This window comes from Silene latifolia, chromosome X (assembly GCF_048544455.1).
Source record: "Silene latifolia isolate original U9 population chromosome X, ASM4854445v1, whole genome shotgun sequence".
In the NCBI taxonomy this organism is placed as follows: domain Eukaryota; kingdom Viridiplantae; phylum Streptophyta; class Magnoliopsida; order Caryophyllales; family Caryophyllaceae; genus Silene; species Silene latifolia.
Window position 1 is genome coordinate 18,517,049 of NC_133537.1, and position 72,089 is coordinate 18,589,137.

Genomic DNA, 72,089 nt, shown 5'->3' on the forward strand with positions numbered 1-72,089 from the left:
CCATTTTAAGCCAATCTTATTCTTCATGCATGCATGCAAGTTTAATCCCTATGCGTTTCCCACGTGTCTTCTGGTTTAGTGTTAACAATCATTTAGTTTTGATCTTGTATGTTAATGAGCTAACTTTGACTGACCTGCACAAGGTCCCACCGTATCTAAAATCCCACATGCCAATATTATCAACAAGTAATCATTTTGTAAGAGCCATTGTATAAACGCATCCTCACAAATTATATACTTATTTCAAATCGTTATATCCACTTTAAGCTTGAAACAACTTAAATAATGAAGTATGAATATAGCAAAGAGAATTTAGAAAAATAAAAAATTTGTCGTGTTACATATTTAAGTGGGATGATATTTAATCCCGTTTTAATATTAAGACTAGATACTTCAATTTTAAGGGAAACTAATTATAAATGTCTAACGATTTACAATTTTTGTCGTATGTTGAGTACCTCTTTTCATTGATGATAATAAATGACGTTTGATGAATTTAAAAAACTATCTCTCTTACATAGTAAAATGGTTTTATCTATGGATAAAATTTAAATACTCATATTTTATCTACGTAAATAACCAATATAAGTGGCTAGCTACTAAGCACCATTTTGCGGTGAATGCTTGAGAGATATGCCTAGTTGCCTACAATCCTACATCATTGTTCTATTAAGACCATCCCTAAGCAAAGTTAATTGCTAGGTCATGACCTTACTTGGTCACACTAATCATCAATTAACAAAAAAATTATGGTAACCTTTGGAGTGAAGAGGTCAATTTGTGACCTTTGGTGGTCAATTTGTGACCTTTGGTGGAGCAAATTGACCCAACTCATGACCTATATGTGGCGATATGTGATTGGTTGACAATATTAATAATTAATAAATATATATATATATATATATATATATATATATATATATATATATATATATATGAAAAAGTGATATAATGTGGAGAGATGTAATTGGTTGGAAAGTGAAAAATGATTGGATTGATGACCTAGGTCGTGACCTTCTGCTTGGAAGTGTGAAAGTAGGTCAAGATAAATAAAGTAGGATTAAGAGTAAAACAGGGTCGTGACCTAATTAGCACGACCTTTGCTTGGGGATGGTCTAATACACATTAACATCAATTTGTTCTCTCTCAATAATACCTATATTGATTAAGTGACTAATCTATAATTAAGAACGATGTTTATAATATTTTATACTGTACATCTTATACAATTATATTTGATACAGGTAATTTGTAATAGACTAACTAATAGTAGTACTTCTGCAATAAAAAAAATTGATAATTAAGTTTTATATTTAATAAGAGAATTATCTCAATTAAAAATTTTAAGTAATAATGAAATGTTCGGTAGTATATATTTTAGATGATACATAATAATATCTTTGGGATCGGACGAAACTCCAATCCATTTTTGGGAATAATATTGTTAGGGTTCAAACTCGAGCTTTTGCGGTAACTAAGAGACTAAATTCTGATGAACGAATCAATTTACTTTACATAACATTTATATTAGCTGATAAATAACTACAGTGGACCTAAAACATCATACTAAATTTTTATTTTATTAGTTTACCTACAGTATCTTTTTTCCACCCAAATCATAATTTTTTTTCACTTCCATTTTTTATATATTTCTTTGATTAAATCGTGTCAATCAAGCAAACTTGTTTAGGCATAGAAAACAAAATTAAAATTGAAGAATTTTATTGGCAATAGAGACTAGAGAGAAAGAATGAGGTGGGATGAAGATGGAGTTAACCCAATGAGGAGAATAAATGTAGTCATCACACCCTTTAATAAAAAATGGTGTCAATCAAACTTGGGTTGGGTTTAAGGCATAGGACATAAAAAGACACGTTGAATAAAGTAATGTTTACGTAACTAAGGATTCTAGTGGGATTTCATATCATCTATATGTTCTTTTTAAGTTTGCACAACAAACAATTTCCATACTATTCTTATACAAATATTACTACCACTACTACGTTTACGTGATGACGTGATTGAGATCATTTGTCTTCTAGGGGCATAACAAATTTAATTTCAAGTTTATTAAATAAAAATAATAAGAGAGCATCTTTTGGAAAGTGGTGTTGGTCGTCCCGTTTGTCCAACCAAGTTAACCAACACCAATCTCTATATCATCTCATTTCACTCTCATTTTTTATATCACAAATTTTCATTTAAAACGGGTCAAATACATGTCAAATTACCTTATTTATTGCCTAGAAAATGACAAAAATTTTATCTTCATTACCATCATATAGTAGTATTTGACCCGTCTTAAATTTAAAACGGATAGGACCCGTCTTAAATAAGACTTACTGTTTTTATATATACTCTCTTTTTATTCATTTATTTTAAATATTTATAGAATCCATTTTTGGGATTTTTTGCCCGACATTAATTATCCATGTATGAGAATGACCTGATTAGATTTTAAAACGCAAATAACGTTAGTTGAACACGTTAAATATTGTGTTTTAACATATAGCATTATAAAATCACTCTCTCCATCCGTCTCATATTAAAACTTCATTTATTAGATAACTAATACGTAGTAATATAATATTGTAGTTTTTAACGTTTTCCTATTCATGTTCAACATCTTAAAATCACTTATTTACCAATAGGAGATACATTATTGCGAAGGTGTATATCAAATAACTTAAATTCCTTCATATATATTCATTACCTATTTCTCCGTATAAAAATGGAGACGATTGTAACAAAAATAAAATAAAAATGGAGACGATGGTATACTTTCGCTGTTCACGATTTACTTTCCTTTGATCCAATTTACAGTATTTTATGAAAAGTTTGAAAATAGCTCTTCCAGTTTCATATGTTATGTTGTTTTAGAAAATACCAAAAACAAATCATATGTTATTTTACATTATTTCATGTATTACATGTGCGCCGCAAAGAAAGTATTAGATTGGTGAAAAATGATTTCTTTTAGTTTAGAAAAACATTTATTATACTCCATATATAGTTAGTAGTATTATATTTTCTCACACTTTATTAATCCATATTAACTACGAAATATTCTAAAATGAGATATAAAACGAAATGGAGAGAATAGTAAATTGGACCGACTAGAGTGGGATTTTTGTAAATTGATCAAGAGTATCCCTTACTGACAACTGGGGATCTAGGGTATTCGTTTTCAAAGTATTGAAAGACAAACCCCTTTAGATTTTGGCGTTTTGATTTATTCCAAAAAATTAAAAAATAAGCGTCTAACCACGTGTTTAAGAGACGCGAAGCGCTTTACTCGATGTTGGATTGTGAGGGATGGGCAATGATGATTGCAAAGAATCCAAATATTCACTTGCCATATTAGTGTGTCAGACACTTTTACATATCTCAATCTATGTATCTCTAGGATCAAAGTCGATCTAAGGAGGATCTTCTATTGCTTGCTTCTAATACTAGTATTGCTTGAATTCACTTTTTAAAAAGCTACGAAAATACACAGATATAGATAACTTAGATTCTTCTTCAGCGATTTGAGGTGAATATCTATGATGACGAGAAGACCATATCATATTATGTTGAACTATTTACCATGCTCCATTTTCTCTTCTTCACGTGCCATCAGTGTACGGCCACTGATACTTACCCTGTTTTCCCTTATGTGATATCAAACCAATCATTCTTTTTGTTGAATTGCAATAGTAACGTGGACTACTTATACAGTTACACATACCTTCTCTATATTTGATTACCTCATGTTGGGTAACTGTCCTATTGTGTATCCGACACCTACTTGTCCGATACCAATACGACCCTTCGCACTTCACTATAGACCAAAAAATTGAAAATTCGCACAAAATAGCCGTATCCGACACTCGACACGTGTCAAACAGACACTGAGACACCCATGTCTGAGAGTCAAGGTAACACAGGTTACATTTGCTAAATTGGATCTATATTAAACGTGAAAAGAAATTTGAATACATATTAGAAGACACAATAATTTGATTACTTCGTATTAGAGTTGTGACGATCTTAACTCGGAGAAGTTTATCTCATTATTTCGTCCATGCTTCATTGAGTCTAGCTCAATAAAAGACGTACTCCCTCCCATTTAATGTAATCTTTTCTTTCCATTTGGGTCTTGGATTATGTAAATGAATTTGTATAACACAAAATACATCACCCCACTTACAATCAAAAAGCTTCCAAATAAGGAAATATCGAAAAAAAAACTGCGAATAAGGAAATAGAGAAGATTACATTGAATAAAAGGGAGTATAAATGAATATATGAGGCATTGAGTGCAGTTTATAGTCAATTAAAAAATTACGTTTGATTTGATCATCTCTACTTAATAATAATTGTTAAATTACTAGACAAGTAAGAATCTATTGCACTCACGAAAAAATAACGCTTAATTTGATCACCTCTTATTGTATATTGTTGCCAATTGGCCTTCCTTAAGAGAGAAGACGGTCATTTCCGTCTTAAGAGTAAAACAAATCAAATGCTCTACCCTAACCCTATATAGGTAGCTGGGATAAGAGTGTCATTTCCTCCGCGTTCTACATATATCTGTTGTATGTATCTATTTGACCCGCTTTGATGTTTAAGATGAATCTATATCGATTTTAAACAAGAATTTGTTTATATAGTTACTAGTCAGTTTCACTCTATTAGGGCATATTTTCTACATGACGAATTGGTACATCATTCTGAAATTATTCGAATGATTTGATTTTGATTGGACTTGGCTACATAAGTAGATACAAAATCCATATAAACTACGACAGCAATACATACACACAAGGCATTGGTGAGAGGGGACTTGCGATTATCCAGATAAGATATGTCATTTTTCAATGATCAACGGTGCTTCTTTGACGAAGAATTTTGCATTTTGCATGTAATAGTAGGTAGTATGTATGATTATGGTGTAAGAAAAGAGAGATACTCATGAGTAAAAAAGATAATGGTTGTGGTCTTGGAGAGAGGTTGAATCATTTCAATTCATTGGAAATTAAAACTCAGGGTATGTGGGGTTTCCTTCGAGTATATTTCATAAGATTTTAAGGACGTAAAAGATTCAAAATACTTGGTCGGTTTTTTTATATTAGGTTGATGATTGTAAAAAAGAATGAGATGAACGGGTGATAAATAATGACTAATGAATGTTTTAATATCATTTTTCAGGTGCATCAAAAAAATTAATTGTGTAATAAGATTTTGATAAGTTATAGTAATAGCGCTAGAGGTGGGTATATATCGAAACTGGACATAACCAATTAAGCGTAAGAATGACACTCAAATAGTAAAGTGGGTGCAATGTAGTATTCCCTTTGTTCTAGTGATATGTTAACACTTCCTTTTATTTTGTGAGGGGGAAATAAAGAAAGTGTAAACATATCAGTGGAACGGAGGTAGTAGTATATACTTCGTAAATCATTATCCATTTGAATCATCTTTGTGAAGAATCACATGTGAGTTCTCTCACAACGGAGACAGAGAGAAGTGTAATCTATTATATTATAATTCAAGGGGCTACTTCACTCATTGCCAACTAGGTAACACCAAAATGGACACGGACACGTAACACGTGACATGACATCTCATGAAGTTAGGACACAGGACACGTTATTTAAATTTAATAAAATATACTCCCTCCCAGTCACTATAATGCTCCCTCTTTCCCGAAACGGATTATTCAGCTAATGTTCTCCTTTCTATTTTTAGAAACTTTTACTCTTATTTTATTCATTCCTCTCTCCTATCACCAAACCCCACAAAACTCTTTTACTCCTATTTTATTACTTTCCTTAATGTTTTGGCCCACATTTAACTACTAATAATTCATCTCTCTCTCTCCTATCACCAACCCCACACAACTCTTTTACTCATATTTTAATACTTTTCCTTTAGTATTGTGCCCATATCAAATGGGAACAATATAGTGACTGGGAGGGAGTATATTTTATAATTATAAACGTTCGATTTTATTTTTATAAAAGTATTTAATATTGAAGGTAAATAAGAGAAGGTAAAACTTGTCCTTGATTATAACTCATTCATTTACCATCCAAACGCATCTTCTAATTAATCTTTTTCGACAGATCATTTCTCGTTTAAAGAACATCATTCACACCAAATGATGTCCAAATGTCATGGACACGCGTCGGACACGTGCCCGAATAAATTTAGAAAGTTAGACACGACTTTATAGGTGTTCGGGATGTGTCCGAAGAGTGTCGGTGTCCGACACGGGACGTCTGATTAGGAGAAGTGTCTGTGCTACCTAGATTGCCAATTGGTCATTTTGGGAAGGAACCTCATTGGACTTGTAAGGTGGATGCCCTCTTCTCCCCGACGGGCGCAACCCAGGCCCATGTACGAATCTAACATGGTATCAGAGCCCAAAGTTTAGTCCTGGGTTGTGAGGCGAAGACCCCGGTCTGAAAAACGCGATGTTCTCGTCCGACGGAAAACTGGGCCACTATTTGGCGGGTTCGAAAAGCGACGACGTTCCCGCCTGACGAAAAGGTTCAAAAAAGAATGACGTTCCTGTCGATACTTGTGGACACAGCCACCCGCGCCGCGTGTACCCGCGCGTTGGTTTCGAGGCGGCGACACTTCTCCCACAGAACTCCGGCGCGAGGCCGAGGTACGTCATGGGCCGTTATCGATTTGGAAGGCATTGAAACCGGTGAAAGATTTGACAAGCCTGCATTTGTGGAGTCACCATCAATTTTGATGGAAAATTGGAATCGTTCGAATACTTCATGCCATGTAAAAACACAAAGTAGTGACATGAACCCTAAGAAATTCGTTACCCTTAGCACTCTATCTCTAGAATGACTCTCGTGATGCCAATGAACACGGATATTCGCAGAGATTTTGAGTATGGGGTGAGGGTACGTATTAGGAAGCTCGTTTATTTGAACACCTAATCCCGCCCACCTCGATAGCGGCCTCTACTAATGATCAGGAAAGTTGTTTATACTCGATATATTGTCAATTGTATGCATGTTATGCAACATCCACGTTTTAATCCTAGCATGTGAGATTAGACTAAGTCAGTAAACAAACAATTTAGCATTAATAATAACCGATTAAAACCTAATTAGAAACCCTACGTCAAAACAAGACGAGTTCAGAGCCAGAAATCATCTCAGAACAAGCGCATCATCTGTTGCGTCTATTAGAAGAGGCGCATCAGTTCATGCGACTGTTCTTGAGTTGAGTTCTGACTGTGAAAGTCAGACTTGTAAATTGTTATAGTTCGTTGATTGATTAAGGTTGATTATGAACATACAACTCGAGTAGGAGAGATTTAATCATATTATATGCATCGGGAACTGTCGTAAAAATGAATTTGAACGAGTTAAAACGAGTTATGTTTATTAGGCGATGTCGGAAAATGGGTTTATATACAAACTTCAAATTAGAAACGGGATTTAAAAGATAAAAAGAAGAAAAAAAACAGAATTAAAAACATGTATCAAAGACGAATTCGAGGGACTTGATATGAACAAATCGAGCCTCTTGAATCCGGGTTTGAACTTAATGACGAAAACCCACAAATATCGAATTATAAGGGATTTAAGTCGCAATTATCGAAAGGTATCTTATAAAACAAAGTTGTGATTAAAAAGAATGAAAACCTGAAAGGAATACGGGAGAAAACGGAAGAAAACCTTCAAACAAAACAATGAAGAAGCACGAGGAAGAAGAAGAAGAGCAACAGCGGCTAAGCAGCCTCTGGAACATACTCGTAATATAAACTCGTACATTAATCGATATAAAATAAAATGCAACAAATAAATTGGGTTTTACACCCCAAGACTTACATGTTTGACGAAGCGAGATTAACTAAGTTGTCGTTTTAGTGATTGCTCGACTCAATGCGGAATGAAAGTGCCATTTAAAGAGGAATTAGAAAAAATTGATTAAGTTGATTAAAGTGTAGTGGTCAAATTGGTCGGTCATGCAAACGTGACTGGTACTCAGAAAGATCTGAGCGTACGTGGTCGATTGATCAAGCACGTAGGCGTCGAAAAGCAAGAGCGCGGTCTTAGAATGCAAAGAGAGAAGAGAAGGGCAGACACTCACGTGAGAAATATGTGAGGCGGATGCCTCTATTTATACTAATCACGCGGAGGAATTATGGAAAAGGTAGAATTAGGAAAGGAATCCGGAGGAAATCTGGAACTTGAATAAAAGCAGCCTAGGAAGAGGCGCAGCAGAAACTGCGACCTTTCCAAGAGGCGCGGTACCTGATGCGTTCTCTCTTGGGCGGTTTCCTCCTTAACAAGAAAGATTTCCGCGGTTGATTTTAGGAATTAGGGAAGATGTAAGCTTCTTTATTCCGCAAGGTAGATATTTTCGTGCTAAAAGATAAAATTTAAGAATATTACTCCGGAAAGTTCCAGAATATTCCGACTCGGGTTTTAGACAGTTTTTAGAAAATGGAAGCGGTTTTTGACCCGGACTCCAAATGAACTCTAATTACTATCAAAACAACCGTATCGGCACGTAGATGACGACCATGAGGTTGAATCAACTGTTTGAGCTATCACGTGTCGACGAACTAACGAAATGTCATAAATCGCTCCGCATAATCAAACATGCGGCCCAATCATCATTGGGTGGTTGGCGGGAGGTGTAGAAAAGAGGTGTCTACAATACTCACCAAGAAATTATTATTAAAACAACGTTTGTCTTGCCTTAGAATGAATGACGTACGTCACTTTATGATTATCTTGATATGTTTAACTTCATTACGAGATCTATGTAATTTAAATGTTACGATAAAATCAAGCTTAGGTTATTGCTTATTTTGTTGGTTTTTTTTACTGTCATTATATGAGAACTTTGTAGAGTCACTTGTAGTGGGTAAGGAGACTCTGACCTTATAAGAGATGAAGTTGTCGCTTCAAACTTGGAAGTTATGCCAGAAGGGTACAAGTGGTATCAGAGGTCAATGTCGACTAGGGCGAGGCAGAAGAAGAATTATCAGGCTCAAGACTTAAAGGTAGCGTACACAATAAGGCTTGAAACTCATAAACTCGATAACAGGCTAATATTTTTGTGAAAGGCGACATTACGAGTCTACGGTGATGAGACAGAGTCGTCTAAGAGAAGACCGTTAGCGGCCAGACGAGGTGTGCCGAGGTTTAACAGAGGCACAATAAAAACTGATTCATGGTAAGTCCAAAACGGGTCAAGCATGGCGCTCTGAGGCAATGGTGTTAGAGAAGTTTGGTACGCAAGAGTAGACGAAATTTCGTGGGCACATGGTGTGTCGGGTAAGGGGAGGTTATCAGGCCTTGGTGATGGTATGGGTGTCTGAAAATCGTGGTTGTAGGGGTGGAGTGTTCTCCACGAAGGTCAACTTACGGGTTAAGATGATGGTTCTTGGTTTTATGGTTTTAGGGGATGAATGTTTGGTGCAAAATCAAATCTCACATCAGTGGTGTAAAGATGGAATATCATATTTATAAGCGTTCACCAACTATAATAGTACGAGACCTTTTGGAAATGAGTCTAAGAGCGAATCTTTCATGGTCAGTTGTCTCTAAATAAGAAGGGAAATTGGTTGCTTGTCTCATGCCGTAAATTTTTATATCCCTATGCCTAGGGTCCCAAAATTAAACTATTAGCGGCGGAATGGCTGGTATAGAGATATGGATCCAACTAAAAACAAATTGGGCTGAATTATGTTATATATGCAGTTATGTTTCCCCTATATACTAAATGAATAGGAAAAACTTCACATTTTCCCGCCTAAAAACATCTTTTCTATTTCGATATAATTAACTCCTATTTACTTTCCTATTTTGTTATAATTTCCTATCTACAAAGATTTCTCATATAGAGGATTTGTTTCTAGGTTTTTGGGATAAAAATTTCATTGACTTTAGCTAAAATATATGTCATTAAAAAAAATCTCCCATCCATTTTTAGGTGTTGTTTGGTCAAGCTTATGTGAAAGAGTTTTTACTTCTAAGAATGAGTTTTTCAAGAAACTACTTCTTGAAAAAGTGGAAGTTGTTTGGCCTAACATTTGTAAAAGTAGTTTCTTAAAAAATTGATATGTTTGGCCTACTTACTTTTATCCTACTTTTTCACTTTATTTTTTGTTAACTATATTACTTATATATATATATATATATATAAGACATTAAGACGGTCTCACAATGTAAGACTTTTATAAGTTAAAACTCATTTATTTACATATAAGACAGTCTCACATTGTAAGACTTCTATAAGGGAAAAATTCATCTTTTTACATATAAAAGGACTCTGTCTTACACTACGAGATATTACTTAAGTTAACCATTCATCATCTTTACAATAAAAGGATAGTCTCACGCTTTAAGACGATAAGACGGTCTTACACTACGGTACGGGATATTACCTTTATAAGTTGAACTTTCATCTTTTTTACATATTAAAGGATCTCTCACACTACAGTTAATAGATCCTACAACCAGTTGTATCCAGTTGTATGCTCTAGAACTCGAGCTATATAATAAAGTTTTCGAGTTTTATTTTAAAGAAGTCGAGCTATACCATAAAATTTCTGAACTCGCTTACTTAAACATAAAAAAATTTAACTTTAAGAAAGCTCAAAAAAATTACACATAAACTCGATAAGATATAACTTGGTTGTATGATACTATTGTACCACTGGAGGTATAATGTTATTTGTGCTCACACTATAAGACGGTCTTATGCAATAATTATTAAATTAATAACTCTTTTTTCATCTCAACTCATAAGACTGAAAGAAATTGCAATTAACAAAAATATCATAGGACCAAAACCATAACAATTAATTTTGTGAAAAACCGTCAATAATGGAGACGATTAGCAAAGCATCCATTAAGTCAAGAGTAATTCCACTACAATCATAATCAATTTCTAGGAGCGATTAGTAAAAGAAATAATCCGTAGGCATTAATAGAGTTAAAGAAGATTATGATTATTATAGAGTATAATCACACAAAAATGCAAAAAATAAAAAAATATGAAATTTATAGGGAACTTGGTGAATAATAATAATAATAATAATAATAATAATAATAATAATAATAATAATAATAATAATAATAATAATAATAATAATAATAATAATAATAATAATAATAATAATAATAATAATGTGAGAAGTAGAAGTAGAAGTAGAAGTAGAAATTTGGTGCTTCTCCTTTTAGTGGCTTATTTTTAGATTTTAACTTTTCAAAAGTTATTTTATACACACCAAAATTATAGCGTTTTGCCTAACTTCTACTTATTCAGTTAGAAAAACACTTGTAAAACTTGGCCAAACAGCACCTTAGTCTTCCCATTTATTTTCTCTTGATCTCCTAGACAATATTTTGACCGCTCTTTTCGACACACACATATATAACTTCTTTTTTGTTTGAAAATGATATTTTGTGAAGAAAAGAAATTTTGATAAATGGGAAGATATAAAAAAATTGAAGCATAAAATAATATCACTAATTTCTCGTAAAAAAAATATTTTCATTAAAATACACATTTCATGTCATTACATACATCTTTTGATTAATTTTGTTATTTAAATTTATTTTCTCAAATAAAATAAAATAATGAGAAACGTTACAAAAGTAACGAATTGTCAATTTATAATCTATAAATAATATACTAAAAATTAGAACTCTATAAATATCGTGCATGCAATGCACGGGGTCTACACTAGTTTAAATATTAATACTCCAAGACCCATTCTTTTTAAACTTATATGATATGAACTATTCTAATCTGATTTGAATATATAAGATTTGAACTTTTTTGAACTGAACATATATGGTTTGAACTTTTTCAAATTTATAGAATCTAAACTGAATTTTTCTTAACTTATACGAGTACGATCTAAATGTAACATAACTTATACTCCGTAACATATGAGATTGTAACACAATAACACTCCTAAATCCTAATGTCCTAGTATGTGTACAAGTACATAGCAGTAATATAACATGAAAATCAAAATTAAAATTAAAACACGCTCAAAGAGTAAAAAAGCAAAGCTAAGGTAATAGTAATGTAGGGAATGAAGAATCAAGGTCTGGGCCTCTCCTCTCATATACTACTGCTTTAAAACTGTACACCTCGTGATCGGCGAAGGCAGATCCCTGGAAGACTGTTCCACCTCCCCACCTCCTCTTCATCACGTGCCCTCTTTTTGACTACCAAGACTTCCCCCCACCCTCACCCTTCCATCACTATATATACTCCTTCACTTCCTCCTTTCCTCTTCACCCACTCCCTATTTATTTCGGACACTTACTTCATTCTCCAACCTACATTACCAAAACAAACATTACCTTAAAAATAAAAATGGTCGGTCCATGCTCATCTTGCGGACCATACAATCAGTATTGCGGCCACCAGGCTAGTAATAATGCTAACACTTACTACTGGCCTATACAATATGAGACTGATTACATGTCTTCATCTTACGCTTCCGCTTCCTCGTCCTCGTCTCCGCCTTCTTCAGTTGATTGTACTCTTTCTCTTGGTACTCCTTCCACTCGTTTAACCAATGTTGACACTAGTCATAATAATATGGGTTATGGTGAGACTACTACTACCACTACTAAACATCGTAATAGCGTGTCTTCCTTTTGTTGGGATTTACTTCATCCTAAACAATCTTCCTCTAATTCTACTCCTAAGCCTAGTCGTAGTGGTAATGGCGGAGGTGGTGGCGGAGGCGGTGGCGGTGGCGGTAGTGGTGGTGATCCTTTGTTTGCTCGTCGTTGCTCTAATTGTGATACCACTTCTACTCCTCTTTGGAGAAATGGCCCTCGCGGTCCCAAGGTACATACATTATTAATTAATCAATCCAATTAAATTATGATAGATATCGAGTATGATTTTTTTTCTTGGAAATCGTAATTTTGAGATGATTATGTCTTGGAATAATCTCAGTCCCAAGAGAATAATTGTTCCAATTCATGCAACCTACTTCTTTTATCATTGTACGCGTATAATCAAGTCATTATGCATACAACGGTCTCATATGAGTTTAATTAATTATTCCATAGAGACTAATTGTGTGGCATTGTATATGTATATACGCGTATGATAAAGTCATTATGCTTACAACGGTCTCATTCGAGTTTAATTAATTATTCCCTAGTACTAATTGTGTGACAAAGTATATGTATGTATGCTTATAATCAAGTCATTATGCATACAATAGCCTCATTCGAGTTTAATTAATTATTCCGTAGGTACTAATTGTGAACCATTGTATATTTATGTGCAGTCCCTATGCAATGCGTGTGGAATAAGGTTTAAGAAAGAAGAGAGAAGAGCAGCAGCGGCGACAACCACGGCAGCAAACAACAATGCCAACTCAGGAGCAGGGATGATGGACCCACACCACGGTTACTACAACGGGTCATGGGCACACCAATACACACAAGCGCCTCCACAAAAGATACAATGTTACGGAGCCCCAAACGAGTATCGATTCATGGAGGATGACCGCGGGTCAGAATCGGGTATTCAGTTCCTATCTTGGTTAACACATGACCGTCCTAGTGGCCTCGTCCATGACTTCACCCGGTGATCCAACTCAAAACAATTATGATTATCATAACATAAATCTTTCAACCGAAAAAAATTAAAAATTAGAGGAATTTAATTAATTATATACTTTTAATTAATTTCTACCCGTATGTTCTAAGTCAAAGGAATGAAAGTGAAGGATAAGGTCAAGGTCAAGGGGCATGCGATGCTACAAAACGACGACGTTTTATTGGAATTAGAAGATGATGTTGATGGTTGTGATTCCATAGGTTAGGCTATGTCCCCAAGATGTCCAATAACTCAACTTTTTTTTGTTCAAATCTCTAATATTTTTAGTTGTTGTCTACCCTTTAGTTTTTCTACTTTTCTTAAGTTTGTACTCTAGATAGATTGCATTATAGATAATCTTATGTTTTTTTTTCACTTTATTTTTTTTGAGTTTTTTCTTTATTTCCCTTTTGTCAGTAGTTTGGTCTCAAAACTCTAGCTTATCTAGGAGTATAACTTGCTAGTGTCATTGTATGAAAATGATAGTATATGATATGGATTCCCCTTTTAATTTTCTACTCCTTTGACTTCACTTTCTTTCGCTATCATTTTATATTATTATGCCGGAAACGATTTTATCTCACATGTACGACTGTTTCATTAGTCAGTTCAAATTTAATGTTCTCCACGATGTTTATCTTAAGTCTAAGATAGATTATGCCAGTTAAATTAAAGAACCAAAATTCGGACATAAAAACATATTTACGGTACTATCAAACACGACCACAACAAGGCGAAACACATTTTTTTTTTTTTGGTTGACTAAGGCTAAACACATTGGTACTAACACGCTGCGTGCATTGTATAACCGTTACATTAGTCAGATCAAATTTTATGTTTTTCATGACGTTTATCTTAAGTCTATGATAGATTAAGCCGGTTATACCGAAAATCGAACATAAAAACATGTACGGTAATATAGAACACAAGCACCACAAGGCAAAACATATTGTTATTTTTTGGTGACTAAGGCGAAATACATTGGTACTAACAAGCAAGCTGGGAACGTAATGGTCAGATGCATGTTGTTAAGGGGAAGTGGTCCAGAATATGCTCTTTGTTTGATCTTGTTTTATAATCTTAATTACCTTAACATAATCCAGATACTATATAACTTAACAGATATAGTACTAATAATAAATCTAAAAAAAGGGCAGCAAAATGTCTAGTAATGCACGATTACCGTAAAGAGGGAACGGTTGTATTACTACATTGAGATCCCAAATAAATGTCGGATTAAGAGTAACTTACTGGTTTTTTTTACTAATTATACATTTATACTTAGTCAATTTTATCTTAATTTGACTTTAATTAATTTTTATGTATGTGTTTTACTTAATCAGTTCGTGATCAGCGATTGTGACTACTGACTAGTGTCTGTTTCTCTAAGTGTACGTAATCTCTGACATGCATTTTCTGTTAATTATTATTTTTGTACTAAGATCATAAGATACATACAGTAGTTACAATTTTAGTAAATTGTTTGTTTCTGCTCATTTTTTTTCAGAAATATTAAAGGTTTGAAATAGTAGTGTACACTGAACGATTATTGTACTATTGTTCCATGCATTATTGTCATTCATCCCCCCATGTTCTTATAATCTTGCGTATGAAGTCATCTATTAATGTACCGATGTACGGACTAGTTTTGAAATAATTCTGTAGAAGTATAGAGCTCAATCAAATAATGATAATTGCAGTTAGGGACATCGTGTGATTATACGGAGTATAAACGTATTACTTATGTAGTAATATATTATGGAGTATGTACATAATGATTTCACATGTGAATCAATTCAAATCAATCGTATTTCCCATTTAATTTAATGTATGTAGTATGAGTATTATTTTTTTTCCGGTGATATGATATACGCAGCTGTACGAATAAAAATGATTTTCGCCTCGACTCCTAACTGCTAAGGCGTTATTACCAAGATTATCTCAATGATGCATTTATTTTTTAGATAGAAGATAAACAAAAAAAATAAAACCTTATACTCATATATGGTACATATATTTAGGCTCTGTTCTTTTCGACTGAAATTGTCTAAACTGAACTTAATGGAGCTGAACTGAACTTAACTAAAATGAATGGAGCTGAAATGAACTGAAACAAAGAGTTAATTGTGAAGAGGAGAGCTGAGCTGAACTGAACTGAATTGAATGAAGCTTGAACTGAAATGAACTGAAACTAGATCCAAAAGAACATGACTTAAATTTTACAAATTTAGTACAATATTATTTTCACTATAAGAGATCCCATTATATATATAAAAAAAAAAAACAATTCAATAACTAATAGTCGTAAATGGCTAATATTTTTTTTATAAAAATAAACCGTCTTATTTGATACGGAGTAGTGCGTAATAGAAGTGGAGCAAGATGTGGTCTTGAGACGGCATGAAGAAGAATCATGGCGGTCAAAGTATATAGTACCGTATCAACGTAAACCCCAATGCCAAAAAGCTGGGGGTATTGAAGAGAAAAAGGGGATTCAGTAGTATGTACTGGCCTTTTATGATTATATTATGTGATCAGAAACAACAGAACGTTTGCAAATCGAATACAGACGCACACAACACAACAAAGTCCTAACTTTTAAGTTGCAGTAACTTATTGCTTTAATCTATTCATCACTCATCATTAGTACCTATGGACATAAAAATAACAATTACACTATTTAATGGGTTTAACTTAAGCTTAAGACGTATATATATTTCGGTCTTAATTGATAATTTTTGTTTAGTTAAGTGCCAATGTCCATACTTTAGATGATTAAAGAGATATCTTTGTGTTTTAACTTTGGTTTAGGTTGTTAGAACTAATCTATTAGGATCCGTTTGTTTATTTGACAAGGGGCTTGTTCTCGCGATTATGTCGTTCTCTTTTTTTGGTTGATATACTCGTGATATTGTAGAAATTTCATTAGTATATTGGTGAAAATTTTGATCATCTAAATTTGCACAAACGTTAACGTAAAAAATTAAAAGTAGTCTTTATAATATAAATTTTATTAAATATGAAGAACAAATAAAAAAATAAAATTAAAAAATAAATATTAATAGTGCAGTGTGCATATATGTAAGCCAATAATTCTCCCTTATCAGTCACAAACTTGTGACGGGTCAAGTCTCACCCAAATAAGTAGATAAGTTAAAAACTAAAGTGTCTAGAGAGTCACAAATGATTTGTCTTTAGTTATCCATGTGAATTTTATTTAACCCGTCACAAACTTATGATAAATAATGAGAATTTGTGTATGTAAGCTGCGGTATTGGCAGATTCGATGCCCACATAGGAGGTAAAGCATTTAAACAAAATGGTCGGGGCAATGAAAATAACTTTGGGAATGGTGCTTTGGCCATCTAACTTCCTTAAGTTACAAGTCCACTTATTTGATTCAAAGTATTTAATCTTAAGTTTTGGATTCTTCTTGTTCTTTTGTCCTATTGTTTCACCCTTCCCTTTTTAAATTGGATCGTGATGCCATCATTTCATAAGTAATGCATTCTAAACTTTTGCTCTAATATTTACTATAGGCATTGAACCATAGTTTTATAATATCCTTTGTGAAATTTCATATTACTATAAAATAAATATCGTCTAACTCATCAAGAGCAATTAGGCCATGACTTTTAGACTTGGAATTTGTCACCATCTAAAAAGAATGGTTGACTTCGTATACGTGGTTTGCACTTTGCAGCTATCACGTAGACTCGGGAGTTTACCCAATGTGTACCAAATATAGCGATTGTGAATTTTTTCGTTGCTCAAAACATAATTTGAAGAACGAGTCAATGAGTGTCATACATAAGCCATAACGGATAGCTAGTTGTGCATGCATGCATGCATGAGCAGATAAAAAGACTTGAACATAAAGCCAAGAAGGCATTGACTAAATACTAATGCGATTCACGGGTAAACATTGCAGAATTTCCTGAATTAGCAAACTAGTGGATCAAAGTATAAGATGGAAGTGAGACTGACAGTCCATGTATACAGGAAGCAAATACAATAATTTTACAAGAGACAGGTGATTAAACCCATGTATAATAAAGAGCATTGATTATAGAATTTGGAAGAGAAGTCTTAAAATTCACATGAAAGGGGCAGGCCAGTTGTGAAATTGATTGTGTACTGTTGGTGTTACATGTGCATCCTAGTAAGTTTTCTTCCTCTTATATCTCACTCATTTAATTTTCATTTTTGGAGTGTTGTGTTGTTATTTTTGTCATGATTGTTAATGAACAATTCAACCCCCATGGATTTGGTGTGTCCAACTGTCCATGACTCCAAGTCATTGAATCCTTTTTGTTGGTCTATGCTATCAAGTTTCCATGTTTGCCTACAAGTCTACGCCTAGGGTTAGCTCTATTAGAACATTACGTAGTCACAATTGATGCTATATGTACCTATTTAAGTCTTGTTCTTTTCGACTTAATTTTTGCTTTCGTTCATCAGCTCACTTCAGTTTAGCTTAGCTCAATTCAGTTCAGCTAAGCTTATTTCGGATCTATTCATCTCAGAAAATTTCAATTCAGTTCACCTGACTTCATCTCCGTTCAATTTCATTCAGCCCAAAGAATAAGACCTTAATCTATCATCGTTGAAATACAAAAGTGGATATATTAGGAAAATTGAAGCAATTTAGATATATAGTATACAACAAGTTTTAAATTGGGAAATAATAAGCTAAGACACATTAGTTTAGATATTTTGTGTGAATATTGACACCGACCTCTAAATAAAAGACCTAGGAATGTGATTGTATGATGAACAGAATTACTCTCTATATCCCAATGAATAGTTAGGAAAACTACTCATCCATTGCTCTCAATTATAGAGTAGTCATTCAATCTTTTTTTTTTTTTTTTTGACAGCTGTAAAGAAAGGTGCTACAGTCTCATAGCCTGGTAAGCCAGGCCATGCGCTATGCTATTAAGATGTCTTGGAATAAAAACAAAACAAAGACAATGAAAAATACTAGAGAGCCCCCACATTTCCTCAAGAAGGTCCGAGATCAGATGATTAGCCTTTTCCATCCGCTCCTGCAAGCTCATTGATAAGTTGAAGACAGTCTGATGATATTTGGATATGAAGGAAACCCCCTGAAGAAGCCCATAAGAGAACATCACGTACTCCCAAGGCTTCCGCCTGTAACGCTGATTCGGCCTTGATTCGCTTCTGTCGTCTCATCACCTCACAGCCCCTCCAATCAGTGGCCACCCACCCAAAAGCCGCGTCATAATTCCGATTCCAGCTAGCATCAACCTGGACACGTATGACATCACACCGGTCTTGCTTACCAATCAATTGAAGAGGGTACCCCTCCTTTATCTCAGCTTTCATATCATCACGGCCAGTTTCACGATTCTTCCTTGAGCCAATCAATGACCCACTACCCTCTATGAGGTCACTGAGCAGATGAGCCTTTTCCCTAATCAAGCCAAAAAAAAACCCAGAAATAACATGTGAATTCAAGCTCACGTTGTCAAATTTAGCCTTGTTGCGTATAGCCCATAGGCCCCATAAAACTGTCATGAAAATAACCACCCGTCTCTTTCCGTCCTCACCGCTTGATAAATACTTAATCCAATCAGTGATATTTATCCTCCATGCATTCTCTACCCTGATTCCTAAAATTGACCCAGCCCAAACCCTAGCGGATAGTGAGCAGTCCCGGAAGATATGTTCAACCGTTTCTAGATTCTCCTCCTCAACCCCACACATTCCACAAGTAACACTTATGGCCAGATTTCGCTTCTGAAATTCCTTCCCCACCGGTAGAGTGTTAGTTAGGATTCTCCAAACCAGAATCTTCCACGTACTAGGGACCGGAAGGTGCCATAAATTCTTCCTACAAAACTCCCTTCCCCTGTCGCTAATCCTAACTCTATCATTCCGTGTACTTTTCCTAGTCATGTAATCATCAAAGAGCAGCCCATATCCACTCTTTACAGAGTAACACCCATCCTTTGTTAGGGGCCAGAAAACCTTATCAACCATCCTCGAAGGAGGAATAGGTATCGCCAGAATCCGCGCCGCAAACTCATCCGTAAAAATTGTCCTTATGTAAGGTTCATTCCACCCTCCATTAGGCATCAGAAGGTGTCTCACCTGCAGGTGCGCCATATTAACATCATTGATACCTAACCAGCAATCCTTTGGATCCGGATACTCGCCTCCCACCCATCTTGTTAGCCAGACATTCAAGTTAGAAGCTCTTCCTGGTTTCCATCCAATACGATCCCTAATCAGTTGTAAACCATGCAGAATGCTGCGGATACCCCACGACGCCCCAGTACCCTTGGAAAGATCTCTAAAGGATGTGAAAACTTCCGTTCCAAATAACTTTCGTCTAAAAATCCTGCTAAAAAGAGAAGAGTCTCCCGAAATCAATCTCCAACCATGCTTGGCCAAAAGAGCTTTATTCAAGCATTCTATATTCCGAATTCCTAAACCTCCAGCACTCTTTGGAAAACTCAGAAAATTCTTACTGCACCAGTGGACATTCTTTCCTAGTTTACAACCCGTCCACCAAAATTGTGCCAAAAGAGAATTAATCTTTTTGCCACACTTAGGGAATTTTGAAAACCGATAGAAAGTAATTTGAGAGATTTGATAGGACAGAAGAAATCAGGGTAAGACGTCCCGCCGGTGACAAGAAAATCCCATTCCAAGAAGAAATACGTTTGGTAATGTGGTCCACTAGAGCTTTAAAAATTCCTTTTTTTGATTCCTGAAACTCTGCCGGTATTCCCAGATACTTCCCAATTCCTTTATTATTCCTGATTTGCAATGTCCGCAACAGCTTCTGCACCCTAGTCAGAGTAGTGTTTGGGCTAAAGAGAATGTCTGATTTATCCAGGTTTAATCTTTGTCCCGACGCCTCACAATAGTCATTAATCAGGCTCATAAGATTGGCAGCTGTGTGGCCCTTATCCTTAAAGAAGAAAACTGAATCATCTGCAAAGAAAAGGTGTGTGATAGGTCGTACTCCTCTGCAGAGGCTAAAACTATGGACCCGTCCCACCTCGTGGGCGACATCAATATTCGTCGCGAGCACCTCCATGCACAAAATAAAGAGGTATGGGGATAGCGGATCTCCTTGGCGTAATCCACACAAAGGCCGAAACTGAGGTAATGGCTTCCCATTGAAAAGAATTTCATAGCTCACTGTAGTAACACAGTTCATAATGAGCCCTATCAACCTATGGGGGAAGCCAAATTTGAGAAGCCATTACCTCAGTTGGAGCAATATATATAAATGAAAAATATGAAATATAGATAAATATTCCAAAAAAAAAAAAAAAAAAAAAACTACTAAACACGAGGGTAATTTAGGTACTAATGAAAAAACTAAATTATAATTTAGGAAAAAGTGGGAAAAAAAAATTAAAATAAAATGCGTCACTTAATCACAGTATTATGCTTCTACCTTGCCAACATCAATTGGACCAAACCTTATGAAAGCCAACCAATGTGACAGATATAAGTGACAATCAGATAGGTCGGGTCATGACTACATACGGACCAGGTTTACGTTAGGTTTAGGTTGAATATAGGTAGGGTATTAGTCGGGTCAATTTTTAGCTCGGGTTCGGGATCATATCGGGTTTGGGTTCAGTCAAGTTTGGTTTGTTGTTGGGCCAAGTCATTCAGAAAAATTTAGTCGAGTCAGATTGAGCCATTCTCGGGGGTCATGCATTATCGAGTTTATTATGGCGTCACGCCAGTATGAGACCGAGTTGATCATTTTGATAATTTTTCCGTTGTTATATTTTGCATGAATTGGCTCCTTAATCAATTTATTATCGAATAGATCTTTCCAGATTAATTTATCAATTCTAGTTAAATACTTAAATTTGGGTCATTATTAGGCAAAGATATACGGTTAAGTAATGTAAAATACTTTTATAAACATTGTTCATGATATGTGAAAATGAAACTATCTCAACCAAGCTTACGTTTTTTTATTTGAGTTTCAAGATCGGTTTTATACTCTAAGCCTCCAAACGCATTAAACAATGAGTCAATGACTAACAATGGGCCAATAGTTAGATTGTTTATATCGCAAAAACAAACCTTTGCTTATGCAAAGGTTAATGTAACGGGATTTAAAAACATATTTTGTATCATAGAAAGATTGTTTATATTTTCTTGACTGTTTGGTAAACAATATATTAGGAGAAATTAGTAGATTTCGGTATAAATAAATAGTAGATTGATTAATTAATCTACTAATTTTACATATTTGGTTAATGACATATTCAGATAGCATATTGGCCGAAATCTAGGTCATGTTTGGTACTCAGCTGATTAATATTAGCAGAAGCAGATTGGTAAAGCAGATTAAAAATGACAGATTGGATTGACAGGTTTGACTAGCATATTTCAATTAGCAGATTTAGGCCGTTTGGCAAACGGCATGAGCAAGTTAATGATAGCCGATAGCGTTAGCAGAATACGGTTGGCAGATTTTAGTAGCAGGTTTGACCATCATATTAAATTAGCAGAATTGAAAAAACGTGTTTGGTAACTAGCAGATTATATGACAAATCTACCATTTCCATGTATAAACTCAATACGCTATTACAATATGCTGCTATTCAAAAATAGTAGATTCCGGTCTATATGCTATCTGAATATGTCATTAACCAAACACATAAAATTAGTAGATTGATTGGTCAAACCACTTTTTAAGCTGGAATCTACTAATTTCACATAGGCCATGTTTGGCAAACAGCAGAAGCAGATTTGTAATAGCGGATAACGTTAGCAGATTACGATTAGTAGATTTTAATAGCAGGTTTGACTATCAAATTAAATTAGCAGATTTAAAAAAGGGTGTTTGGTAATTAGCAGATTATTGGATAATTAGAGTAGATTCATGTATAATTTGAATATGCTAATACAATATGCTGCTATTAGCAGCATATTCAAAAATAGTAAATTCCGGCCAATATGCTATAAGAATATGTCGTTTACCAAACACTTGAAAATAGTAGATTGCTTGGTCAATCTATTAATTAGGCCGGAATCTACTAATCTTACTCAGTCTGCTGTTTACCAAACAGGGTCATAATATGCTGTTTACCAAACAAGGCCTAATAAGTGTTTGGTAATTAGCGGATTTAGGTTAATAGATTGTTGTATCTATGTGTAAATAGTTGCCAAATTCATTTTCACAATCTACTAATGTGAATATGCTGGGGGAACAGTATATTGAAAAACAGTAGATTGAGCTCTAATCTACTGTTTCAGTATGTCATTTACCAAACACTTAAATTAGTAGATTGGTGAGTCAAACATTCTAAAAGCTTTGAATATGCTGAATATTTACCAATCCGTTGTTTACCAAACACCCCCTAATGTTTTTAAATATGCTGCTATATTAGCAGCATATTGTAATAGCATATTCATTTTATACATGAAACTGGTAGATTTGTCATATAATTTGCTAATTACTAAACACGTTTTCTTAATTCTGCTAATTTAATTTGATGATCAAACTTGCTGCTAAAATCTGTCAACCGTATTCTGCTAACGTTTTCTGCTGTTGTAAATCTGCTTCTGCCGTTTGCCAAACAAGGTCTTTGTTATGACGAGGTTATATTTTGAGTCGATGTCAGATTATGTTTCGGATTAGACAAGCTTTCAAGTCATTTTTGGGTTATCTTTTGAGTTGGATCGGCTGTCGTGTCAGGTCGGTTCGAAGCGGAATTGGGTTGACTCGAGTTATGGGTGATTTCGGACAGTGTCAAATTCGGTTCCAGATCAACCTTCGTCGGACTCGGGGTACGAGTCATCATTTGGTCAAGTTGGTTTTGTATCGGGTCGGGCTTTGGTTTGGTTTCTCAAGTCGGGCTAGCTCAAGTGATATAGCCTATAGGTAGCTCAGGCCACCACGATCGATATAACGAAAACGAAATACAATATATTGGGCCCAAAAATGCGGTGTCATAAGTCGGCCCAAGTCGCAGGCCTTTTGATTTCCCTCCAAACCTTCAAGGCTTCAACCATGACAATCCGTAAAATCAAGATCAAAATGGGGACTAAAATCACAAATCAAAATTTCAGATCGATTGAAAATTGAAATCGAAGAGCAATTAGAAGCATGGGGTTACTGAGCATAATCCGTAAAATCAAGAGAAAAGAGAAAGAAATGCGAATTCTCATGGTGTATGTATACTATGTGCTCTCTCTTAATTTATTTAATTTCTACTTAAAAATACAATTTACCCAGATTTGATTGTAATTAATAGTATAATGTTGAATGCAGGGGGCTGGACAATTCAGGGAAGACAACCATAGTTCTGAAAATCAATGGAGAGGATACTAGTGTTATCAGTCCTACCTTGGGTTTTAATATTAAGACCATTTCCTACCAAAAGTATTACTTTCTCCTTCATTCTTACATTTTTGTGCTTATGTTTAATTCCTGTGTTTACAGCTTAATATGGAGTAGTGTATTTCTTACCGTTAGTATTTTGTTGCAGTTCACTAATTAGGTTTTATAATGTCAAGAATGTTAAGTGATTTTATTGTAAAACCGCCTTACACAAGAATTTATGTTTCATAGGAGGGTGTTGTAGAACTAGTGAAATAGAATTGCTCCCAAAAACTACCTCTGTGTTTGGATAGTATTTAAATAGATATGGGTTTGGCAGATATTGTGATTTGGCTGATATTGGGATAGAATTGCCCCCAAAATCTACCGATGTGACTTGAAAGCTATTTGATGGAACGAACTTGAACTGTTCGGATTGCTAGTTCATGAAGGCGGGTTTGATGGAGCAAAGTAGCTATACAAGGGAATTTCTTACGCTTCCCATCTCATCCGTTACAAGTCCATCTATTTTCACAAGCCCTTGTGGACTTTGGAGGGAAAGAAATGGGAGGGATTTGGAAGGAGAAAATTTCCATTGTTTGGGTAGAGAAATAGGGTGGAGGGATTTGGAGGGAGAGGTAAAGTGATCCTAAAATTTCCCCTGTTCAAGGCAAATTATTTACCCTCCTACACAAAAGATTTGGAGGGAAAACACCCCTCCCTCCTTTCCTCCTTCCTTTCTCTTCCCCCCTTTCCCTCCCTTCCCTCCCCTCCCTTTTTGATATCCAAACAAGGCTTATAAGTCATAGTGAAAATTTGCTAACTATAGTGCTCAAATTTAGCAACAAGTATTGATGGTCAAGGCAGTGTCAAGCATGGTAGAGGCAAATTTAGCAACAACTGTGAGTATTCGTTTTAAGTGACGGATGTGGAAAATTTTGAGAAGATATTTAGCTTAGTTAAATTAAATGATGTAGTGCATTACTATGTTCTTCATTAAAGTATTGATGGTCAAGCATGGTAGAGGCAAATGGAGCTATATTTCTTAGGAGTCTCTTAGATTGGGGTAATTGTTAATGGGATGGAGAATATAGCGGTGGCGGTGGTGGATGGAGGAAAGAGACGAATATAAGCTAATACAGAGTAACTAGTAACTACACCATTGATGGGCTAATAGTACCCTCACAAGTCACAAGTCACAACCCCTTCATGCTCTTGTCACCACTCCTTATCTTCCATTCATTACCCTCATTTTTCTCCTTTGTTCATTTGTTTTGAGCTCTATTGCTCCCATGATATGTTAACCCCAATCAAAGCAACCTTCTAGAGTTATTTCCTCTTTAATTATATGGTAGATGATTTGTCTCACATGTGAGACTCTCTCGTATAAGTTTATTGTGTTCATTCTCTTGCTCTACTATAGTTATGGTGGTTGCCGTAAATGGCTGAGATTTTCTTGTGAAGTGGTGATGGCTCTTCTACAAGTCAGCAGTAGTTTTACTCCGTACATTACATCTGTGTATAACTGTGTATTTCCTCCTAACCTAGCTTATCTGACTCTTTATCTTAGCCGAATGTATCAAGGTCTGAGCCGTCTGACCTCTGGATACTTGGGTTCTATTGAATAACACGGGCAATTTATGATATAAAAATGATGAATTCTTTTGACATTCGTGAAGAAAACCTATCCCATAAGTGACCATTATGGTAGCTATGAACTATTGCTAACTGTTTCCAATATAGGATGATGTTAGGTGTCTGCCTTTCTGGTCTTTGGAAAAGGTAATTGCATAGATTGCTGACAAGACGAGATGAGTACTTAAATTGCTTCTGATGGCAAAATTTGGCAGGTATACGCTCAATATATGGGATGTGGGTGGTCAAAAAACAATTAGAGCCTACTGGAGGAACTACTTCGAACAGACTGATGGTTTGATTTGGGTAGTTGATAGTTCGGATCTTCGTCGATTAGATGATTGCAAGAATGAACTGCATAATCTGCTGAAAGAGGAGGTACATATCTTGTTAAATTTCTTCATGTCTCTGGCATATTTTTCGTTTGATAAGTTTGTGTCTATTGATAATATTGTGACACTGTCTAACTGTTGTCCGTGAAGGCACCCTCTAAAGTGGATGTTTTGCTTTTTTGAATGAGAAAAAGAAGTTATACATGTCCAAAGAGTATCAGAGAGTATAAAAAACAACTTGGGAAAAATATATGTTTTCAAACATAATGAAAGTGCTGACACTAGGTACCGTTGTTATTATCTGCTTTGTGGACGTACTCTTCATTGTTGGTGAACTTGTTTAGTTGGTTTATTTTACTTGATATATATCTCAACTTTGAATAGCGTTTGACACAGTGATACTTTGCCTCAAATGGGATTTAATTGTTTGTTTCATTGTAGAGGCTATCAGGAGCATCCTTGTTGGTTTTTGCAAATAAGCAGGATATACAAGGCGCACTTTCACCAGCTGAAATTGTCAAAGTAAGTTTCTTTTTTCTTGGGTGTTAATACGTTAAAACTGTTAGTCCATCTAATCGAACTGGACATTTATGTGAAATTGAATGTTTCATTTCCTACTTTCCTTGTTACTTAAGACCTGGTTCTACTTTAATAGTTTAATCTAAGTAGCTCCTTTCACGAAAAATTCTCTGTTATGACAATGACAACAAAGCCTTATTCTCTAAGTCCTTGCTTGATGGAGTAATACAAAGGAAAATGGAGGGGGGCAATTTCCCTTCCTATAAGCCCAATTAAATCCCTTCGAAGTTCCAAGCTTCACCATAGAAACTATCTGGAAGGAAAGTTATCCCATCTCCTTCCCTCGTAACCTTGTTGCCGAACAAAAAGCCAATGTAAGGTAAGGAAACTATGAAAAGGGGGAAGAAGGGAAAACAAGGTGGTAAAACAAAGATAGACAAGAGAAGGGCTAGCATTCTGTCTTCTAACTTAATGTAAATATGTAAATCCATGATATTTTCTCTCCTCAGGCAAAAATCTTTGATCAGTTTTGCAACCATGGAAATAATGTAATAAACCTTATGACCTTTAGATGAAGTCTTGCCATCGTGTCTATTGTCTGACTGATTCATATGGCAGCCAAGCCATTAAATGATCGGCTATCTTCATTGTGTATACATGTAATTGTCATCTCTCATTTGGCATCATCCAATGCGTAGGTGCTGAACTTGGATGCCATGGACAAAACCCGGCACTGGAAAATAGAAGGGTGCAGTGCTTACACTGGAGAAGGACTGCTTGAAGGATTTGACTGGCTAGTTCAGGACATTGCCTCGAGGATTTATATGCTTGACTGACTTCAGCTTCGCATGCTTGAAGGATTGACTTTGGTGAATCACAGATTCATTCAACGGATTTGGAAGTGTGAATGTGGTTGCTGTTGGTAAATCTATTATTCCCCTTTTATTTGTGAGTTGTTATTCCTACTGAAATTTGTATGAAATTAGGTTTTCAATCTCCTCCAGCACTTATCATAATCAGATTAATTTGCTCTCTCTTCTATTTATCTTTCTTATTCAACATCAAAGATATGGCTCCTCTAGATATATATCTATGAATATCTGATCTCTTCACTGCTCTCCTATTTTCTTTGTACCATAAATGGGTTGGTCACGGAGTCGGTACAGTGTATGGATGATTGTATGGAGTAGCTTTGTGGTGGAGTTGAGGAAGACCAGTCCTGAAACTATAGTGGTCAAACATTCGGTTGGGGAGATTAGTGCTGCATTTGGGGTGCGCAGTGCGCTTCAGTCGAGATTTTCATGACGGTTTGGGTCTGGCTAAAAAAAGTGTCAACACACCCTCTCTACACTCTTGTTGGAGGCATTTTTTTTTTTTGACATGAGTTTTTTTCGTCGGTCACAAGATAATCCAAATGGTAAAAGAGTTAAAAAAAAGTCCCATGTACCACTCCTTGCAAACAAGAACTTCCTTCTCATATAACAATTTTTTTCGAAATAACTATGGTTTTAAAGTATTAATTAGGTTTGTGACCCGTGAAATTCACGGGTTTATTTGTTTTAGTTTTGATATTGTTATTGTATTGTTAATATTTGTTCGAGCAATTAGTTGTTGATCCATTTAAAAATATACAGTCTTGAAATACATAGAAATTAGTTAGTTAATACCTTATTTCTTTGACAACTTTGGTTTATTTTTGTAAATCGAATCCGGCAAGTGACAATGTGATAGCTACTAATTTTGAGAAACTTGACAACGGAGCAATAACAAAGACGACTTATTATATATACGTGTGTTTTACTCCGCAATATAATAAAGTGAGTTTTTTAAATATTAAAAGTTGAAACCATCCATATATAATAAATTCCGTATGGAAAAATCTCCAATAACGTCTTATAAGGTTGTAAACTCAATACCTCAGTATAGTCATCTCCAAATTATTTACAGACCTCTTCATCAACCTTCCCATAGAAATATATTTGAAATCTTATCACCACGTGCATGTTTCAAATATTATTTACATCCGAAAAACATTTATTATATCGATAGAAAAATATTAGATACGATTCAATGGTATGGTCGGTATCTACTCCATGTATTACGAATTAAATTTTCATTTCAATAGCTCAATAATCTAAAAAACTATATTCCCAAAATCCGAATTCCAAAAGGTTCATAAAATTTTTTAAGTTCCTTATTACTATTTCAAGAATTTGATCTATCTCTTGTTATACTTATGTCCACGATCCTATATAAAAATAAAAATAGTATTAAAGACTATACAATAATCTATTCCGGTTTTGAAAAAAAACACATAAACTTAAAAATATACGGATTAGAATTTAGAAACCATACTATTTAATATTTATCTGAAGGTTCACTTTCGCTTCCTTTTACTACGCTTTCTTTTAGTACATGCCTTGATAATAATTCATATGAAATGAAAAAGAAAAATATATGTTAGAGATGATTATACTCATGAATACAAAAATACAAATTCAAATAGGTTGATCGGGAAAGCATAATAGTAAAATTACACAACAATATACGCTTAATAACAAAGTTAAAGAAATATTATAAGATCTTCATTTTGAGATCAACGATCATCTTATAATGGTTAAAAAAACATAAATCACTTAAAAAAGTAAAGTAAATTTTATAGAAAAACAATCAAAAGGTGGGAGTTGGAGAAAACTTAAATTGGAAGAGGAAATGACATAATTAAAATGATTAATTAGTCATGATGGTTCAAAAAGTAAATTGTGAAATTTTAAAGATTTTTCATTCAATTATTTGTACTTATTTATTTACCATTAATTATGAGAGTAGGTTTTTTGTTTCTAGGAAATTATGAAAGTAAGTTTTATGTATTATTCCTGTTTTGACAAAAAAAAACACATAAACTTAAAAACATACTAAGTAGAATTTAGAAATCATACTATTAAATATTTACCCGAAGGTTCACTTTCGCTTCATTTTATTATATACCTTGATAATAGTTCATATAAAATGAAAAAGAAAAATATATGTTAGAGACGATTATATCGTGAATACAAAAATACAAATTCAAATAGGTTGATCGGGAAAGTATAATAGTAAAATTACACCACAATATACGTTTAATAACAAATTAAAAAAAATATTATAAGACTTCTATTTTGAGATCAACAATCATCCATTACTTATCAGTTTCTACCTTACATTTTTTTTTTACCTTTAATTTTACCTCAGTTTCATGCCTTTTATATTTCTTCCCTCTTCAGATTACCCACGTGATGGTTTGTCTTATCTGCATTCACATATGTTTCATGGTGCTTTAAAGTTATATAAAAAATATATTGACGAAAAGATAAAACATAAACCTGGCAAAAACTTGACAAACGAATTAAAACATTGTCACATGTAAGTCACTTAAATTAAACCAACTGGAAAACATGAATTCAAATATAAAGCAAACGTTTCATAAAACCAACAATATAACAAATTAAAATATACTTTATTCGACACAGCAACAGCAACAGGCCAACAACAACAACAACAATACTCAACAATAATACTCGACAATAATACTCAATATACTCAATATAATAAAATAAATAAATTAAACCATGAAGTACAATTCACAACCTAGAAACTCATGACAAATGGGCATATTTTAAATTGATAACTTATACCTAGTATAATACATTTTTTCAAACTTTATACCTAACATAATTTTTTATCAAAACTTATACCAAATATCTTCATTTCTTTTAACTTAATACCAAGTTGAACTTCCGGCAAAAGAAATGACGAACTGACCGTTTTACCCTTCTCACTTAACCATTAACACTCATTTTGGCAAACAGCTATTTCCCCACCGGACACCACATAAACCAATCAACACCACAAACGCCACTACATACACACCCTTTTGCCGGCAGTCTCCATGCCACAGCGTCACCAACGCCCTCCTTATCACGTACCCGTCGACCTCAACTAACCCTACCCACTACAACCACCATCCTACCCCTGCCCATTTTCGAAAATAGGACAACAGCCCACAGCCATTCACACAACTAATTAATCTCACTATTAGAACCCGAAAATCATCACTCACAGCCTTTAAAACCACCGAATCCACAATCTTCCATGAAATGCAGATCTGGGCACAAAACGCATAATTGAGAAATTGCATAAGTGTGCTTGGGGATTAGGCTCGTTGACGCAAAAGTATAATGAAATGGAAAGATAAGAATTGGTCTGAGGGGTGGTGGTTCTTATTATTTTAGTGGTCGGCAGCGGCGAATAATGGTGGTGGATGAGGATAAGGTATATAGGGTTTGAATGTGTGGTGGGTGGTAGTTTGAGAAGGGGGTTGCAAAAATTATAGTTGAGATGGTGGCGGCAGGGAGATTGTCGGAGACATCTGACATCTGACGTGGCCGATGATGTCCTCATGTGTTAGTGGTGGGTGGTGGGTGGTGGGTGGTGGTTGTGGGTAATGCTTCTAGTTGTACTGGGTATTGGTGGTGGGTGATTGATTATTGGGTTTTTGTTTGGTAGACTTAAGTAAGGGCAAAATTGTCAAAGAATAACACATTTTATCATTAATAAATGAATTTGATCGGAATCGGTAATTTTTCTCGCCGGAGCTCAGATTCGGTATTAAGTTTGTAAGAAACAGTGATGTTAGGTATAAGTTTTGAAAAAATATTATCTTAGGTATAAAATTTTAAAAGTCGGGTTATACTAGGTATAAGTTATCAATTTACCCTAGAAACTATTATAGGTATTATAGGTTTTATAGTCATTACACAACCATAAATTCTTATATTTTAATTCATTTTGTGGTATTATTAAATTAGATAATTGACTGCCGAGCACCTCAAGAGATGAATTAAATAGGACAAAATGTTAATGAAAATTATGGGTGTTGATGTGATACCCCGAGTAAATATCTACTATCCAGTAGATTTAAGTAAATTCTTTATTTGAAAAGGGAAAGAATTTTTTTATCAAGTAGAGTCGAAAAAGGTACACAAATGAAATGAATCCATCCTAGAGGGAGATATTGACTTAATAAAATTCGAAAGACGTAGTAACCTAGTACAAATAAGACCCTAGAATAAGAATAAAATAGTTCGGTCGGAATCCTACTTAATAATAACTTTACCCGTAGAATTTTACTAGACCTATCTCAAAAAAAAAAAAATAACCCGTTAAGAAAAATATCTAAGATATTTTATAAGTTTTATATATTTTAATGAAATTAGGTCACATGTCAAAGTTTACAATAAAAAAAAATAAAAAAAAAAGTAAACATACATGGTAGAAAGGCATACCACGTACACATATAGCATGGTATGTAGCTTCTACACGGAAATATGAATACACACGTAAGTACATAGGTAGAAGCTAGGTTAGAAGCTAGGTTACTGTAGTAACCGACCTAAGTTTACTATAAAAAGGACGTGAATCAATGGCAAATCCATGCACACACAAAATAAAAGTAGAATTTGGTAGAAAACTACTTCGTACTACATCAAAAATATGGTAGTAATTAAGCAAATGATTGGTGTGCTGATGTATGTATAAGGTATATTTCCTACCCCTACGTCTTAAGTTAATATAATGAGTAAGTATATTATTGTTATAATTACTCAAGTGATATTATAATGTACGTGAATTATTGTTTATGTGATAAAGTTATGTTATACTTGTATATTTTACGTAATGTGGTTTACGTGAGATATGACTGTGGTACTGTTTGTGTTAATAATTGGCTTTATAATGCTCACATGATAACGTTAATGTTAAAATATCATCGCTAAGATGTACATTTGGCCAATGTATCATCCGTGACACTATTATTGAAAGGGACCGGACCACATTATTATTTTATCCCGTGTACATGGATGTGAGCTCTGAAGTGGGCTCGACAGGGGGCTCGGCAATTGGCTCCGCCCCGTTATATCCGGATAAAAAGAAAAAGAAAAAAGAAAAAGAAAAAAAGGGAAAAAGAGAAAAAAAAAAAAAAAAAAAAAATGGTTATCCTGTGTACACGGAGGAGGGCATAGCCTAAGGGAGTCTCGTCTCCGTAATGTGGCCCTGTTCAATAATAATGACCCGAGTTATATTAATTTGAGTTGGAGGTTATGGGAAATATACTCAACCTGTGGTTGGTTGACCCTTTATTTTATTAATCTTTTTCAGGTACAGGAAACAGGGAAGGACATGAGTGAGGTTGACGCAAGAAAATAGGATAAGAATAATGTATCGTAATAATATAATCTTATCAATAAGACTTGTTACTAGTTATTTGGTTGTACTAAAGAATAATGTAAGCCTTATATTTCTCTGTATGGGGATATAAGGCGGTAACGCTTTGTAATTTCCGTTGCTATTAATAAAATATACCATTTTGTACTCCTATTGTTTACGGGGCGTTACAGTTGAGTAATATAAGGAGTTTTAATAAAATTATTAACATATTATATTACAAAAATTAATTAAATAGGAAAAACTTTTAATTAATTTGGTGTGTGTTAATTATTATGAAGAGTTTTAATCAATTTATTACCATGTTTAATTAAAAAAAATAATAGGAAAATGTTAATAATGGTGGATGTTCAGTAATATAAAGAGGTTTAATTAATTTAATAACAGGTTTTATTACAAAAATTTTAAAAACAATGAATTAAATAGGAAAATGTTAATAATAGTGAGTGTTTTAGTAATATGAAGAGGTTCAATTAATTTCTTAATATGTTTTATTACAAAAATTTCAATTAACATTTCAATTTTAATTATAAATTATGAAATTTATTAACATGTTTTATTACAAAAATTTCAATTAAAACGTCAATATTAATTATAAATTATGAAATTTGATGTAAATTTGTAAGAGTTATATAAATTTTGGAAGAAAATATATTTAATATACAAAATTAATTTAAGAATAATGATAATATCATTTAATATCTATATATAATAATAAAAAAACAAACTAAACACTCATTTTACTGACACATAAGTATTCCAAGCCTGTCCCCTGATTTACCCTCCAACTCATCACTATTACATTATGTTATGTAAGAGGAAAACAAAGTAAAAGAAAACAATAAATAACCTTTGATAATTAAAGCTTTATCATAAACAAAAGCAATGTAAATGTGAAATTTATATTTACAATTTAATTTAGTTGTAATATTTAAGAGAGTCATGAATACTCTACGATAAAAGACTCACTACTTCCATAATTTTTTTCAGTTACTCAACAATTTATGTTTTACCACTTGCACTTAACATAAATTTGCTTAAAAATTTATAAAATACCTTAAATTATTGATATTTGTCTATGAAAAATTCTTAGATAAAACGGGTGGGAGTAGGATCCCTGAGAGACGGTTTCTCAATAAATTTATTGGAATCCAATTATAAACTGATGGAGAAACGGTACAAATAGTAATAAAAGGGGTATGTATTCTATAAAATGGGGTACTTAAAATAATGGTTACAATATATGATAAAATAGGTACGATTGTTATGAAAACATGTACAAAAGACATCCCCTAAAACTAAAAGAATAAGAAAACTAAAACTTTTTCCCGTCTAAATGCTCATACCTATAAGTGGGCCTTTTTTTTACATATTACTATGATGGGCTTAATGTACACTGTCAAATAATCTATAACATATACAAGTCCACTAAAATCTATGCTACTAAAAATATAAAAATTTTACATATCTTTATAATAAAGGTTAATGGTTTACATATCCTGGGGATAATTGTTAATTAAGATATGCGCCAAAATTGTGGATATACAACAAAATTATTGCGATTTATATATCCTTCTAATAAAGGTTAATTAACATACGCACCAAAATTGGGGATATACATATCATTATAATATACTAATATCATAGAAAGATCTTATTTCAAATCATTTATGTACTAACGCACCAAAATTAAGGATATACATATCATTATAATATACTGATATCATAAAAAGATCTTATTTCAAATCATTTACGTACTATTATTTATCCATAAAATACCTTAATCGTAATCTTTTGGGTTAAATAAAAGGCCAATTAAATTTTAAATTTATATTTTCTAATTAATCTTTTGCTGAATTTATATTCTTCCCACAAATACATTCTTAATTATACTACTCGATAAAATATTTCAATATACCCCTAACAACCTCTCCATAGTTAAGATCTTTTGATGAAGCAGAGATGGTAGCATAAACATGTCATACAAAATATATTGAGTTGGTAGCATATACTTATTTATGAATATTTTTTTGCTGAGATGGTAGTATAAACGTGTCGTATTATTTTTTTATTTGTTTCCGTTTATAAAGTTAATATGCGATTTACTTAAATTTTGTTTTTAACTCAATGATCATATCCCCTATTAGTAGTGACCCTTATATTAGAGTATATTTTTGAATAATAATCGGTTTTCATTATTTGTAATAATAAAAAAAAGCTCGCACAAAAATAATTTAATCTAAAAGTCCATTAAATAGTACACCTTTTTTTTTTAATATATCACTAACATTATAACGTACATTAGAACTTATTATAAGTACAATTCATTTATATAAATATCTTAAATCTCCACTATACAAGTCAAGCTCACAAATATCACGCTTTAGCTCTCTAATGCCGTGCTTTAGCACGGGATCTCAACTAGTTTTATAATAAAAGGGGTTTGGAAATATATAAAGAGATACGACAAAATGGTATCCCAATAACTTAGTGAGAGACCATCTCTCCAAAGTTTATGTGAACGGTAGCTCTATTAATAAGATCAATTTTCCAAAGAACAAAATGGACTTAGATTCTAAATTTGCTTAAAACTTATGAAATAATTTAAATTATTGATATTTGTCTACGAAAAATTCTTAGATAAAACGGGTAGCTCTATTAATAAGATCAATTTTCTCAAGAAAAAATGGACTTAGTTATACTTATATAAAATGTTGTCAATACCCGTATAATAGAATTTTTCTCCTTCATCCTAATTGTGACACCCTCATTCATTGCGGAAAAGTAAACACATAATTCTAGATAAAAACTGTATGGATATGTTTGTAATAGGTTCATTTGGGTAAAAACCTGTAATTTTTAAAACCGAAAACGAAACATGAACCTGTTATAAAAATATCCAAATGGGAAAGTGTCAAACATGCAAGGTCTAAAATAAATCTCATACATAAAACATCGCTAAAGTCGCGAAATAAAGTTATACAACCCAAATATGAAAAAGGGAGGCATATGTCCCTAGAAAGTATATGACATAAAAAGATGTTCAAGGGTCACAATAAAATAAAGTCAATCTAGGTCCCAAGGTTACTTTGCTCGCTAGCTCGTCCATGTACCTCATATATGCATCACCTACCTGTCAATCGCATTTTATACAAATACGAAAGCCACAGTCAGTGGGGAGTAACTCCGAGTTCTCCCATCCACGAAATGTCATAATTAATATAACATGTAAACATAAGAATATGAATATGAATAACACATAGCCTTAGCATATAGATGCTAGACAATTGTGCTTATCATGTGAACAACAATATAACAACACATAGTCCTAGCATGTGAATACTAGACCGACTCATACTACACTATCATGTGAATCACATAACATCAAGGAATCCAAACTCTATCAACCATAGCCGACTTGCATCTCACCTTCTATGATTCATAGAATCATCAAACAAGAAAGGACAATATATCTAGAGACAGGCATAAGTTCCTAATACCGTCAATAGTCACTCTGTAACTCGAGTCTATACCACGAGGTAAGGTAAACACCCTAGTCCTAAACCTGCGCAGACCTAGCGACATGCGGAAAACTACCGCATCCAAGACCCATGATAACACCACATGAGTACCCCTAAGGAGTCCACCAAAGGGTTGGCTAGTACTTAAGCTGACCACATACTTCTAAGAGTACGTCAGGAGGTCATGCCCTAACTTGGAAATAAACCCACCAAGCTAAGACACAAAGGCTATTAAGCGATAAACATACACTCGTCAAAGACTATAATGACCTATCTATGACGAAGGTCGAAATACTCACCTAGGACCTAGTCCCAGCTTGAATACTTTAGCCCACATCACACAAGACAAGTAGGACACCCGCTTAACCATAAGAGGGCAAAGAGTCCAAACTTGCACACACAAATGATCATACACACCCTAGCATATGAAAGGTTACACAAGAGCATATTCAGCTGACAATCCAACAATATCTCCAATATCAATAATAATCCAAATTCCAGCTAACCAACAGTACCATAATCCATGAGAACAAGCTAAAATGGCAAAGAGGCAACAAGACTCAAGCATAAGGCATTCAAAGCATCCAACAACCAACATGCGAAATGATAATTACAAATATCAAGGCATAACATAAAACATCCAATAACAACCAATCTCACCTCAAAGACAAACCCTCGACCCGAGTCCCACGACAAGTCATCGGTCAAATCGAAGCTGACTGGTTTAAACCTAGTTTGACCAAACTCGTTCGGTCAATCTGACCCAACTCAGAGTCTTGGCCTACTTTGACCCAAATCACAAAATTCATCACAATATCATTCTCATACCATTTCCAATTTCTATCATGTGAAAAACTATTAACATAAGGGAATATATTCCAACTTACAAAATAACTAATTCCACAAAATTCTCGCATAATAAAATAACATAAATAACCGTCTCACACAAGGGTAAACTTTTCTATAAATTTTTAATCGATAAAACGACGCCATTTACTCATACGGATTCCGAATTGGGTGATTCAAGTGGCTAAACCACCTAATTTTTCGATGCCGTTCAATCTATCATATTTTTGGAAACATTGGAAACCGTCTCGGTCCGGTACTGACGCATTCCAGCCAAAACACGGACTTGTCACAACACATAATTCCTCATCCAAATTTGTTCCAAACAATAACATACAAATGGGTAACATAAATTAAACATAAGCATACTCATCTTACTCCATTCATTCATTTATCAACAAGATCGTCTCAAACAACAACAAACAACAACAAACGACAACAAACAACAACAAACAACAAATACAACTACTATGTGACAATAAATCGTCGAGTAACTCGGAATAGTTACCTTAAGCTAGCAAAGAGACAAGTAATAACTTGAGAAAACTTCTAAAACCCAAAATTACTCTTCATCTTCAACCACATATTAGTCACTTAACTCATCTTCAAATTCTTCACCTATGAGAATAACAAAAACACAATTATTAAGCTTAAATTCGAAAACCCTAAAAGATGAGCATTAAAACAAAATTGGGGGAAATGAAAATAAAACTTACTAGTAGATGAGGATTGAAGAGAGGATTCCGAATATATAATTTTTATGAGATTTGGTGGAGAAATGAAGGATTTATGGTGGATTTAGGGATTGTAAGGAGGATTTTTGAGAAGAATTTGGTGTTTGATGAAAGGAAGAGAGAGAGAGTGAATTATGGAGGAAATGAGAATTGAAAGAGGGGACAATGGAGGGTAGGTGGCCAGCCAAAAGGCATAGGGAGATGGGTCATTTGTTTACGTTTTGGGGTTTGCTTCGACGGTAATTAGAAATATTCGTCGAACGCGATTTTTGAGAATATTAAAGTTCTTAAACACGATTTTACCAAAAGATTAAGTACTCATATGCCCAATATCCAAACTCGTTTACCCAACGACCGTAAGAAATGGGAAAATCCTAATTTTACGACTTTTATCCGAAATTTATTTTATCAAAGAAAAAAGTTTAAATATAGTTTAAATCACTTTTAAACATTTCTAAACTATCAAAAATAATTACATTTCTTCAAAATAAAATAAGATTATATTTTATCAAATAAATTATATTTTAAATAAATTAATATTAAATTAAAATAGATTAAAATATTACTTTTAAAATATAGTAAAGGTTTTCAAATTTACGGGGTGTTACACTAATGGATGACATTACACATGTATTATGTAGTTTACTTCGTAGGTATCAAAAAGGGAGCACGCGGTGCCCTTGAGGTTGGAGATTTTGCCAGATATACCCAATTTTTTTATCCGAAAAACTTTAAGAGGCCAACTCGTGTTTATCAGTTCAGAAAGTGATAATTTTTTTTCAAATCGATCATCTTTCTGAGAACTGCGATTTGAAAAAAAAAAATTGTCGTATTTGGATCCTCTAGCTATGAGTTTTTGTATGTCAAAGTTTTTTTGACCGAACAAACTTTGAGTGACCATTGTTTCTTGGTCACGAATTCCAAACTCGACAATTTTTTTTTCAAGTCGTAGATCTCAAAAAGCAAAAATGATCAATTTGAAAAAAAAAATCGTCACTTTCTAAACTTGTAAATACGAGTTATGGCTCTTCAAGTTTTCTGGATAAAAAAATTGGGTATTTCGGGCAAAATCTCAAACCTCAAGGGCACCGCGTGCATTATCCGTATTAAAAAAGATATTTGTTCAATAGAAAAGTATAAACCATATTAATAATATGCAAAGTATTATTTGTGGATGCAAACTCAAAGACACCCGTGAATTTCACGGGTTATAAGGCTAGTTATAGATATAAGTGAATTAAATTAATTTATAGATAAATGATTTAAATTAATGTCATGTAATAATAAATTGACAATCCATGTCACATTAAAAATATGCAACATCATATTTAGATATGCCACGTCACATTAAATTTTAATCTAGGTGGCTTTTTGGATCCTACGTGACTTTGTCTAGGTGGCGTTTATTTGTCATTTTAGGGTAGCATTTTAATTATACTAGTTTTAATCCCGTGCAAAAAATGCACGGGTATTTTTAATAATGAATTTTACTAAGAAACGTGGAAAGAGTAAACATCACGTTCATACATACACTAAGCTAGATATAAAAAATACATACTCCCTCCCATTCACAATAAACCTCTCATTTCATTTTGGCACAAATATTAAGGAAGCACACTACCCCACCATATAATTAAATTTGAACCACACAAATACACTACCCCACCATACAATTAAATTTGGACCACACAAACACTTACCAAAAAAGGAAATAGGGAGTTTATTGTGAATAGACGGAAAAGGAAATAGGGAGGTTTATTTTGAATGGGAGGGAGTATATAAATTTGTAAAACTAAACGTACATAAGAAAAGAATTGAAATTAATTAATTTGTTTTTTCAAATGGGGCCTACCACTAACAAAACAAATGCATATTTTCTTAAAATCTCTCGACCAATCAGAAAGCTTAAAAAAACTCAGCTTTTATACTATTTAGATTTTATAGAAGTAAGAAAATCGTTCATTAGCGATTCGACTTGGGGGTGGAAATTCAACATGTGTACCGTGAAGGTGTGAAGCCAATGCTTGTGCGAATTGGCTGGCTAATCTTGGAGTGAATCAAGCCAACGACTTAACATTATGGAAGAATTGAGCATGCCGAACCATTTATTTCGATTGTGGCGGCAAGATTTGGGAGGTGTTGCATGACCTCGTGTTGTCCCCTTTCATGTTTTTTAGTTTTTTGTTTGTTGTTGCTCTTTATTTAAGGGTTAATCCCGCTTCTTTTTATAAAAAAATAAAATAAGAAAATGAATAGTTGACTAGTTGTGGTGCAAGTAAACTCAGTTTTTCTCCACTCTTTGAATATAACAAGAGAGTAACTTACAATTATTTTATAGAGCTTGTAAACATTATCTCACCTAGTTACATAGTTACTTTAACCAAGTTATATAATACTCCTTCATAGAGAATGATATTATTTCAAAAAAAATGAGCTTATTACTCCCTTTGTTCCAAAACTCTAGTCATTTGTTTGTTCTTTTTATTCTATGTGAAAAGTATTTTAATTAAAGGGAATTAAATGATTGAATGGAGGGAGTATCTATAATTTAGGGGTTAGCAAAATAAGGCTATTCAGCTTATTTAAATTCAGCTCAGCTCTATTCAGGTCAGGTCAGTTCAGTTCCATTCTCAGTTCATCTCTTTACAAATTAATTCTACTTGAACCGTTTTAATACTGGATTTTGCTAACATCACCGTTGTCTAAAAAAAAAAAAAACATTGGTCACCACTATAGCTGTTCATGGGTCATCCCGCCCATTAGGCCCGCCCGTCCAGCCCGCTTATTACGTGGGCTTGGACAAGTATTTTTTACCCGAAAAATTAAGAGAGCGGGCCAAGCCCAGCCCACCAAGTTAAATGGGCGGGTATGGACAACAAGAAAATCCCGTGGGCCGGCCCATTAGGCCCGTTTATTATTTAAATCCGTTACTTTTACTCTTAAAAAAAAACATTTTCAAAGAAAATTCAGTGCGTCTTGTTTCAGACGGCCTTTTTGGTCTGAAATAATAAGACGAGATTTTGTAACCATTTTACAGTTAAATGTGACCACTATTGAAAAACCGATTCTGTTCGTAACACTGCCTATATCATTGTGGTTACATTTAACTATAAAATGGTCACATATGCCCGTCTGAAAAATAAGACGAAAAGTGTCCGTCTGAAACAAGAATTTGTGAAGAAAATTATATCAATTTTATATGGATGTGGAACGCTAAAATAATAGGTAAACTATAACGGTTAAAATATAACGAAAATATTTATATATTGGGTAGCCTTATATATTTTAATTAATAAAACATCTAAATTGAAGTTTCGTGTTACAGCCCATTAGCCCATGAGCCGCCCGACTTTTGACTAAAGGGCGGGCAAGGGCAAGAATAATTGGCCCATAATTAAGGCCCGACCCGCCCACTAAGATCTTAAAGAAAACTTTTTCCTTCATAGCCCGGCCAATGTCCGAATTTGAACAGCTCTAGTCACCACCGAAATTGAGAAGCAGCCAAGACGATCATCCGTCGTGTTACTCGTGTAGCATTAAAACAAGCAGGCACGACTCCACTGCACACTCCCTCACTTCCTACTTCCTACTGATTACTGAACAATTAATCTTCAGTTTTGTACTCCTAAAGACAAATAATTATCCATGTGAGGTATCCACCCAAATTCCCACCAAACCCCCAAAAAAATACAATTAAACAATTAAAATGGATGTATTAACATTCGGTATAATCATAGGAATAATAATCATAATCTTCGTCATTATTTGCTTCATCACTCTCGAATCCACCTGCAACCGCCGCTCCTAACCACCCCACCATGTTCCGTCTACCTCGCCGCCGACACTTATCCACCGCCGCCGCCACTTCACTCCACGCGCTCAAGTCCAAAAAGTGGGATGCTCTCGTCATCGGTGGGGGCCACAATGGTCTCACTTCCGCCGCCTACCTTGCACGAGCTGGTCTCTCCGTTGCCGTCCTTGAACGTCGCCACGTCATCGGTGGGGCCGCCGTTACTGAGGAGTTGTTTCCTGGTTTTAAGTTCTCTCGCTGTAGTTATCTTCAGAGCCTTCTTCGCCCTACTGTCATCAAGTACTACTATTATTTTTCGTCTTTTTAATTTTTGTAAACGGTTTTTCTAACGTGTGCTCAGTGTTAATGATCGTGGAATGGTAGTGACTATGTTTATATATGATGATAATGTAGGGAATTGGAGTTGGAGAGGCATGGATTGAAAATGTTGAGGAGGAATCCGTCTTCATTTACGCCGTGTTTGGATGGGAGGTATTTATTGTTGGGAGCGGATAAGGAGCTCACTCATTCCGAGATCTCCAAGTTCTCGCAACGCGATGCCGATGCTTTTCCAAGGTTAGGCTGTTAGCGTTTGTTTCTGGATGTAATTTTGTTTCTGTTGCTTTCATTTCTGTTACATCTTGGTAATTGACTAATTGTGTTAGTTTTGACAATGCAACTCCATAATACATTGGCAGAGCCGAGATTTGAAGTTAGATGAGTATAAAACATAGATGGAAACTTTTAGTGGAACGGATTATTAATGCAGCAGAGTAACTTAGGAAAGAACACACAAATTTTGATTATAAATTGCTAGCCCCCTCGCTCCACCACTGCTAAGCTACAGGCTAATGGCTCTGCCTCAGGTCGTCTGTGAGTGGTTAGATAATCCTTTTGGACAGATAATTTCATTTGATTCTTATAAAAAAAGGAGCTGGAAGTTTATATGACACTGTCAAGTTAATATTTAGTCTTTCTCACCTAGACTTGTGGACTGACTAGGGCGTGAAGACGGGAGCTCCCTATAAAGCACCACTAATCAACAATAGTGGGTTGCATGTCATCTGTTAGTTAATTTCAAAGTATTTTGCCGTTTTGTAGATATGAGAGCCAGCTAGAAAGCTTCTGTAAGTTCTTGGATCCTATTCTAGACTCACATACTCCTGAGAATTTAGAAGGTGTTTCGTCTTTCGGCGACAAAATGAAGAACAAGATGTACAAATCAGTCTTTTGGTCTAGCTGTCTTCATCGTGCAGCTTCCCTTGGGCAAAAAGACATGGTGTAAGATGGATTTGATTTCCCGTTCCATAAATAGTTTTTTTAACAATGTCTTCAATCTGAATGCATAATTACTCTAATACTCCCTTTTAACATGTGAGCAATACCCTAAATATCTCGTATTTGCTTGTAGTACTAAACTTCAACGGTTGAAAAATTGGAGTACTTAATTGAATTATCTCTTGATTGACAGTGATTTTATGGACGTTTTACTGTCCCCAGCTTCAAAGGTTCTGAATAACTGGTTTGAGGTAATGTTTTACCTGTTTTCCTTAGTTCATCTACGTTTTATTAAATGACGTAGGTGGTTCATCACTTTTCCTTATATCCTCCCAAAATAGAAAGGGAGACAATAAAAATGGGATGAAGGGAGTATATTTAAAGAGATATTGAAGAGAGAAGTGAAGGGATCGAAATGGAAGAACGACATATATTCCCTCCAATTCATTAATAACTTCTCATTTATGTATGGCGCATTATTTAAGGACAAATAAAACACACACTCGTTACCCCTCACTTGCCTTGCATTCTACCCACCAGCCACTATATAAGCCCCTCTCTTGCCCACCAATCCACCATACAACTCCCTCTAGCCACCATCTCAGCCCACTATAAAACTTCACCATCCGCAGTTCAGCACCACCCACCCTCAAACGCACACCTCTCAACCCACTTGCACTGCCTCACCCACTTTCACAACATCTCACCCTACCTACATAACAACCTTCAAACCCACACCACCGAACCAGATGTGGGAAGAAGAGAGACTGGTGGTGGTTAGTCGGTCTCATCACTAGGTGGGTCGGTTGTTAGTGGTCTAGTAGATTGGTTAGTTTGGAGGTGTGCGGGTGAGGCTATTGGTGGGATGAAGGATTGGTTGTGGGATGGGATTGGACTGGGTTGGATTGGTTGGAGAGAGTGAAGATTGGTTGGAGAGAGTGAAGTGTATGCTTATACATAAGGGAATTTATGTTATGTAGCTATCATTACCAAAGGAAGATATGAAAATATATCAAAGGAACTACCCAAAAAGGAAAGTGAGAAGCTTTCAAAGAAATAGAGGGAGAAATTAAAAAAAATGGAGGGAGTATCATTTTCTACGTCTGACTATTAAACTTCACGTATCCAAACTTATGGAGTATATTCTGGTTATGTGACACCACCGATTTCCATATGTCCTTGCGTTTCTGTCTTTCTTTCAAATGTGAATGAGTTCTTAGTCTCTACTCCGGTTTTTCCCTCATCTTCATGGTTTTTAGTTTGGTGTTGCACTTTTGTCTTCATATTTGCAATATTAACGTTTTTACCTTGCTTCACCTTTGCTTGTTTGCAGACTGATGTCCTTAAAGCAACCCTCGCTACTGATGCTGTAATTGGTAGTACGGTATGAACTTTTTCTTCATAAATTTCTTTGTTTGGAACAAAATCAATGGTGCATTCGTGTGATTTTCTTTCTTTTCCTCCAAGACTGATTAACAATCTTGACAGTAGTGTAGCTCGTATCACCCAACCAAACAATCTAGTGTCGCTCTTATAACCAAGCCCAATATGTTTGTGCTTATTATAAGTATAACTCTGATTATATGTATCAATATCATATTTATGCCTTTATGGATAATGGGACCAAATCCGCCCTACGTGTTCGACTTTTTATAGCCATATAGTGTACAATGTAATTTTTGAACACTAGATCATAAATTGCAACATAACTGTTGACATAAGACAATTCTTATGCAAAATCTAATAAAAAAACAATCGTACCCCATATAATAAGGTAGTATAACACTTAATATGGTATGTTTCAAAGAAAAAGGTCTCCAAGTTCTACAATTAATGGTAGTAATACTACCTGTTCTAACATAATCATTAGTCCATAAAATAAGTTATTAGTACATATAACTGATATAAGAACTTATAATAAACACATAAACACGTTCGGCTTGGTGATAGTACACTAAATTGTTTGGCTTTGTGATAAGATGTACACATTGACAAGATTGTATTTTTTTCCTTTTATCACTCTTATAGGCAAGTATCCACACACCAGGTAGTGGATATGTTTTGCTACATCATGTGATGGGAGAAACACATGGAGATCGTGGTATATGGTCGTAAGTATCTTATGATGACTATTATTCTGTTTATCCTCAGTTCTCAGTGATGTATATTTTACTAAATCAACCATGACAGTGTTTAGCAAGCTAGTTGGCAACTTTGCAGTCAAGGTATCTGATCTGGTTTCTTCAACACAACAGCTAAACTATGCCAGCTAATAAGTGTAGCCGTGTCTGAAGATGGACACATTTTTAAAATTTCCTTAATTTCTCAAAAGAGCTTGATAAATTGCGCCATAATGTCAATTACTTATCATGTGATTGCTCTACCACTATGTTATGACCTTTGTCATTTTGCAGCATGATGGAAATTGTGACTACTTGCAGCCTGCGCTGTATTTTGTAGGTACGTAGAGGGCGGGATGGGATCTGTGTCCTTAGCAATTAGCCGTGCTGCAGAAGAAGCTGGGGCTCATGTAGTGACTAATGCTGAAGTAAGTAGTGTAATTTGATCATATGTTGCTCTTATTTGATCGTAGTTTCATGACTTTCATTCTTCTCCTCAGAGTGGCTCCATATATGAAATGGAACTAAGTGGAAACTTGTCAATATTGGGGTTTGTGGTAATTTTGCAAGAACAAATTTAAAGCTACAGTTAGATGTGTTTGCTGGTCGCGGTTGCAGTGTGACAAATTTCTGGCACTGGCAACTGCCTTTTGGCGGATCTCTGGGTCTGATCAGCAGTGCATGTTATCCTATGTCACATTCCTGAGACATATAGATAGACACCATTTCCTGTTTGTTGAAAAAGTTGTCTTTGCCTTCGCTTCTTTGCCATTTCACATTTCTGTGATTTTGTTGACCTTTTTGGACCGTCCTTTTCAGCTTAATTTGTACTCCGTATCTTGTATTTGAGGTATAATTTTTATATTTATGCATCCGTCTAAACACAATTATGTAGTGTTTTTAATTGGTATTTATATTCTCACGCGCTCTCTTGATCCTCTGTATGTTTACCATGTGAATTGGTCATGCCTGTTGTATTCTCAGTGATAGTTTGTCACTGATAAAAAAATGTTTTTAATGTTTTTAGGTTTCGCAGTTAAAGATTGAGGACTCTGGAGCAGTGAGAGGGGTTGGCTACTTTAGTTATACATTCTAAGACTTTTGTAACTGCTAATAGGTCAATCACTAAAATAATTTCACTCTAGGTACTGCTGGCCGATGGGACAGAAGTTGAGTCTTCAGTTGTACTATCAAATGCAACTCCATATAGAACTTTTGTGGTAAGCTTTTGCTGTGTGCCTGTGTTATCCACATTTATACTAATTTTGAAAACACATGCATAATAACATGCATCATCTAATCAAAAAGTTGCATGTAGGCTTTTGCCTTGAACTCTTGGTTTCAATTTCTTATTTTTCATCTTTCAAAATTAATTGACATTCTTTCATTCTATATTGTTTTAATTGGATGTAGGAACTAGTACCAGATAACAATCTTCCTGATGAATTTCTTCGTGCCATTAAAAACTTGGATTATAGCTCGGTATGATTATTTCAGCTGTAATATTAATTAAATGCAAACAATATTTAAGTCCTCCAACATTCTGTTGTATCTATGTCTTTTTGTTCGGTCTGTTGATGGATAGACTCTCGAGGTCAGTATGCAGAGATCTCAAGTTTTCTGTTAGAAATACATGTCCATTTGAAGGAAACATATGCATGCCCTGATGTGTCATGTCTAGTCTCCTTGTAATCTACTATGTTTGAATCACCTGTAGTCTACTATGGGTGATTCTGTGGGTGTTTCAGCACATTACCTAAAGAGTATCTTGATTGAGATTAGGGTCCCCAGACGGAAGGATGCATAAAGGTGAGAAGAAGTAAAAGTAGGATAAGACTTGGTTTACCTTAAATCTTCAAGACATATTTCGCTCAGAAAGGAAAGACAAGAAACTTGTGTAGTAGACATTCTTTCTAAGATGAGAATGATAAACTTTGTTATTAAAACCAGGAGTACTTGCCAGTTACCACTGACTTTACTTCGATAATGCGAGCTTTTGGCCATATCTAAAAGTTTCTATATACAAGTGAATACCATTCGGTGCAAAGCCCCCACAACCTCAAGGAAGTTTGCAACCAGGGTGTAAACTGCCTCTCTTGGACATGACAAATTGATAAGGATTGTTTTAAAGGCCCAGAGGCCAGAGCTTTTGTAGAGTGTCATACTTTAGTTACTCTACGTATGATTCCGTCAAATATATTCTGGTCATGACATTTTGTCTCACCAATATAATAATTGTGTCTCATATACTACTGTTACCTGTGTTCTGGGTTATTACACTTCAAAATCCTCCCATTCATTTTTCTGAAAGTGTAAGTTATCCTAGCTCTGATGCCTACCCCAAACATTCATCTCCTTAGTTCAGCATATTCGAATCGTATACTCTGTATGATGTCTCTTCCTGCTCTCAGTATCTCACCGAATAGTCGAGGCTTGAGAAATTCTAGGCATCAAGAAGTAGGTTTAGAGGAGACTACATTAAAAGTAAATATACTTGACCTGGTTTTGTTGTGTTGTAGAGTTATTTGGAGTTGTTCCTTTTTTTAGACATGGATCTATTCTTCATAACAAAGTCACTGACACGAGTTATTCTGGGCCACGCTTGATCAGGGAACCACGAAAATTAATCTAGCTGTTGATAAGTTGCCCCAGTTTCAATGTTGCAATAGCCATACAGATGTGGGCCCTGAACATGTTGGGACAATTCACATAGGTGCAGAGAGGTATAACTCATTTTAGTGCTGTAGATGCAACATATAGCATTCTACTAGTTTTGTTGTATTTGATCTACCTATGGCTGTAAGCACTCTTGAGGATGGATTGGGGGACTCAATTTCACCCTTGCTGCTTAAACAAGCTGAGTCTTGAATCCCATAGAACTCATCAGCAAAATTATCATCTTGAAGTTTAAAATTCATCATAAATTAGTACAAAGTAACTTTTAATTCAAACTTTCTCCATCCTAAATATATACTCCCACTTATTCTCAATAACCTTCCCCTTTCATTTTGGCACATAGATTAAGGAAACACACTACCCCACCATATAATTAAATTTGGACCACACAAACACACTACCCCACCATACAATTAAATTTGGACCACACAAACACTTTCCAAAAATAGAAATAGGGAAGGTATTGTGAATAGACGGAAAAGGAAATAGGGAGGGTTATTGAGAATAGGAAGGAGTATTTGACACAGTTAGATTTCACCCTCGAGGCTTGAACAAGTTGTGCTTGAATCCCATAGAACTCATCATCTTGAAATTCAAAAATTCATCATCAATTAGTGCTCCATACAAAAGTTTGTTTTAATTCAAACCTACAATTTCCCCATCTTAAATATATGTGAAGGACAAAAGTATTGTTCCGATGAACCAACAGAGCTTACTGGTTGTGGTTTCAAGTGTACAACTTCTTCAGGACTGGCATGATTTTATATGGATTTTATTAATTCTCGAAATTAAATGAGTGGATAAAATATAAGCTACTCGTCCTTTGTTACTGATGTTTTAATTCCATAACCCTTTCTTGCAGCATGGAGGAGATTCACTCAGCATGTCAAGATGCTTGGAATGGCTTGCCATCACAGAGACCTATTATTGAGATGACAATTCCTTCTGCCTTAGACAAGACAATATCCCCTCCAGGTATATAGAGACCTTTTAATTTGCTGCTTCCGTGTATTGGACTATCGATGAACGGGAAAAGTTATAATACTAAGGAATTAAGTTGCATGTCTGCCTACTAAAATCTAGCAAACTAAAATCAGTTTGTTTGATCATGGAAGAATACATTGAATTCCATAGATACAGTGCTCAGTTGGAAAATACTTTACTTGGAATCATGAAAGTTTACTTACATCCACCACATTCAAGATGTTCCTAAAGTTTTGAATTCCATGCAACTATAAGCGGAGAAATTTTTTATTGCTTTACCCACTGTTGCTGAATCAAATTTATCTGTATTGTTTAAAATTAGATATTAGCTGCAACTTTCAGCATCAATTATGAACCAGGGTTACCGGATTCGCCCGGGTATCTTAAGAATAGCGCATCGTTAAGAGAGAATTCTATCTTGTCGCGTAATGAAAATATATATAACACGTTCTATAAGAGCGAATCGCGAATCAGTTAGAGCATACTCGTAACGAATCTAGTAACCATATTTTGAACATTCTCATTAAGATCAATGCAGACTGTACCTCGTGGATTCGCTTTTCCGCCATTATGCTTTTATATTATGCTCGAAAATAGTCCAATGCAACTCTGCAGGGCTATCCTGGGGGTATTACCACTTCCATTTTTGTTATTCTGTAAAAGCTTTCATTTTCAGGGAAACATGTTATCAACCTATTTATTCAGTACACACCATATCAGCCATCAGATGGCAGCTGGCAAGACACTCCTTATAGGGTAAGCAATAATTTTACATCCATGTCATTAGACATTGGTTATAGGTTAACTATACTACAATCACACGCAACTCGCAAGCTATCCTAACTGATATAGCCACATATGAATTGTTGGAGTCTTGAGACCTCATGGATTTTCGACAAAAGATGTCTTAGATAGCTAAATGTTGCAAAGCCAAATAATTTTACTTCTAAAACCTCATATTATAAATAGACAAGTGACAATGATTCAACAAGTCTAAAAAATGACCGATTATTCAATTTCTGGCTCCGTCAATTGACTATCCATGGATTTTATTGTGTGTGCAGGAATCATTTGCAAAACGGTGCTTCTCGTTGATTGATGAGTACGCACCCGGTTTCAGCTCATCAATTGTTGGATACGACATGCTTACTCCTCCAGACCTTGAGAGGTTAATTGGGTTGACGGGTAATTCTAGTTTCCCTCTCAAATATCGAACTTCATCTTTCTCCATGCCTGTAGCCACGTACTGACGTATCCCAAGAACATGACAATACTTCTAAATGGATTTTGCAGGAGGGAATATCTTTCATGGAGCAATGGGACTAGACTCTCTTTTTCTGATGAGACCTGTTAAAGGATGGTAATTTCTGCTGAATATGTTGCTCATGATAATCTCCTTTGACATTCTGTTTTACATTTACTTCAGTCGATATTAGTAAATTGAATTCCCCCGAACTTTTGCCGTGTAGGTCCAATTATAAGACTCCATTACGAGGATTATATCTGTGTGGAAGCGGAACTCATCCAGGCGGGGGTGTTATGGGAGCACCTGGACGCAATGCTGCTCATGCTGTTTTAGAGGATATTAAGAAGTAAACATGAACTTTTCTGACAATTACTTCTGATCTACAATGCCAAATTCTTTTACTGTATGTACATAAATTATTTCCCTTTTGATTTTGGAGAACTTTACATTACGACGAGTCTAAATGGTGTATGGTGGATTAATTAGAATTCCTTCTCTCTCTTATTTTCTCCCTAAAAAAACCCTAAAAACTCAAACTTGAAACTGCCGCACTCCCCCTTCCACCCACCGTCCCTCTAGAGCCCCAACCTATCGCCGGAGATGGGGCCGTTTTCAAAGCTCTATCTCCGGCGATATCTCACTCCTCTCTAATTAAGCCTGACTATCGCCCAACACCTCCTTTTCTGCTTCCCAATGTCCCTTTCGTGGTTCGCCGGTCTTCAATCGTGACTGCACTGCTCTTTCAGAACTCTTGTGAGTTTGATGATGTTTTTTGCAGCGAGGACTGCGAGAATGGTAAGTTTTATTGTTCTATTGAGCAATCTAGAAGCACTAATCTTGTTAGAATGCTACTCCGTACATGGGTCATGTTTTCTCCCTAAATCAATGAGTCAATCATGCTTTTTTCAAGTGCAACATAATTGCTCTTCTTTGTTCATCAATTTATCAGTCCTGGCTATGATTGGGCTCGTTTGCCCCATTTCCGGCATCTGCAGTTGAAGTTGCCTTCAAAAGTCCTGCTGCTGGCCCTTTGGCTTCAGTTCGAGGGGCTGAAGAGGGTCGTGAAAGTCTTCAATTTCTTAATTCAACTCAAGTGAACGATTTTAAAAGAAAGAAAATGAATTTTTTCATTTTCATTTTAAAAAAAGCGGAGATCTTGTGTTCCTGTCCGTATTCGATTTGTCGTCGGAGGTGGCTTTTTGGGTTTCGCTTGTGGACTTCTTTGACATTTTTTCTTGTCCGAGGTTGGTGTTGAAGGGTACTTTGAGTGAGGCTCCTGGTTGTTTCGGTGTGGGGCTGGGTTTGGTATTTAGGCTTTAATTTTTAGAGGAGTGGGAGTTGGGTGGGCTTGGGATGGGGTTCTAAACGGTGGTGATGGTCCGGGTCCGGTGCTGTGGTTTTCCGATAACACTTGTACGATTACTTTTGATTTATAATCATACATCTCTGGTTTTTCTAACTTTCAAAATAATCTACTCATAGAAGAGCATTTGTGTTTTTAATCACCTCTTAAAGGTGTTCTATCTTAGCTTTCCAAGTTGGGGTTGGTTTGTGAAAAGTTATGGGTACCATTTCTATTGATGTAATTTTTCTTAAGCACTTTGTTATTGCACATGGAAATGGTGAGTTTAAGGAGGAAGATTTATTACTTTTTAGCTCCTTCTTACCAAGGGAAGGAACCCATTTGGTTAAGGTTAAATTCCTTAAAGAGAGGAGGTAACGACTTCTTTAAACAAAATATGTTTGACTCTGCTGGCGGCTGCCATGAAATGGCATGTCGACTTTTATGTCTGGTTTTGGAATCTATGGAGGACTATGACGTTGAATCTGTCGTGCATTTAGCAATCTCTTTAAATTTGAATTTAGCGGCTTGCGCTAATAAGCTCCATGAGTATAAGGCGGCCATAAACTGTTGCTCCTGGAAGCGCAAATTGATCTAGAAACTGCGTCAATGCTTGAACCTAAGAATAAAGATATCTTTAGAGAACTGAATGTTGTTAAGAATCTACGGGCTATTAATCATAACGGTAAAAGAAGTATTGATGACCAGTTGCTATGTGAGGTGGATAGGGAAAGTAAAAGACTTATCGTTGATTTTGATAATACTGGAGACATTCCAGTTACACGATAATGGTGGGTCTTCTTGTGGCTCTTGCGTTACTCCACCTTCTGACCCCATTGTCAAGGATTCTTGCATTTCTGATGATAACCTTCCTATAAATTTCGAAGAAAACGCTTCCCCTAATATTGATTTGGATCACAATCACAAAGTCTCTCACAATCACAAAGACTCTCAAATGGGTGATAATGAGCATATTCCTAATAACTCGGTTCTTGAGTTCTCAAGAAAGGGTGGAAGAAATTCACGACTAAGGATCTCTGGAAAAGCTTATAAAAAAATTCTTCAAGGTAATAAGGTGAGCTATTACAATAACGGTGTTGCTCTTTCACATACGCATTTTACTCTTTCACATATTTTTTCTCATAAATTTTCCATATTTTACCCCTCTCAAATTCTACGCCAAAACACACCCAAATTGTGTCTCTTTCCCTTCTTCAACATCTGATCAAATTACTTCTTGAATTTGCAATTATAGATCACCATTATCAATTCATCATACATATCCTATCAGTTATTGCCCACCCATAGAATATTTTTTCCCCAGAAAAAATTGGTTTGCAAAATACGTACTACCTCTCCATCATTAAAACCCTAAAAGCACTATTATTGAACATTTATGAATTATAATTAGATAATAGAATAAGTATGTGTAATCATCATTAATAATATGAATAAATTCTCTCTTTCTTTATATTGTAGTTTTGTTTAATAATTTAAGATTTTCAAGTTTATTATGGTAAGAGACTAGGCGGTGGTATTCGTTAATGTAGCATTACAGGTGATAACATACACGCTCTTTGACGGAAACGGGGTATTCACCAGCGAGACGGAGGTGGTGCCGTGGTGGAGTTTACTTGTTGTGCGCATGTGACAAGGATTGTGCGTGCGCGAAAGAAGGCGGTAGACATGCCTGTGACTGCAAGTGATAGCCGGAGTTGAGGGTGGCTGGGTAGAGGTGGTTTGGTAGGGTTTGCTGGTGGGGTTGGGTGTGAGATGTGGTAAGTCGCGGTGGTGGGTTATTGGTGATAGGTGTTTTTGTTCATGTATTGTAAGCAAAAGAGGAGGATGGAAAATTGATTTTGAAAATGAGAGGGGTAACAAAGTAAAATGCGTATGTGAAAGAGTGAAATGCGTATGTGAAAGAGACTTGTCAACTATGACAATTCGGATCCTTAATATTGAGGTCACCAAAGACTCAAGGAGGGAGGAATTACAAGAGATCATTATAAGAGAAAGAACAGGAGGAGACGTTCAAAAAAGCGGAAACTCAAGTGGTGGTGAATGAAGAAGCGTCTTCTTCTTCAGGGGTCATCAATGGAATTCATGGTACTAGTTCGAGGGAGTCCTCTATTGGTGGCGTAAGTTCAAAGTCATCCTTTTTTTGTGACAACTTATCTCCTTCTGGGTTTCAAATCCGCCAAGGAAACCCTACGGTTGTTGCTCCAAATTCAGGCGTACATGTTCCTTTGGCGTATGACAAGGCCAACGCCTCTATTTGCTTTCAAGCCCATAAGGATTCAAATGAACATCATTTGTTCCTTTTTTCAGCTTGTCCTATGAAGCGTAAGATTTCTTCGTTTGGTAAGCTGTCACGTACCTCGACTACACGCAGGTTTTGCAGGTACCCTTCTAATTGTCGAGTGAGTGAGAAAAAGAGAATTACTAACTCCAAGAAGAATCATAGCCAAGGGGATGAATCTCCGAGACACAATGTATCTACTTGCTTTACAAGTAGGTCTCGCTCCCGTAAATTTCTACGTCCTCAAGGCGTAAGTGTGTCTTGTTGTAGACACTCCCCCGAAGCTCAATTAGCAAAGAAGAGAAGAAGTTTTCGCTCATTTGGCAAGCTCAGATCGTCCCCTCAAGAAGCCTTTTCTATTTGCTAACCCCATTCTTAGTTTAATTTCCTTTGCAGATAATGTAAAATAATGTCCGACTCGGAGAGTCGGGTAGGTGCTGTATAAGGAAACTTTCTTTTCTGTTGCCAAAAAAAAGAGAGTCTAAATGGTGTACGGATATTTCCTTGCTAATTACCTGTTACAGAAGTTCCGACTGAACGAGTATATGAGCATAGTACTTGTTATGTTGCAGATGACCTAAAGCAAAATCATGAGTATACAGCACTTGTTTACTACTTACCTTCTCTGCCATCATTAAAAAACAACAAATGTATGTTCAACCGCGTAGATACGGAGCTGGGAATATGATGACATTAGTTTACCACTTGATTTTTATTTTTATTTCTTTTATCCTTTCTTTTTTATTACTGCGTCGAGTTGTAGTATCTTTAGACTATATGTTTGCTTTCGATTGATTGGAGATGCCAACCTCATTATTATAAATAAATGTGGATTTTTCTCTTCTAAATGAAAGTTTCGAGAAAATTCTTAGCTAGACCTGGTGTAATAATTCATGGTAGGCTCTAGTTAATGAAAAATCTTCTTTCTTATTTTACCTAAATACTCCAGTTTTCTACTTTGCTATATATAGATGTGTGTTATATTCCAATTTTTAGAAGTTGGGGTATACGATGACATCGTACACACTCTTGCGCTTTGATATCACATTCTACACTCTTTTTTCAGTTGTAATATGTGGCGTAAAAGCGAACCATAAATGTAAGACATCTATTGCAATGTTTTCTACAATATTTATTGTATACACAAAAACTGAGCAACAAGCTCGACGTGTAGGCTTTAGAAATAGGATTGTCACATTAGAATTCCAGTTGGCTTTATTTATACGAGTATTTCAGGACACATTCGCTGACATCAAGTAGCAAAGATTAAGAGTCCTGTATACCAGCTATCTTTGCGGTACAAGGGTGTGTTACAGTCATGGCAAGCTCAAGTGCTCAACTATGATGATGAGGTATATCCAACACTCCTCTCTGCATTCAATCTACTCCACATTTGGCCTTATAATACTCTACTGCAATTTCTTATTGATAGAATTATGAGAAAGGTTTGAATATCATTAGAATTGCATAATTAACAAAGTGTACAAGCCTAGGTATATATACTATTACAATGAGAATGAAAGGCTAACCTAGAACATTATAGTTGCCGTAATACAAGGCCAAAGAATAGGAAACAAGATCAAGCTAATATATTATACACTAATATATATGTTAACTATATACTAATAAGATAATTAGAAGATACTACGTAATATTCTCAATATGCCCCCGCAAGACGGACGGCGGAACGGAAAGTACGATCTTGGATAGTAAGACAAGAAGACGAGGGCGAGTATAGCAGTAGGAGGCAGTGAGTGTTGCGAGACCGATGAAGTGGGGTAGCCACAAAGGCACAAAGTTTGAGAGGGGTGGTCATGGCTGACCAATTTTGATAGGGTTGACCATGGGATACCAAAGTAGGGGTTTTGACTCTGGTAGCCAAGTGGGTGGTGGCGGAAAATTTGGTAGTGACCGAAAGGTTAGGTTTGATGCAATTCTCGGGTGATGCAGCGGAAGAGGGTTGGTTTGAAATTGCCATAAAAGTGAAGGTGTATATGAGATTATGAGATAAAGAAATCAGGAAACGTGGAGTTGGGTTGAAAAGAGATTGACTATATATATTTTTTTTAATATTAAGAAAATGCAAGGAGGTTTTGGTTGGTACGAGAATTTGGTGGTTTTTTTTTTTTTTTTTTTTTTTTTTTTTTTTTTTTTGAGAAAGAAGAAAAAGGGAAAAATAGATAACAAGATTTGAGTGTTTGACCGAGCGAGTTGTGGCCATTTTTTTTTTTTTTGGAGTGTCTAAGAGGACGATAAAGTTAAAAAGGTGGTCGTGTGAATGACTAAGTTTGTAGTAAAAGGGCGGACTTGTGAGTAGTGACCAAAATTATAAGGGGTGGCCAAATTGGCGACAAAGTTTTTGGGGGGTGGTCAAACGGTTGACCAAGTCGGTGATGCCAGGTAGCCGGAGGTGTCGTGTTGATCGTGTAGACAGTCGGAGGAGGAGGTGTCGAAATATGCTTAAATTAGACGGTTTTTCGAAAAATAAAGTGTTTTGCGACGGTCTTTGCTGAGGTCGTTGGAGGGTCAAACGGTAACGAAAATCCGAGGTTTTGGACGTTTTGGAATCGTGAGATTACGAATTTTGTGAATATGGGAAGAGTCGGGGTCTTTGATAGTCTTAAATGGTGTGAAAAAGGGCGATAACAGGCCTGGTCAGAAACTCTGTTTTCGAGAAAACAGAGCAGTTTCGGTTCGTTTTGTCCAGGACTTTGGGTGCGATTTTCGAGGGTTTTAAGCTCGGGTGATAATGGGAGGTGTCGATGTGGGTTTTAGCAAGGTGGTCGAATGATGGTACCACGATGGTTGTGAATGGTGACGATTGATGATGGGTCGTCTGTTTCGATTCCGTTTATGCGTTTGATGCAGGTGGGACTCGTGGTTGTGTGACTAAGGAGTATGGTCTGTTTCTGAGGTCGAGTGACGATGGTGGTGGTGAGACGGTCGATTTTGGTGATCACGATGGTGAATTGTGGTGATGCGTGGAAGGTGTTTGCGGTGTTTCGAAAGCGACGGGTGTACGTTTGATGCAATTCTTGGGGGTAAGAGTGGTGGGTAGCGGAAGAGGATCAACTCTTAAGGCGTTAACCTTTATCAAGAGCACGAGGCTCTGATACCATGATAGAATTATGAGAAAGGTTTGAATATCATTAGAATTGCATAATTAACAAAGTGTACAAGCCTAGGTATATATACTATTACAATGAGAATGAAAGGCTAACCTAGAACATTATAGTTGCCGTAATACAAGGCCAAAGAATAGGAAACAAGATCAAGCTAATATATTATACACTAATATATATGTTAACTATATACTAATAAGATAATTAGAAGATACTACGTAATATTCTCAATACTTATATCTTCCGATTTTTTAGAACATGATTGATTGCATTGAGAAACTATGTTACTCCTAGTCGATTCAAAGGGGCGAAGGGTAGAACACGGGGCTGCATACCCAAATGCCAGGCTCGGTTATTTTATGAAAAATTGACAGATTTTTGGTCTAAAATAAATGTTTGGAGTGTCATAGCATACCCAAAGTTAGAGTTAGACACAAGTGCGAGAGCTCATATAAAGTGTCGAGTAGACACGGGTGCCGATCTAGCTAGAACCATTATAGTACATGGTCACTTTTAGTTTGGGTGTCATTTGTTTATATTTTTGATGAATGAACATTCGGCCCCTTTTTACCCTTTCTTTTGCTAATCTTTTGGACTACTTAGGCACGATCTTAGGCCTTTTTCTTGCTTTTTGCTCCATATTCCCGCTACTATCGATTCCGGTGCTCTATTGTAGGTAATTGAGCTAGCTAGAGGAAATTTGGGAAGAAACAAGGCACAAGAGGAAGATAGCAAAGAAGAATGAGGAGGGAAAGACGGAGCATGACCCTGAGCCGGGTAGCCGGCCGCCGCCCAACCGGCGGGACGTCACAATGCATTCTCAAGCTTCAAAAATAGAGATTCCTCGGCGCCGGATGGGCAGCTGGCCGCCGGTCGACAAGGTGGCGGTCATTTGCTACCCGTGTTTTGTCTTAATTCCCCTTTTTACAACTTAAGTATGAGGACACTATAAATACCCCCAAAAATTGGTGTTTTGACACACAACCCTAGATCTGAATTATTTCCTCTTCCAAGTTTCAAACTTTGTTAATTACTTTGCTAATCATTCCTTAATTAGACTAGTTCTTCAATTAATTAGTAATTGGAGTTGGGTTGTAAGAAGAATTGAAGGTTCCTCCTTCTTTAATTTTCTATCCTAATTCCTTTCTTACTACTTGATTGGTATTATTTCTCTCCCTATTTTCATTTGTTTACATTTGTTTTTCCTTCTAGTTTGTTTGATTGTTGTTGGTAAAATTGCATCCTTGTTGTTTGATTTTTGTTGTTTCACCATTGTTTATGTTTTCTTTGTTCATCTTTTCCTTATTTCTCTCTCCTTTGTTTATCTTGGGTTAGTTGTCCTCAAAGACTTAATCTTTGAGTTGATTTTGTTAAAGATTGTGTCTTTTAGTTTGTTCATCCTTGCTACTAGATTAAAATCATCTTTCTTCATAATTATTGTTGGGTTGTTGCATGTTTATAAGTAAAATTCATCCTATCACCATGTTTATGCTTAAAGACTCTATCTTTGTTGTTTTCTTTGCCTCTAAAAACATGATTAGTGAGTAGTCTCCTTCTAGGACTCGGTTTGACCCGATATGGGTAATTTCACTAACTAATTATCATTAAGGCTAATTTGTGGGGGAAATTGGTGAGGGTAGTTTAGAGGAATTTGCATGCTTAAGGTTTGGGTTTTGTGTAGTGTCAACTTGTGACCCTTGTCCACCAACGGAAGTTGGTTAGGTTGTTAGTTGGATACCCGAAATTTGACCTTGTCACCAACTAAGGTTGAGACCAGGAAGGAGAACCGAGGAGGGTGCCTCTAGGCTAGCGTTTGAAATTGACCTCCGGAAGAGGGAGTGGGATGACCCGGAATATGATGAGGGCTTAATGACCTTGACCATTTACTTGACCTCCTTGGGAAAATGCATGTTCTTGGGGGTTGTCGGGTTTTGAGTTGGGGGGAGACCGCTTCGAACCCGGGAGGGGGTTAGTCGGAGTTGCTAGTGTCCTATTGCGAGACCGGAAGGGAGGTTCTAGGCGAATTAGAGCCATCTCCCCCTCACCTTTCTACCCCTTTTGATTAGCCAAGACGATTAGTATGTGGAATTACTTATACTTGTGGGAGAACCGAGTTCTAGTCCTTCTCTATATTTGATCTATCCTTTATCTTTTAGCTTGTTCTTATCTAGTCTAGCTTATAGTGTTTAAATTTGTTAGTTTATGTGCTAGTTTGTTACCATCCTCTTTGTTATTTTTCGACTTAGCTAAACCGGTGAATTAGAACGATTAGTACTCCACCTACTCCTTGTGGGATCGACCCTTTAAAGTGTACAACGATAAAATCGTGCACTTGCGAGGTTTAACTTGAGACCATCAAGTTTTTGGCGCCGTTGCCGGGGAGTACGGCTTGATATTAATCGTTTTTGTTCTAGTTTAGACTAAGTCCTTTGTTACTAATCCTTTCTTTCAAGTGCTTAGGTCTTTTGCATGAGTAGGCGACGAAGAAGGGGTCAACCAATATATCAACTTGACCGCGAAATTGAAGCCACGGCAAGAAGACTTAATTCTCTAAGAAGAAGGGGTTTACTTGATATACCACCAATTGAAGAAGCTAATCACCAAGAAGCTACCGAAGTGTTTGAAAATCCTTTTGGGGTTTTAGAAGAAGAGCCTAACACCATGGGTGATCCGGTTCCGATAAGAGACACTATGGCTCCTAAGCACATAGTCAATCCAAGCATCCAAAGGCCAAGAATTCAAGCTAACAACTTTGAGATTAAAAATGCCTTGCTCAACCTTGTTCAAGACAACCAATTTGGAGGAGGTCCTTTGGAGAACCCAAATGATCATCTAAATGATTTCCTTGAAAATTGTGATATGTACAAGTCAAATGGGGTTTCCGATGACGCGGTTCGCCTTAGGTTGTTCCCCCGTTCTCTTAGGGGTTCGGCCAAGGATTGGTTGAAGAATTGTGACCCGGATTCCTTCAAAACATGGGATGAGTTGGCTTCGGCATTTTTAAACAAATATTTCCCACCCTCAAGAACGGCCAAAGTCAAGAGTGAATTACAAGGCTTTACTCAAGAAGAGGATGAGACCTTATATGAGGCATGGGAACGGTACAAGAAGCTCCAACGGTTATGCCCACACCATGGCATCTCCGAGGCCGAGCTAGTGAACAATTTCTACAAAGGGTTGACTCAAGACCTTAGGCTTTAATTGGATGCGGGATCGGGGAAAGGTGCCTTAGACATCTTGGGGCATAAAGCGGCAAAGGAACTAATTGAGGAGATGGCCTCAAGAACTATGGAATGGGGAAGTGATAGGCAAATGAGGAAGGGCAAGAGCAAGGATTCTAATTCGGTTTTGAATGTGGAGGTAAGGGTATGCTAGATGAACTCACCCAACAAGTTGCTTTGCTAAATTCAAAACCTAAAGGCTCCGATATGAGGCAAGTCTTGTCTTGTGAGTTGTGTGGTGAACAAGGGCATACTCCCATTGGGTGTCCCTTGATTTCACCCCTAGGTGAGGAATGCTATGAGCAAGTAAATGGGATTTGGGAATCAACTAGTGCAAGGCAAGGGTTCAACAATAATAACAACAACCAATTTGTCAATGGAAAAAGAACTCACCCTTTCTTATCTTATGCTTCACAAAACATTCAAAATCCCACCACTTCCCAACCTCAACAACAACAAAGGTTCAATCAAAACTCTCAATTCCAAAGACAAATTCCACCCGGTTTCCAAGGGAAACAATTTGTCACACAACAACAACCCTTTGGGGGTTTCAAGGGACAAAATTTCAATCAACAACAAAACCAAAATTTCCAACCACAAAACCAAAACTTCCAAACCCCTCAAAAACCATCTTGGGAACAAGCCTTTGAACAATTGGTTATTGCAAATCAAAAATCCGACTCAAAGCTTGATAACCACATTGCCTCACAAAACCGGGTGAATGATGAAATACGGGCATCACAAAAGGCTACGGAAACTCATGTGGCCCAAATTTCTCAACAATTGAGTCAATTGGCTCAAAATCCGGGGAAATTTCCGGGTAATACGGTTAACCCAAGGGAGATGAATGCGGTATTTTTGAGGAGCGGAAGACAATTGGAGGAGGTTGAGAAATCTCCTAAGTGGAAGAGGAAGAGGGTGACTAATGAAGTAGTGAAAGAGCACCCGGTTGAAGTTGTGAAAGAAGATGAGATTGTGGTGGAGAAGTCTAAGGAGGTGGAGATGGTTGATCCTCCAAAGCAAGATGAGCCTATAGCAACTAAGGCCAAAGAATGTACTCCACCACCAAGGGAGTATGTAGCACCGGTACCCTTTCCACAAAGGCTTGCAAGGCCTAGGCTTGAAAAGAAATATGAGAAGTTTGTTGAGATCTTGAAGGGAATGAATGTCACTATTCCTTTCCTTGATATGATTACCGAAATTCCATCTTATGGCAAGTTTCTTAAGGAACTTGTCACTTTGAAGAAGAAGAATGGAGAGGTGCAAACCATCAACCTCTCTAAGGAATGTAGTGCTATTCTTACTCACACCAACAAGCTTCCAAACAAGTTAGAAGATCCGGGTAGTTTCTCAATCCCTTGTTCTATCCAAGGGATGGCTATTAAAAGAGCATTGTGTGATTTGGGGGCTAGTGTGAGCCTCATGCCACTTTCGATATTCAAGAGGCTTGATTTGGGAGATTTGAAGCCAACTAGAGTTTCACTTCAACTTGCCGATCGGTCGGTCAAATTTCCCATTGGTGTGATTGAAGATGTACTCTTGGTTGTTGGGAAGCTTGTCATACCATGTGATTTCTTTGTTATGGATATGCCCGAGGATTACAATGTGCCTATTATTTTGGGGCGACCTTGTCTTGCTACCGGTGGAGCTATGATCGATGTAAAGAGTGGCAAGTTGTCTCTACAAGTGGGTGAAGATAGAGTGGAATTTGAACTCCACAAGTCCATGGAAGCTCCATCCCTAGGTGACACTTGTTGCATTGTAGACATTCTAGAGAATCCCATGGAGGAGCATGACCCAAAAGCTTCCTCTATGGATCCTTTGGAGACTTGTCTTGTTAGTGGGTATGAGGTCGATGACAAAGATGTTGAGACTCTTGCATATGTATGGATGTTGGATTCGGCTCCAATTCATGAACAAGCTCCCAAGTTTGAAGTGTTGGAAGTCGGTAAGAAGGAGGAGAGTTCCACGCCTCCTCCTACGGTTGAACTTAAACCTCTTCCCTCTTCTTTGAAATATGAATTTCTAGGTGATGATTCCACTTTTCCCGTCATCATCAATAGTGCACTTGATGACACCCAAACCTCAAAACTAATTTCTTTGCTCAAGAGGTTTAAGGGTGTCCTTGGGTACACTATTGGTGACCTCAAGGGGATTAGTCCCTCTGTGCACTCATAAAATTTTACTTGAAAACGAGGATGCGTCCTCCATTGAGCCACAAAGAAGGCTTAATCCTATAATGAAAGAGGTTGTGAGGAAAGAGGTCCTCAAGCTACTTGATACCGACATTATCTACCCTATTTCCGATAGTAGGTGGGTAAGCCCGGTTCATGTAGTTCCTAAAAAAGGAGGCATGACGGTAGTGCGAAATGACAAGAATGAATTGATTCCTACAAGGACGGTAACCGGGTGGAGAATGTGTGTGGACTATAGGAAGTTGAACAAATCCACCCGGAAGGATCACTTTCCCTTACCGTTCATGGATCAAATGCTAGAAAGATTGGCTCAACACAACTATTTTTGCTTCTTGGATGGCTATTCGGGATTTTTCCAAATCCCTATCCATCCAAGTGACCAAGAGAAGACCACCTTTACTTGCCCATTCGGCACCTATGCATATAGGAGGATGCCGTTTGGGCTATGTAATGCTCCCTCTACCTTTCAAAGAGCAATGATGTCAATTTTCTCCGATTTCATTGAACAAGAAATGGAAGTTTTCATGGATGATTTCTCGGTTGTTGGGAAAAGTTTTGAAAATTGTTTGATGAATTTGGAGAAAGTTTTGAGTAAATGTCAAGAGTCTAACCTTGTACTCAATTGGGAGAAGTGCCATTTCATGGTACAAGAAGGTGTTGTGTTGGGACACATAGTGTCCAACCGAGGAATTGAAGTTGATAAGGCTAAGATAGAAGTCATAGCTAGTCTCCCACCTCCCACCAATGTTAAGGGGGTGAGAAGCTTCCTTGGTCATGCGGGTTTTTATCGCCGCTTCATCAAGGACTTCTCTAAGATTGCGAGACCCTTGACCGAGTTGTTAGCCAAAGATACCCCTTTCTTGTTTTCTAACCGGTGTCTTGATGCATTTAATAGGTTGAAGGATGCCTTGACAAGTGCTCCAATTATACAACCTCCGGATTGGAGCTTGCCGTTTGAGTTAATGTGTGATGCGAGCGATCATGCCTTGGGCGCGGTTTTAGGCCAAAGGAAGGATGGAAAGGTGCATGCAATTCATTATGCAAGCAAAACTCTAGATGATGCTCAAACAAATTACTCAACAACGGAAAAGGAGCTCTTGGCCGTGGTATTTGCTATGGAGAAGTTCCGGACCTACTTGGTGGGAGCTAAGGTTATAGTGTTCACCGATCATGTTGCCTTGAGACACTTGCTCATCAAGAAGGAGTCCAAGCCTCGATTGATTAGGTGGATACTACTTCTCCAAGAGTTTGACATAGAGATTAGAGACAAGAAAGGAGTTGAAAATGTGGTGGCCGATCATCTATCCCGGCTAATCAACCTCAATGTTGACAATGGGCTTCCTATCAATGATTATTTGCCCGATGACCACTTGTTGTCCCTAAGCTTGGGAGAAGCACCGTGGTATGCGGACATTGTCAATTATTTGGTCTCCGGGATAATTCCTCATGATTATGACTACCACAAGAAAAAGAAGTTCTTTCATGATGTGAAACATTATTATTGGGATAACCCATGTTTGTACAAGTCTTGTGCCGATGGAATGATAAGAAGGTGTGTTCCAAGAGAGGAAGCTACCTCCATAATGAGCCATTGCCATGACATGCCTTGTGGTGGCCATGCAAGCTCCAAGAAGACGGCCGCTAAAGTACTTCAATGTGGTTTCTTTTGGCCCTCTCTATTCCGTGACGTTGCCTTTTATGTTAAAGGATGTGACAAATGCCAAAGGAGCGGGAACATCACAAGGAAACATGAAATGCCCATGAATTTCATGCTTGAGGTTGAGCTTTTTGATGTATGGGGGATAGATTATCAAGGTCCCTTCCCATCCTCGTTCGGAAATGAGTACATACTTGTGGCGGTCGACTACGTTAGCAAATGGGTTGAGGCAATCCCGACCAAGACTTGTGATGCTAAGGAAGTGATCAAGCTACTTCAAAAGATCATTTTTCCAAGGTTTGGGGTCCCGAGAGTCCTCATTAGCGATCGTGGTACTCATTTCGGAGAGAGAGCATTAGAAGCTTTGTTGAAAAAGTATGGTGTGCAACAAAGGAAGAGTCTTGCCTACCATCCTCAAGCTAATGGGCAAGCCGAGATTTCCAACCGAGAGTTGAAGACTATACTTGAGAGAACCGTGAACAAGTCAAGAAAGGATTGGTCCTTGAGAATTGATGATGCTTTGTGGGCTTACCGGACGGCCTTCAAAACACCGATCGGTACCTCACCATTCCGATTGGTGTATGGCAAGGCTTGTCATTTGCCGGTTGAACTTGAACACAAGGCATATTGGGCCATCAAGCATCTCAACTATGACTTGAAAACGGCCGGTGAGAAGAGACTTCTTGACTTGAATGAATTGGAAGAATTTAGGCTAGAAGCCTATGAGAATGCCAAATTGTACAAAGAAAGGACGAAGAGATTTCATGACAAGTGTATAATTAGAAGAGAGTTCAAGGAGGGTGAGTTGGTTCTTCTATATGATACCCGTTTGAAGTTCTTTTCCGGAAAATTGAGGTCGAAGTGGACCGGACCCTTCACCGTTGTCCGATCTTTCCCTCATGGAGCGGTTGAAATAAGCCAAGGAGACCGAACTTTTAAAGTAAACGGTCAAAGATTAAAGCATTATCACGTTGGCAATCCCGTCCAAAAGGAAATGAAGATCCTTGATACCTGTCTAGTGAATTAAGATATTTTTTCGTCCTTAACATGAAAATTGTTGGCTTGTTTACTTGGTCGAGCCTACGACGTAAAACAAGGGCGCTACATGGGAGGCAACCCATGGAATTTGTATATAGCTTGCATTTTTGGTAGTTAGTCGTCATTTGATCCATTTTGGAAGCCTGACATTGGGAAGGAGGGCCGGCGGCCGGTCGGCTGACCGGCGCCGAGGCGTTTCGAATTTTGTGAGTCGAAAAATGAAAAATTGAAGCAAAAATGACCCTGGGCTGGCTGACCGGCGGCCGGTCGGCTGACCGGCGCCGAGACATATCAATTTTGACACAAAAAAATTGATTTTTGAGAAATAACCTGCATGACCGAGAGCCGGGCGACCAGCAGCCGGTACCCAGCCGGCTCGCAGCCGGCTCGCAGCCTCTTTTCCGCCCCCTTTATATTCTTTTACCCACCCTTTTTCCCTCCACTCTCTAAAATTCACTCTCTCTCTCTACATTCCCTCAACATAAAATCCTCTCTAATTCCCCAAATCAACCCACACAAATACTTCACCTTTCCCACTTACTTGAAGATGGCATCCAAAAGGACAAGGGCGGACACGGCTAGGGCCATTGAGGAGTCGGCTCAATTCGGGGTAGCACAAGTGACGGATACCTCGCCGGATCCCGACTTCCCTAATCTTGTCTTAGCATCCGGAGCTCAAAAATGTAAGTTCCTCTTATTCAAAAATCGTCCCATTCATGCTACTAAATTTATTTGTAGCCAAACCATGAAGGATTTAGGGATAGATACCGATGCCAAGAAATTGTTTAGAGGGGTTGGAATGGGATTCTTGTACACCCTTAAGCGATTGACTTACCCTTGCCTTACTTGGGAATTTTTGAGCTCGCTTCAAGTGGATAAAAGGAGAAGCACCGGGGAAATTGTTGAAATTAGGTTCCGTCTTATGAACCGAAACCATACTATGAACTTGAAGAGGTTTGGGAAAGCTTTTGGGTTGAATTACATGGACTCTTATAGGGAACCCGCCGACTTTCATCACTCAAGGGTTTGGGAGGCTATTTCAGGTAAGCCCGATCCCACGGTGGGAAAAAGGAGTGCCAACTCTATTCATTTTCCGGCTATAAGGGTTTGGCATCGATTTATGGGGTGGACCATCTTTGCTAGGAGTGAGCCGTGGTCCGTAAGGACCGATGAACTAAATATTCTTGGCTCTTACCTTTTTCAAAAGCCCAAGCCGTTTCAAATTAACATTGCTCACCACTTTGTGCTACACCTTCGGAAATTGGCTAATTTCCCGGATCAAAGTGTGGGAATATTTGTGGGTGGGATGATTACCCAATTGGCCAAGGATATTGGTGGGTTTGACGAGTCTTTGTACAACCCGGTTCAAGAACCAAATGTCTTATCAAAATTTTACTTGACTCACTCTTTAGAATGGTTTAAAGTTGACCCCGCCGATAATCGTGAATATTGGCAAATCGATGACAAGGATTCAATTGTCCTTCCAAACACTAAGGAAACAACTATCAAGCAAGACCAAGCTAGTTACCTCCTCACGGTGCATGAGCGTGACCACACCGGGGGTGCCCGCCAAACACTTTCTCGGCGAGAACGCCATGGCCCGACCTCGGAGTCCCACCCATCCACTTTTACCTCTTTGCCGCAACAATTTGACACTCACTCTATGCCTTCCACGTCTCAACAACCGAGCTATCAACACCCTCCCCTTGACCCAACTTTGGTAGGGTACTTTGACAACTTAAACTTGGCGTTGGGTGAAATGAAGAGTGAAATGAATACTCGGTTTGACGCGGTGAACCAAAGGCTTGACCATATCTACTATAACCAAGGAGTAGGGAACTACCCCATTTATGATGATTATGCCCGACGCGGGTTTGTCACGAGGGATGGGCCGCACCCGGATTACTTCCAATGGCCCACCCACGGATACACCGCGCCGACTATTCGTGGAGGGTTCCACATGCAATCGGATTACTTCGGTAACCCGGCCTTTCCTACTCCCGTGGTTCATCATGAGAGTGGCACGTGGTATAGTGGAGTGGCTCCTTCATTTCATGGTGACGCGGGGGCGTCGGGGTCCGGAGGAGGATGGAATTTGAGTACCGATGATGATGTTATTCGTGACGCGGGTAATGATGATTTCAATTTGGATGATGAAATTGATTTTGAGAATTGAGTTGGTGAAGTGGAGAGGGTACTTTCAAATGTGAGCTCTTGGCAATGGTGGCTTCCTATGCATCTCGTTCAATGACCCTTTGTTAGTATTTCATCTCTCCATTTCTTGAAGATTGGTAATATTTTTTGTTGGAAGAGTAGAGTGGCTCTTGGAAGTTCCTAGCCTTGCACCATCATAAGGCTTATGCTCCCGTTTGAAAATCCAAAATGACAAGTATGATCTCTCCCTTTTATCCAAATTCTTTCATTCACGTTTAATTTTTCGCATGCATTTAGTTGATAATTCATTTAGCTGCATTCATATAGAGTTGCATTAGATTTTAAATTTGTAATATATTGCCACATTTAGCAATTGCATTCACTTAGCATAACTTGCATTGTCATTTAAATATCGCATGCATTGCATCATCAAAATAAAAACCAACTAAAAATTTGAAAAATGACTAAAACCACCAAAAACATGTTATTTTATTTCACTAAATTGCCCTCCCATGTCTATAAATAAGTGTGGGGAGGGCCTAAAAAAAAAAAACCAAAAACATGTCTTTTAATTTGAATTCCCTCCACACATTTATTTCCATTTGGAAGTGATGTAAATAAATAAGTGTGGGGAGGGAGTTCTTATATAAAACAATCAACAAAAATATGTCTTTTTAATTTTTCAAAACCAAAAATCACAAAAATATGTTATTTTCCCTTTGCAAAATCAAAAAAAAAAAAAATCAAAAAAAAAAATATGTTCCTTTCTTTTCTTATTCACTCCCTATGCTTTTGTCCATTGAGGACAATGTACATTTCAAGTGTGGGGAGGGAAATATCCACTTTGTGCATATTGTTAATATTTGTATATATTTACTTGTAAATATTCAAGAAAAATTTCAAAAATGACTAAAAATTTGAAAAGTCTCAAAATTTCAAAAAAAAATATTGCATTGTATATACATGTGTTGGCTAACAAAGTGGCATAGGTACATTGACTTTCCAAGGCAAAAAGGAGACTAGAAGACCGCTTGGTATAGACGTTCTTATCTCTTTCTTCTTTTTCCATTCTCTCTCTTTTTATATTGTTGTATAATATGGAGGAGGATGAGATTTTTGTGCCTTGGATGTTCCTTTGGGGAACTTTGGATGGTTGGTGTTGATGTGTTGCTAGGATTAGCCAACTTGTTGCACGTTTCGTTTCATGTTTGTTTAAATTTCCGCATGCATTTTGTCACATGTGCATATGTGTTGTTGTTAGACTTAGTTGCACTTAGTATGTAAATGTTTTGCATAAGCATGGTCGAGGAAGGGAACCAAGTACCCCCATGATGATCTATATGTCCAATTGTGCCTTTCCCCTTCCCGTGACTCGCACCCGTGACCTCTTAGTTAGCCTAGGGAAGCGGGCTTGACCAATGAGTTTAGACCGATCTTGTGAGACCTAGGACCGTAGACTAGACCTAAGGCTCGACTTAGCTACTCAAAGGTAAAGGTAGAGCCTCCTAGGGTGGGTACATTCGTACCCCGCCCTCATTTAGGTTTGAGAGTAGGCCTCCTCGCAAGGCGTGTCACATCTAGACGCACAAGTGTGTCATTGCATCCTTAGACTATGAAATTGCATTACATTTTTGTGCACATGATATGAAGCAAAAATCAGTTTTTATGAGCCTCACATAGCCAAATAGCCTTGTTTTCTCCCTTCCATTATTTCCCTTTTTGATTCACCCCCTTGAGCCTTAGCCTACTCATTTGGCAAACCCACCAAAATAGCTACATTCCATAACCACCCTTCCTTAATCAAGAATTGGTCGGTTTTGTAGTTGTGTTGTAGGAGGTGAATTGGGTCATGATGGTGGATAATGTAAATGTCCACTCGGGTCAAAAGTTTGGTGTGTATTTGGCGTTGTAAATAAATAAGAGGTTTTGAAAAAGGAAATGAAAAACAAAAATAGAAAAGTGAAAAAGGTCATGAAAAAATCCAAAAAAATGAGTTACTTGTGTTGTATATATATATCGTCAAGAAAAGAAAAAGGCAAGCAACACCCCTCCTCATCATTAAACGGGGTAGAAAAAGCCGTTGCTAAATAAAGGGTCATATTGATGTTTTTCCAAAATGAGTCGGGTTTACACATTTTTTGCATGGCTTGGGAAACCGAGTCTTTGTTAGCGTGTAGACGTTACCATTTGTTGAAATAAGAGGAGTACTTTTGAGTTTTTCCAATTTGAGTTGGGTTTATGCAATTTTTGCGTAGTTTTGGTGATCCATGCTATGTTAGGGCATAGACGTGTCTCATATGTTGCAATAAGAAATGGGTTTAGATGAGTCGATGATTCTTGATTTGAGCTCCACTTATCCAAACGGTGCTTGCACCAATCCCGTTTCGACCTTCTCCTTAGCCCCGTTACAACCCTTTGCTTCATATTGTATGCATTTTTATCTTTGTTTGCATTTCATTTGACATAGGACGGTCTTACACATTAGATTGCGGGCACGTTTTCGCAAGTCGAGCTAGGAGAGTGATTTCGGTTACTTTTCGTCACATAAATCACCTTGTTCTTTCAATGAGCGACGAGCGAAAACCGTGAGGATGTCGTTGCCTAGGTCCCTTTAGTCACGGGTCTTTGGGTTGAATCTCGTGTCGGTCTAGTAAATCTCGGCGGACTTGCCCTCTTCCCCTCACCCCGCTCTTGAATTCGTTTCTTGGGCATTGGTCACATTAGGGTAGCTTGAGTCATGCTTAGGGGGTTGGCACCTCAATTGGCACTTCTGAGACGGTACTCCCGACCAAAACCGTGTTTCATTGCTTGAAAAAAAAAAATCCGGCCACTTAGATGAGGAAAGTGGACCATTTTTGAGATGTATTCTATTGCTTGATCCGTGCTTTCATGATAGATGCATCGCCATTTTGTAGCAAGACCCAACTTGCCTTGCAATAGGCACTCTTCCCTCATGAGTGTCAAATTGTGAGTTGAAGGGGCGTTGAGTGCGCTAATACTCGATCGGCTTAGTTAGTAGCTTAGTTGAGTGACGCTTATATTGTGCACCCACTCACCGTATTTATCTTGGTAGTGCCTTGTACGTCGGTTGAGGACTTACTCGGGGACGAGTAAGGACTAAGTGTGGGGAGATTTGATGAATGAACATTCGGCCCCTTTTTACCCTTTCTTTTGCTAATCTTTTGGACTACTTAGGCACGATCTTAGGCCTTTTTCTTGCTTTTTGCTCCATATTCCCGCTACTATCGATTCCGGTGCTCTATTGTAGGTAATTGAGCTAGCTAGAGGAAATTTGGGAAGAAACAAGGCACAAGAGGAAGATAGCAAAGAAGAATGAGGAGGGAAAGACGGAGCATGACCCTGAGCCGGGTAGCCGGCCGCCGCCCAACCGGCGGGACGTCACAATGCATTCTCAAGCTTCAAAAATAGAGATTCCTCGGCGCCGGATGGGCAGCCGGCCGCCGGTCGACCGGCTGGCGGTCGCTGCTACCCGTGTTTTGTCTTAATTCCCCTTTTTACAACTTAAGTATGAGGACACTATAAATACCCCCAAAAATCGGTGTTTTGACACACAACCCTAGATCTGAATTATTTCCTCTTCCAAGTTTCAAACTTTGTTAATTACTTTGCTAATCATTCCTTAATTAGACTAGTTCTTCAATTAATTAGTAATTGGAGTTGGGTTGTAAGAATAATTGAAGGTTCCTCCTTCTTTAATTTTCTATCCTAATTCCTTTCTTACTACTTGATTGGTATTATTTCTCTCCCTATTTTCATTTGTTTACATTTGTTTTTCCTTCTAGTTTGTTTGATTGTTGTTGGTAAAATTGCATCCTTGTTGTTTGATTTTTGTTGTTTCACCATTGTTTATGTTTTCTTTGTTCATCTTTTCATTATTTCTCTCTCCTTTGTTTATCTTGGGTTAGTTGTCCTCAAAGACTTAATCTTTGAGTTGATTTTGTTAAAGATTGTGTCTTTTAGTTTGTTCATCCTTGCTACTAGATTAAAATCATCTTTCTTCATAATTATTGTTGGGTTGTTGCATGTTTATAAGTAAAATTCATCCTATCACCATGTTTATGCTTAAAGACTCTATCTTTGTTGTTTTCTTTGCCTCTAAAAACATGCTTAGTGAGTAGTCTCCTTCTAGGACTCGGTTTGACCCGATATGGGTAATTTCACTAACTAATTATCATTAAGGCTAATTTGTGGGGGAAATTGGTGAGGGTAGTTTAGAGGAATTTGCATGCTTAAGGTTTGGGTTTTGGGTAGTGTCAACTTGTGACCCTTGTCCACCAACGGAAGTTGGTTAGGTTGTTAGTTGGATACCCGAAATTTGACCTTGTCACCAACTAAGGTTGAGACCGGAAGGGAGAACCGAGGGAGGGTGCCTCTAGGCTAGCGTTTGAAATTGACCTCCGGAAGGGGGAGTGGGATGACCCGGAATATGATGAGGGCTTAATGACCTTGACCATTTACTTGACCTCCTTGGGAAAATGCATGTTCTTGGGGGTTGTCGGGTTTTGAGTTGGGGAGACCGGCTTTCGAACCCGGGAGGGGGGTTAGTCGGAGTTGCTAGTGTCCTATTGCGAGACCGGAAGGGAGGTTCTAGGCGAATTAGAGCCATCTCCCCCTCACCTTTCTACCCCTTTTGATTAGCCAAGACGATTAGTATGTGGAATTACTTATACTTGTGGGAGAACCGAGTTCTAGTCCTTCTCTTTATTTGATCTATCCTTTATCTTTTAGCTTGTTCTTATCTAGTCTAGCTTATAGTGTTTAAATTTGTTAGTTTATGTGCTAGTTTGTTACCATCCTCTTTGTTATTTTTCGACTTAGCTAAACCGGTGAATTAGAACGATTAGTACTCCACCTACTCCTTGTGGGATCGACCCTTTAAAGTGTACAACGATAAAATCGTGCACTTGCGAGGTTTAACTTGAGACCATCAAGTTTATATCTCATACGAGTATATTTTAAGAGAGATTGGTAAATAGCCGCAAATGAAGAGTAGAAGAGTAGTAAGTTTTGTATGAAAGATAATTGTTCTAGTAAGCTACTGATTAGGATATTAAACAATTATTCCCCCGTCCTGGTCAATTGTTTATCTTTGGTTTTGTAACAAAGACCAAGAAAAGAGGATTCAATTATTAGATGGCAAATGGACCAAATTGAGTG

At 36.7% G+C, this 72,089-nt stretch overlaps 5 protein-coding genes and 1 non-coding gene across 12 annotated transcripts; 4 read left to right on the forward strand and 2 right to left on the reverse strand.

Annotated features, from left to right (window-relative positions):
• The first annotated feature begins 12,289 nt into the window (after nucleotides 1–12,289).
• LOC141623072 (GATA transcription factor 18) lies at nucleotides 12,290–14,129 on the forward strand. The gene is made up of 2 exons (XM_074439112.1): nucleotides 12,290–12,846; nucleotides 13,298–14,129. The coding sequence occupies exons 1-2, from the start codon at nucleotides 12,364–12,366 to the stop codon at nucleotides 13,601–13,603; spliced, it is 789 nt and encodes a 262-aa protein (XP_074295213.1). The 5' UTR covers nucleotides 12,290–12,363; the 3' UTR covers nucleotides 13,604–14,129.
• A 4,510-nt stretch (nucleotides 14,130–18,639) lies between these two features.
• LOC141616975 (uncharacterized) lies at nucleotides 18,640–20,806 on the reverse strand. The gene is made up of 2 exons (XM_074434144.1): nucleotides 20,302–20,806; nucleotides 18,640–20,129 (listed from the first exon to the last, which is right to left on the reverse strand). The coding sequence occupies exons 1-2, from the start codon at nucleotides 20,804–20,806 to the stop codon at nucleotides 18,640–18,642; spliced, it is 1,995 nt and encodes a 664-aa protein (XP_074290245.1).
• A 2,803-nt stretch (nucleotides 20,807–23,609) lies between these two features.
• Nucleotides 23,610–27,543, forward strand: LOC141623073 (ADP-ribosylation factor-like protein 2). Its single transcript, XM_074439113.1, has 5 exons — nucleotides 23,610–23,793; nucleotides 23,894–24,004; nucleotides 25,792–25,954; nucleotides 26,350–26,430; nucleotides 27,126–27,543. Exons 1-5 carry the CDS (start codon nucleotides 23,729–23,731, stop codon nucleotides 27,261–27,263), a joined length of 558 nt encoding a protein of 185 aa, XP_074295214.1. The 5' UTR covers nucleotides 23,610–23,728; the 3' UTR covers nucleotides 27,264–27,543.
• Nucleotides 27,544–41,255: 13,712 nt separating this feature from the next.
• Nucleotides 41,256–54,809, forward strand: LOC141623074 (uncharacterized). 7 transcript variants are annotated; one of them, XR_012533187.1, is made up of 17 exons: nucleotides 41,256–41,879; nucleotides 41,994–42,155; nucleotides 42,681–42,860; nucleotides 43,051–43,108; nucleotides 44,191–44,241; nucleotides 44,886–44,968; nucleotides 45,318–45,405; nucleotides 46,005–46,046; nucleotides 46,123–46,197; nucleotides 46,391–46,459; nucleotides 47,588–47,700; nucleotides 48,516–48,628; nucleotides 49,314–49,393; nucleotides 49,702–49,822; nucleotides 49,931–49,997; nucleotides 50,107–50,340; nucleotides 54,003–54,121. XR_012533187.1 is itself a non-coding variant. In XM_074439114.1 (17 exons), exons 1-17 carry the CDS (start codon nucleotides 41,608–41,610, stop codon nucleotides 54,792–54,794), a joined length of 1,731 nt encoding a protein of 576 aa, XP_074295215.1. In that variant the 5' UTR covers nucleotides 41,293–41,607; the 3' UTR covers nucleotides 54,795–54,809. The 7 variants fall into 7 exon arrangements, 4 of the variants coding, with proteins under 4 accessions (XP_074295215.1, XP_074295218.1, XP_074295216.1 ...); XR_012533189.1 differs by having other exon boundaries at nucleotides 41,293–41,879; nucleotides 50,107–50,286; nucleotides 54,097–54,139; XR_012533188.1 differs by having other exon boundaries at nucleotides 41,293–41,879; nucleotides 50,107–50,286; nucleotides 54,049–54,121.
• Nucleotides 54,810–59,679: 4,870 nt separating this feature from the next.
• LOC141624779 (small nucleolar RNA R71) lies at nucleotides 59,680–59,786 on the reverse strand. The gene has a single exon (XR_012534584.1). It is a non-coding gene; the product is annotated as a small nucleolar RNA R71 (small nucleolar RNA).
• Nucleotides 59,787–60,710: 924 nt separating this feature from the next.
• On the forward strand, nucleotides 60,711–62,045 carry LOC141616976 (uncharacterized). Its single transcript, XM_074434145.1, has one exon. It carries the CDS (start codon nucleotides 60,711–60,713, stop codon nucleotides 62,043–62,045), a length of 1,335 nt encoding a protein of 444 aa, XP_074290246.1.
• The last annotated feature ends 10,044 nt before the right edge of the window (nucleotides 62,046–72,089 follow it).

Bases quoted from the DNA above. Each gene is read 5' to 3' on its own strand.
- LOC141623072 (XM_074439112.1), top strand. From the start codon at position 12,364: ATGGTCGGTCCATGCTCATCTTGCGGACCATACAATCAGTATTGCGGC. The intron at 12,847-13,297 runs GTACATACATTA...ATTTATGTGCAG, and splicing joins ATGGCCCTCGCGGTCCCAAG to TCCCTATGCAATGCGTGTGG.
- LOC141616975 (XM_074434144.1), bottom strand. From the start codon at position 20,806: ATGAACTGTGTTACTACAGTGAGCTATGAAATTCTTTTCAATGGGAAG. The intron at 20,130-20,301 runs GTATTTCTTCTT...GTTGTAAACTAG, and splicing joins AGTGGACCACATTACCAAAC to GAAAGAATGTCCACTGGTGC.
- LOC141623073 (XM_074439113.1), top strand. From the start codon at position 23,729: ATGGGGTTACTGAGCATAATCCGTAAAATCAAGAGAAAAGAGAAAGAA. The intron at 23,794-23,893 runs GTATGTATACTA...TGTTGAATGCAG, and splicing joins GAAATGCGAATTCTCATGGT to GGGGCTGGACAATTCAGGGA. The intron at 25,955-26,349 runs GTACATATCTTG...GTTTCATTGTAG, and splicing joins ATAATCTGCTGAAAGAGGAG to AGGCTATCAGGAGCATCCTT.
- LOC141623074 (XM_074439114.1), top strand. From the start codon at position 41,608: ATGTTCCGTCTACCTCGCCGCCGACACTTATCCACCGCCGCCGCCACT. The intron at 42,156-42,680 runs GTTAGGCTGTTA...GCCGTTTTGTAG, and splicing joins GATGCCGATGCTTTTCCAAG to ATATGAGAGCCAGCTAGAAA. The intron at 42,861-43,050 runs GTAAGATGGATT...CTTGATTGACAG, and splicing joins CTTGGGCAAAAAGACATGGT to TGATTTTATGGACGTTTTAC.
- LOC141616976 (XM_074434145.1), top strand. From the start codon at position 60,711: ATGAATGCGGTATTTTTGAGGAGCGGAAGACAATTGGAGGAGGTTGAG.